The sequence below is a fragment of the Oncorhynchus keta genome, chromosome 22, assembly GCF_023373465.1.
Source record: "Oncorhynchus keta strain PuntledgeMale-10-30-2019 chromosome 22, Oket_V2, whole genome shotgun sequence".
NCBI lineage: Eukaryota > Metazoa > Chordata > Actinopteri > Salmoniformes > Salmonidae > Oncorhynchus > Oncorhynchus keta.
In genome coordinates this window covers 4,185,364-4,257,452 of record NC_068442.1, presented here as the reverse complement: position 1 = coordinate 4,257,452, position 72,089 = coordinate 4,185,364, and the positions used below count along the sequence as shown (strand labels likewise).

Sequence of the window (72,089 nt, the reverse complement as noted above, 5' to 3'; positions counted from 1 at the left end):
AACAAATATTGAGTAGGCTACATAGATTTAATGACTAGAAGCTCAAAAGACAAAAACGCAGTATTTTTGCTATCGTAAATGTTAACAACACCTCCATCTTTGCGGGATGCGTGGGGGATATGGTCACTAGTGTAACCTGGAGGAGGGGTCTCATTTAACACAGTAAATTCATCAGGCTTAAGCCATGTTTCAGTCAGGCCAATCACATCAAGATTATGATCAGTGATTAGTTCATTGACTATAACTGTCTGGAAGTGAGGGATCAACCATTAAGTAGCCCTATTTTGAGATGTGGGATATCACAATCTCTTTCAATAATGACAGGAATGGAGGATGTCTTTATTCCAGTGAGATTGCTAAGGTGAACACTGCCATGTTTAGTTTTGCCTAACTTAGATCGAGGCACAGACACAGACTCAATAAAAAAATATATTTAAGTAGGCAAGTCAGTTAATAACAAATGTGTATTTACAATGACAGCCTAAGAGCAGTGGGTTAACTGCCTTGTTCAGGGGCAGAATGACAGATATTTACCTTGTCAGCATGGGGTCTTGATCCACCAACCTTTCGGTTCCTGGCCAAACACTCTAAACACTTGGCTATTTGTCACTCACTATCAATGGGGATAGCTGAGCTGACTACACTGACTGTGCTAGTGGCAGACTCCACTAAGCTGGAAGGCTGCCTCCAGCTAGGATGGAGTCCGTCACTCCTCAGCAGTCCAGGCTTGGTCCTGTTTGTGGGTGAGTCCCAGAAAGAGGGCCAATTATCTACAAATTCTATCTTTTGGGAGGGGCAGAAAACAGTTTTAAACCAGTGATTGAGTTGTGAGACTCTGCTGTAGAGCTCATCACTCCCCCTAACTGGGAGGGGGCCAGAGACAATTTCTCGTTGCCGACATATCTTTCTAGCTGATTTACACGCTGAAGCTATGTTGCGCTTGCTGACCTCTGACTGTTTCATCTTAAAATCGTTTGTTACGATCGCTTAAGTTAAATGGAAGGACCAAGGCGCAGCATGATTTGAGTTCCACATCTTTTATTCACCTTGAAACTTACACAAAAAACAATGAACATACACGACCGTGAACTACGTGGTGCAACAGGCACAAACACAAAACAATATCCCACAAAGCAGGTGGGAACAGGGACACCTTAAGTATGATCCCCAATTAGAGACAACGGACATCAGCTGCCTTTATTTGGGAACCATACTAAGAGCACCAACATAGAAATGAAAAGATTAGAACACCCCCCTAGTCACGCCCTGACCTACAACACCAAAGGTGCCGACGCCCTGACCTACAACAGAGCGGGACTGGACACCGTGCTTGGACTGGGCATCGGCGCAGAGGAAGGTTCCTGCCCTGGAGCGGGACTGAAGACTGTGCCTGAACTGGGCATCAGCGCAGGTTTCACCGGACTGATGACACGCCACTGGAGGCCTAGTGTGTGGAGCTGGCACAGGTTTCACTGGACTGATTACACACACTTCAGGGCGAGTGCGGGGAGCCGGCACAGGACGTACCGGGCTGGGGAGGCGCTCTGGGGGCCTGGTGCGTGGAGCCGGCAGAGGTGGCACTGGACTGTTGACACGCACTTCAGGGCGAGTGTGGGGAGCCGGCACAGGATCTACCGGGCTGAGAACGCGCACTGGAGGCCTGGTGCGTGGAGCCGGCACATATGGCACTGGACTGGTGACACGCTCTTCAGCACGCCTGCGCTGTAGCATACTCCTCGCTACCACCTCTCTCCTGTGTCTTTCATTGAATTCCTCCACCGACTACCACACAGGCTCTGGCACTCCCCGCTGCTCAGCCGACCACTCCTTGTGCCTCCCCCCACAACAAAAAAACATATTGGGGTTTCTGTGGCTGTGGCTGTGGCCCTCGGTGTCGTTGCTGTCCTTCCTGAGTCCTCTGCAACATCCGCCAAGGAAGGGTCTCGCATCCACTCATGAGCTCTTCCCATGTCCAACTCACTTGACCCTCCACAGCACGCTGCTTGGCCCTTGTGTGGTGGGATATTCTGTCACGATCGTTAAAATGGAAGGACAAAGGCGCAGCATGATTTGAGTTCCACATCTTTTATTCACCGTGAAACTTACACAAAAAACAATAAACATACACGACCGTGAACTACGTGGTGCAACATTCACAAACACAAAACAATATCCCACAAAGCAGGTGGGATTTAAGTATGATCCCCATCATTGATCCCTATCATTGGTGCCGACGTGGATAACAATATCCCTATACACTCAACACTCACCAGTTTCAGCCTTAGCCAGCACCTTTTTCAGATTAGCCTTAATGTCGGTAGCCCTGTCCCCTGGTAAACAGCGTATGATAGCTGGATGATTTGTTGTAAGTCTAATACCAGGGGTAATGGAGTAGCCAATGACTATGGTTTTCAATTTATCAGAGCTAATGGTGGGAGGCTTCGGCATCTCAGATCCCGTAAAGGGAGGAGGAGAGTCCAGAGAAGGCTTGGCCTCTGACTCTGACCCGTTGCTTAATGGGGAGAACCGGTTGAAAGTTTCTGTTTGCTGAATGAGCAAAACTGGTTGAGCATTCCTACAGCCTTTCCTTCCAGAAGCCATGAGAAAATTGTCTGGCTGCGGGGACTGTGCGAGGGGATTTATACTAACACTTCTCATCACCCCGAGAATACCATCCCCACATTGAAGCATGGTGGTGGCAGCATCATGCTGTGGGATGTTTTTCATCGGCAGGGACTGGGAAACTGGTCAGAATTGAAAGAATGATGGATACAGGTAAATTGTTGAGGGAAACCTGTTTCAGTCTTCCAGAGATTTGAGACTGGGACAGAGGTTCACCTTCCAGCAGGACAATTACCCTAAGCATACTGCAAAATAAATACTTGATTGGTTTAAGGGGAAACATTTAAATGGTTTGGAATGGCCTAGTCAAAGCTCAGACCTCAATCCAATTGAGAATCTGTGGTATGACTTAAAGATTGCTGTACACCAGCGGAACCCATCCAACATAAAGGAGCTGGAGCACTTTTACCTTGAAGAATGGCCAAACATCCCAGTGGCTAGATGTGCCAAGCTTATAGAGACATACCCCAAGAGACTTGCAGCTGTAATTGCTGCATAAGGTGGTTCCACAAAGTATTGACTTTGGGGTGGTGGGAGTGAATAGTTTTATTTGTCTTATTTGTTGTTTGTTTCACAATAAAAAATATTTAGCATCTTCAAAGTGGTAGGCATGTTGTGTAAATTAAACGATACCCCCCCCCCCCCAAAAAAAAATTGAATTCCAGGCTGTAAGGCAACAACATAGGAAAAATGCCTAGGGGGTGAATACTTTCGCAAGCCACTGTATGAGGTTATTGCATAGGAAGGCTCAGTGGTGATATTTCAGCTCATTTAGGCCTACTGCATTTCTACACCATTTAAAAACTAAAGTTTTATTTGGAGAATAGCAAGAACAAGCCACATTTACTCTAGACATTATCACCTTGGCTGTTGAAGTATAAATAATTTCAAATTGTTATATTAGAATATTTTTGGGGTACTTTTACACCTTTTTTGTGATATCCAATTGGTAGTTCTTGTCCCATCACTGCATCTCCCCTACAGACCCGGGAGAGGTGAAGGAGGAGAGCCATGCGTCTGAAACACGACCCTGCTAAGTCGCACTGCTTCTTGACTGGGAGTGCAGATGCTGTTGTCTTGGACTCGCCAAGCACTGAAAGACCTGCAAAGGAGATATTTCAAAGGTATGTAGCCTTTCATTCTCTGTTCGCCGCAAATAACATGGTTGGCTGTAAAATGACACACTGCTCGCTTAACCCGGACACCGTCCAGCTGGCGACAAAGGTCAGCTTGTAGGTACCCGGCCCGCTACAAGGAGCCGCTAGGACAAGGAGATCCCGGTTGGCCAAAACCTCTCCAATTGTGCACCACCTCATGGGTCTCCCGGTCACAGCCAGCTGTGACGCATCACAAGTCATCAACTGGCAGCTTCATTAAATAGTACCCGCAAAACACCAGTCTCAACATCAACAGTGAAGAGGCAACTCTGGGATGCTGGCCTTCCAGGCAGAGTTCCTCTTACCAGCGTCTGTGTTCTTTTGCCCATCTTAATCTTTTCTTTTTATTGGCCAGTCATTTTTCTTTGAAACTCTGCCTAGAAGGCCAGCATCTTCACTGTTGATGTTGAGTTTGTTTCTTTCTATTCTGGTTAGAGCCAGTTTGCGCTGTTCTGTGAAGGGAGTAGTAAACAGCGTTATACAAGATCTCCATTTTCTTGGCAATATCTCGCATTGAAAAGCTTTCATTTCTCAGAACAAGAATAGACGGACGAGTTCCAGAAGAAAAGTCTTTGTTTCTGTCCATTTCGAGCCTGTAATCGAACCCACAAATGCTGATGCTCCAGATACTCAACTAGCCTAAAGAAGGCCAGTTTTATTGCTTCTTTAATCAGGACACAGTTTTCAACTGTGCTAACATAATTTCAGAAGGGTTTTCTAATGATCAATTAGCCTTTTAAAATTATAAACTGGGATTAGCTAACACAACGCGCCATTGGAACACAGGAGTGATGGTTGCTGATAATGGTCTTTTGTGTGCCTATGTAGATATTCAATTAAAATCAGCCGTATCCAGCTACAATAGTCATTTACATCATAAAAAAATGTCAACACTGTATTTCTGATCAATTTGATGTTATTTTAATGGACAAAAACTTTGCTTTTCTTTTTTTTTCAAAGAAAATTTCCAAGTGACCCCAAACTTTTGAACGGTAGTTAGTGTATATATACACTGCTCAAAAAAATAAAGGGAACACTTATAAAACACAATGTAACTCCAAGTCAATCACACTTCTGTGAAATCAAACTGTCCACTTAGGAAGCAACACTGATTGACAATAAATTTTACATGCTGTTGTGCAAATGGAATAGACAACAGGTGGAAATTATAGGCAATTACAAGACACCTCCAATAAAGGAGGGGTTCTGCAGGTGGTGACCACAGACCACTTCTCAGTTCCTATGCTTCCTGGCTGATGTTTTGGTCACTTTTGAATGCTGGCGGTGCTTTCACTCTAGTGGTAGCATGAGACGGAGTCTACAACCCACACAAGTGGCTCAGGTAGTGCAGCTCATCCAGGATGGAACATCAATGCAAGCTGTGGCAAGAAGGTTTTCTGTGTCTGTCAGCGTAGTGTCCAGAGCATGGAGGCGCTACCAGGAGACAAGCCAGTACATCAGGAGATGTGGAGGAGGCCGTAGGAGGGCAACAACCCAGCAGCAGGACCGCTACCTCCGCTTTTGTGCAAGGAGGAGCAGGAGGAGCACTGCCAGAGCCCTGCAAAATGACCTCCAGCAGGCCACAAATGTGCATGTGTCTGCTCAAACTGTCAGAAACAGACTCCATGAGGGTGGTATGAGGGCCCGACGTCCACAGGTGGGGGTTGTGCTTACAGCCCAACACCGTGCAGGACGTTTGGCATTTGCCAGAGAACACCAAGATTGGCAAATTTGCCACTGGCGCCCTGTGCTCTTCACAGATGAAAGCAGGTTCACACTGAGCACATGAGACAGACGTGACAGAGTCTGGAGACGCCGTGGAGAACGTTCTGCTGCCTGCAACATCCTCCAGCATGACCGGTTTGGTGGTGGGTCAGTCATGGTGTGGGGTGGCATTTCTTTGGGGGGCCGCACAGCCCTCCATGTGCTCGCCAGAGGGAGCCTGACTACGATTAGGTACCGAGATGAGATCCTCAGACCCCTTGTGAGACTATATGCTGGTGCGGTTGGCCCTGGGTTCCTCCTAATGTAAGAAAATGCTAGACCTCATGTGGCTGGAGTGTGTCAGCAGTTCCTGCAAGGGGAAGGCATTGGTGCTATGGACTGGCCTGCCCAGTCTGGGACATCTGGGACATCACCATCCACCAAAGCCACGTTGCACCACCGACTGTCCAGGAGTTGGCGGATGCTTTAGTCCAGGTCTGGGAGGAGATCCCTCAGGAGACCATCCGCCACCTCATCAAGAGCATGCCCAGGCATTATAGGGAGGTCATACAGGCACGTGGAGGCCACACACACTACTGAGCCTCATTTTGACTTGTTTTAAGGACATTACATCAACGTTGGATCAGCCTGTAGTGTTGTTTTCCACCTTAATTTTGAGTGTGACTCCAAATCCAGACCTCCATGGGTTGATACATTTGATTTCCATACTTTTTGTGTGATTTTGTTGTCAGCACATTCAACTATGTAAAGAAAAAAGTATTAAATAAGAATATTTTATTCATTCAGATCTAGGATGTGTTATTTTAGTGTTCCCTTTATTTTTTTGAGCAGTGTATATTTTTTTGAACAAAAATCGGACAATTTGATTGATTATACAAAAAAATTTCAATATTTTTTGTTATTTAATGTTTTTGCGTATTGCCTTAAAATTTTGCCTGGGGTACGCTCTGCAAATGTAGGCATGTTTATATAATTTTGCGCTCACATCTTATGTTCACATCAATTGAACTGTACAAAGCTAGCTAGCTAGCAAAAAGAACCTGAGTGACAAATGGACTCCATTGCACCTCCAACAATTTTCCAAGTCGACTGACAGAATTGATACTTGCTCTATCACTGATGGGAGTGCGGATGCTGTTGCCATGGACTCGCCAAGCACTGAAAGACCTGCACAGGAGATATTTCAAAGGTTTGTAGCCTTTCATTCATAACATGGTTTGCTGTAAAATGACCCTCCCCCCAGCCCCCCTTTTGCTCTCAAAACAGCCTCAATCTGTCATGGCGTGGACTCTACAAGTTTTTAAAAGCGTTCCACTGGGATGCTGGCTCATATTGACTTCAATGCTTCCCACAGCTGGGTCAAGTTTGCTGGATGTCCTTTGGGTGGTGGAACATTCTTGATACTTAAAATATATATATATATTTAACACTTTTTTTACCAGGTAAGTTGACTGAGAACACATTCTCAATTACAGCATCAACCTGGGGAATAGTTACAGGGGAGATGATTGAGCCAGTTGGAAGCTGGGGATGATCAGGTGGCCATGATGGTATGAAGGCCAGATTGGGAATTTAGCAAGGACACCGGCCTTAACACCCCATACAATAAGTCAAGACAACCATTCCATCTGAAAGAGGACACCCTACACAGGGAAATGTACCCTATCACTGCCCTAGTTGCCTCCTATTGGTCCTCTAACACCTCTTCCAGCATCATCTTGTCTCCCATCAAGGGGTCAACCAGGACCAACTCTGCTTAGCTTCAGAGGCAAGCCAGTAGTGGAGGGTGGTTTGCTGCTGAGTGTGAAAACCCCAGCAGAGTTGCAGTTCTTGACAAAAAAACGGCACACCTAGCTCCTAATACCATAACCCGTACTACCATACCCCATTAAAAGGCTCTTACATTTTCTATCTTGCCCATGCACCCTCTAAATGGCACACTTACACAATCCATCTCTCAATTGTCTCAAGGCTTAAAAATCCTCCTTTAACCTGTATCCTCCCCTTCATCTACACTGATTCTAGTGTATTTAACAATTGACATCAATAAGGGATCATAGCTTTCACCTAGATTCACCTGGTCAGTCTATGTCATGGAAATGTTGTGTATACTTAGTGTATATCAATCTGTCTAACAATGAATATCAATGTCCTGTGTATTTGCATGTCATTGTGGACGCTACATCAGTCAACATGTCTGAGCTGAGCATTGTGTAATTTTGTCAGATGATATTAAATATGCAAACATTAAAGGTTTGTGTATCTTGGCTACAATGGTATTTTCATTTGATAAAAAAATTTGGTAAAAAGAAGAAGTCAATTTAGGTTATTAATAGCCTATTTCACTCTGGTTGTTGGCGCTACCTGTTGTATGGTGAACATGGGCTTCATCAAGCTTTATTTGTCAGTAAATCTGGCTTTGAGAATAGCCCGTGCTTACCCAGCCACCAACCTCACTTCAAGTCACTGGCGCAATGGCGCTGTCCCAATGAAAACGGTGCTGAAATGATAATGTAGTTGAGAACACACAGCAATTGCTTTGCATGGTATTATAGCGGTTGGATGACTTTGTGAGTTTCACGTAACCACGGCTCTATGAACTAAGCGGTGCATTCAGCTGACTAAATTATTTTTACACCATCGCAGCAGCGCAAACGATTCAGGGCTGACCACAAATCATTCGGGGCTAAAGCCCCAAAATCCCGATCCTGGTGAGGTCTTTGCCTGTGGGAAAGGATTAGGGTTTCAGCCTTTCTATTCCTCTATACAGAATTCTCCCTTCAAAAGCATTCCATGCATAACAAAACAGAATGTACTATGTCCCTCTCCTCTCTCGCTCCTTTCTCTCAATTCTCCCTCTCAGTCTCTTACCCCCCCCTTACATACACACACACGCATGCATACGCAACCTGATGTCTCTTCAACAGATTTCCCCCACTAGGTAGGAATCAAAGTGATTAGGACCTGGATAGCAGCTTCATATCCAAGCAGATGTATTTACTTTACTTTGGTTCACAAAGACCAGAAAAGTATTTACTTATGTTGAGGCAAAACCAACAATATTGCCTCCATATGGAACACTCTAACATACCAGGAAGAGAAAAGAGGCAGTAGTCTTTAGGGTTATTAATTTTTTTATTGTGCTGCAGCAAAAACACATGATTGATAACATCATGTCTCTGGTCGTTTCGAGCTGATGACATGAGGTACATTTTTTATTTATCAAAACGGTGTTAAATCGCTATCAGAAAACAACCTATGGCTTAATAGGTAAACATGCCATTTACAAAAATCTGTTTTCAATTTGTACAAAAGCTTTATAAATATATATATATATATATATAAGGGCCATCAACGGCCTAATGGGGGATAGTCTCTTTTAATGAAACAGCTTAAAAAGGAGTTATAAAGGTGTTTTAAACTAGTTATAACAACTTTCTAACATCAGGTTGGTTGTTATGTCACCAGGTTCAATCAATGCTTTCTACTAGCTCCCTGAAGGACCCATTTGGATAATAGTATTCAAATTTTCAAAATGGACAAATGAAAAAAAAAGATACAGTCAGAATTAAAGTAAAACTCAAGACGAAATAATCCAATATTTTTGTCTGTAGCATGAGGTATAGTGAAGGAAACAGGAGCTCTATTTTTTTTACGTTTTCTTTTTTTCTTTTTTGGAATAGAGCAGAAATCATAAAACATAGTAAGAAATATCTGATCACATACCAATACACTACAAATGACAATGTCAATAATATCATCATTTTCTATGAGAAATTCTATTACATGGCAGTATATTGACATTTAACTAATACAAATATCCACAAAATAGCAGCAAACACTTTGAGAAAAAAAAAAAAGGATTGTTTTTTCTTTTCATTTTCATTTCATTTAAAGTCATGCAACTTTGCTGGGAATATTCCTCCATAGCAGCTTGTTGTTAGGAGTGTTAACTTTTTTTCTTCTGTCACTGTACAATCAAACCGTTTGCCCACATACCTTATGCCACCCATCACTCCCCTCACAACCCCAATAGCAACTTCAATTATTTCGTCCAGCTTCAACAATACGCAAAATACATCTTTGAATATGTGCAAAATGATTTCAAAGCCTTTTCAATTTTCATTTGATGACAAGGGAAGATTTGAGACATTCCTCTTTCGAATTCTAGTTTTTCCTTAATAACATTCAGTACACTAAGCCAATGCAATGATTTCAAAGCAATACTTTGAGTGTACTTTTACTTCAAAGTAGGGCCAAAATGGGGCCAAAATGTTGTGTTTTGATTGGATGAAATTACACATATTTGTAAAAAAAAATGTATTTGCAACTCTGAATTGAATGTTTTGAAATATTTACATATATGAAATAGCTTCTGTCATCATGATCCACACTGGCCTTGAAAAGAGAATACTCTGCAATAAATAGTTCTTAGTGTAACTACAAATTACAAGCCTCAGATGCAATTCAAGCTGTTAGAAAAAGTCTGTTATCAACTGTCATGAGGAGAATAGGTAGATAGGTGCCTTCTTGCGTGGATGGGACCACAATGTTTCACTGTCTTTACTACTAAGATGTCGGAAAGATGGGGTCCAGGTATTTTAGCTAGACAAATAGATTAGATTTGCCCAAAACATTCTAATATGTCCTGCCATTCCCACATAACACCATGTTTAGAAACACTCTTCATCCCAGAAGCTGACGTTGTTCCCAAACCATTCCATTATGTTACGTCATGTCCCACATGGTTTTTCTCAAAATAGGCAGTAAGGAGTTATTGACCCAAAGTGCTTTTTTTTGATGGAATGGTTTTTAGATAGTAAGAGAGAGAGAATTACAATTCGATAAAGACTGTGGACTACGTTAGCTTACATAGAGAGAACATACAGGACAGCTAGCTAATTATTCTGTCGCAGAATGCAATGTTGCAAGCATTCAGTATAATGTGATCTAGACGTCCGGCAGATATTTTGAAGTAGCTGTACTTCACTGGTTAGCTTGCTGTCTCCCGGAAAGCAGTGTGTTAGCAGTTAGGACAGAGGCCTAGGTAATCCACAGACCTCTGATGACAATTGAATAAAAGGCTCTATTCAATGAGTATCGCTGAAGCGTTACAGATTGCGCGATCGAAGATGTAAAGGTCATTTCCGATTAAGCCGACATACGCAGAGTTTACAGTTAATGCAGTCGCGGGAACATTGCCTTTCAATTTCAATCCTGTCGTAACACTGAACTTCCGCGATATGGATTGAATAGAGAGGCCTTAAGTACGCTAAACAAATTAACATTGTACGGTTACATTCTCCATTAAAAAAAAGAAGAGGAGATTAGAAGACTGATTTTCAAAACAATATCTCAAAGTTGGTTAAATGTTGAGGCAAGCATGGCCACACCAAACTAACCAGGGACAACAAAAACGCCCCTCCATTAGAAATTAGGTTTACCATACCATAAAACGCCTATGTCATCAAACAACTCAGGACTAGCTTTTTTTACGTGAGAAATTGCAGGTGTATCATGCTCAATCTGTCCAAACAACAACAAAAATACCTAGTTCATTATTCTCTAGTTGTCTATTCTGTTGTACATACAGCACTACATTTCTTTTTTTTCTTATTCAAGTTTGTTTCGTCTAAAATACATAATGGGAACCATGCCCAATTGATGCTGCCTCAAACCAGTGAGGGGACAGAGAGCAAGTGTACGCATGAAGCCCGGGCTGATCCCTTACAACACCTGTTAGGAGCCAGACAGGATGTTCAGGCCAGACCCTATGCTACGAGCACAGGTGTGCGAGTAGGTGAGAGCGCAGTCAGTGGGAGCGGTGCTGCTGAGACAGTGTCAATCAGCGCGTTCTCTTCTATCCACGAAGCCCTATCCTCCATCCATGGCTTCTGCTTAGTGAGCACCAGAAAAGGCTGTCCAACTCAGATGTTCACATCTCTAACGTCCGTTGGCGTGCACGACAGGTCGACCTCCTCATCCATGCTCTTGGTGTCAATGGAAACAGTGTGTTGTTGTGCCTGACGGAGACTGGTCTCCAATAAGGACTCGATCTGTTCTTGACATGCCCGTAGACAATCCTGCAGAGGGGGGGAGGCATTGTTAGAGATGACATAAGGACTTGTGTTGGTTCGTCTCTCAGCAACAAGCGCCACTTACAGTCATGGACATTTGTCTAACAGGTGGCTTTTTTGCCTGCCTTCTAAAATAAATCTTCAAACAATCGGAACAATCTGAAAACATATGCAGTATTAGAATGGTATGACCATGGTACCAATGGTATACTGTGTAGGCTTTAAGGAGTGGTGACAACACACAGAGCCAAAGAGGCAGAGTTGCACTCTAGTGGGAAGGGCTGTGACTGTGTGAGGATTAGGAGGAAGAGAATACATCCAGAAAGACTGGAAACCCAATCTGCTAGCACCAATTCCTGGACACAAAACAATAGGAGCAAAAGCAATTCATTGGGCGAAGGATAAGAGGGGCAGACCCTCAGTCAGGTGGTGGAAGGAGAGCCCCAGGGACCTCATTCTATTGATTACGGTTCTTATTACCTGGATCAAAGAGACCTGTAGAAACTAGAGACAGACCAGTGGGTGAGGAAGGTTTCAGAAGTTATTCTATTACTATACAACACTTAGATATTACCCTTTGATTAAAATAATAACAATACACTGAACAAAAATATAAAGGCAAGATGTAAAGTGTTGGTCCCATCTTTCTTGAGCTGAAATCAAAGACCCCTGAAATGTTCCCGTACACACAAAAAGCTTATTTCTCTCAAATGTTGTGCACAAATTTGTTTACGTCCCTGTTAGTGAGTATTTTTCCTTTGCCAAGAAAATCCATCCACCTGATAGGTGTGGCATATCAAGAAGCTGATTAAACAGCATGATCATTACACAGGTGCACCTTGTGCTGGGGACAATAATAGGTCACTCTAAACTGTGAAACTTGGTCACAAAACACAATGCCACAGATGTCTAAAGTTTTGAGGGAGTGTGCAATTGGCATGCTGACTGCAGGAATGTCCACCAGAGCTGTTGCCAGAGAATTGAATGTTAATTTTTCTACCATAAGCCACCTCCAATGTTGTTTTAGAGAATTTGGCAGTACGTCCACTCGGCCTCACAACCGCAGACCATGTGTATGGTGTTGTGTGGGTGAGCGGCTTACTGATGTCAACGTTGTGAACAAAGTGCCCCATGGTGGTGGGTGGGGTTATGATATGGGCAGCCATGAGCTATGGACAATGAACACAATTGCATTTTCTCGATGGCAATTTGAATGCACAGAAGTACTTTGACAAGATCCTGAGGCCCATTTTGTTAAGGTATCTGTAACTAACAGATGCATATCTGTATTCCCAGTAATGTGAAATCCATAGATTAGGGCCAAATGAATTTATTTAAATTGACTGATTTCCTCATTTGATCTGTAACTCAGTAAAACCTTTGAAATTGCTGCATGTTGCATTTATATTTTAGTTCAGTATAATAATACTAGTTTGTGACATTCCTTTGAAATAATGACAGATTACAGTGCCTTGCAAAATAATTAATCCCCCTTTGCTATGAAGCCCCTAAATAAGATCTGGTGCAACCAATTACCTTCAGAAGTCACATTATTAGTTATATTGCACACAGGTGGACTTTATTTAAGTGTCACTTGATCTGTCACATGATCTCAGTATATATACACCTATTCTGAAAGGTCCGAGAGTCTGCAACAACACTAAGCAACGGGTACCACCAAGAAAGCAGCACCATGAATGAGCTCTCCAAACAGGTCAGGGAAAGAATTGTGGAGAAGTACAGATCAGGGTAGGGTTATTAAAAATATCAGAAACTTTGAACATCCCATGGAGCACCATTAAATCCATTATTAGTAAATGTAAAGAATATGGCACCACAACAAACCTGCCAAGAGAGGGCCGCCCACCAAAACTCACAGACCGAGCAAGGAGGGCATTAATCAGAGGCAACAAAGAGACCAAAGATAACCTTGAATGAGCTACAAGCGCCACAGCAGAGATTGGAGTATCTGTCTATAGGACCACTTTAAGCCATACACTCCACAGAGCTGGGCTTTACGGGAAGAGTGGCCAGAAAAAAAGCCATTGCTGAAAGAAAAAAATAAGCAAACGCGTTTGGTGTTCGCCAAAAGGCATGTGGGAGACTCCCAAAACATATGGAAGAAGGTTCACTGGTTAGATGAGACTAAAATTGAGCTTTTTGTCCATCAAGGAAAACGCTATGTCTGGCGCAAACCCAACACCTCTCATCACCCCGAGAACACCATCCCCATGGTGGGGAACACGGTGGTGGCAGCATCATGCTGTGGGGGTGTTTTTCATTGTCAGGGACAGGGAAACTGGTCAGAATGATGGATGGCACTAAATACAGCGAAATTCTTGAGGTAAACCTGTTTCAGTCTTCCAGAGATTTGAGACTGGGACGGAGGTTCATCTTCCAGCAGGACAATGACCCTAAGCATACCACTAAAGCAAGACTTAAGTGGTTTAAGGGGAAACATTTAAATGGTTTGGAATGGCCTAGTTAAAGCTCAGACCTCAATCCAATTGAGAATCTGTGGTATGACTTAAAGATTGCTGTACACCAGCGGAACCCATCCAACATAAAGGAGCTGGAGCAGTTTTGCCTTGAAGAATGGCTAAACGTCCCAGTGGCTAGATGTGCCAAGCTTATAGAGACATACCCCAAGAGACTTGCAGCTGTAATTGCTGCAAAAGGTGGCTCCACAAAGTATTGACTTTAGGGGGGTGAATAGTTATGCACGCTCAAGTGTTCCGTTTTTTTGTCTTATTTGTTGTTTGTTTCACAATAAAAAATATTTTGCATCTTCAAAGTGGTAGGCATGTTGTGTAAATCAAATGACACAATTCTATGTTGTAAGGCAACAAAATAGGAAAAATGCCAAGGGGTGTGAATACTTTCGCAAGCCACTGTATGTACTCAAATATGACATTAGGACTGAGTTGTGTCCTGTGTTTGCGATGCAAATATACACAACTGACTTTGTAGTTGCAAGGAAAGTGCATTTATTCATGGTGCCTCTTTCTTTTTTCTTCCCCCTTTCCTTTTGGACTCCACAAGAGCCTGGCCTCCTGCATCAATGACAAAGGGGACAACGAGCGAGAACTTTTGCACGTTGTCGTCGACTGCACTGGAGTAAGGGACTGTTCGCTCGCCTCTCATTTCCTGACCTCATTCAGAGACAGGGTTTATGGCCTGGCTACCTGCTGCTCTACATCCCCTGTCTCTCAGATCTCTCTCTCTCTCTCTTTCCTCTAGTGCTGACTGATTAGTACTTTTTGAGGTCGGTTCGGGTTTGTTTTGATTATATATATATATTTTTTTAAATGACTCCGGTTTCGCTTATTTATGTTTTTTAAACATTAAATGCAACATTGAGTTGAATGCTGTAACATCACAGAATATTTTTTTTATAAAAAAATCCCATGATGGTAGTGATTGCTCATTACATCACTTATTAACCATCATTTATTCACATTACTTTAACTAAATATTTCAGTTGTTGTGTATATTACACTTGTTTTATTTGATGACTTTACTACTTCATTCCAAGTCATCATCTCATCTCTTATAGAGCTACTGCCCCATGCTGTCTAACAAAATCACTATAATAGTCCCTTCTTCAAAGTAAATAAGGCACACTTTTATGACTGCTGAATACTATCTAACAATCACTGAGATCATGTACTTTCAGGTAGAGATACCATGCGAAGTAACTGCTCTCTATCCTTCTCCATAACGCATTCTTCGGTCTCTTTTACACATAGCAGGTATAGCAGACATGAGTCAGTCATGGTCACATGATGAGGTAACCCTGCCTACGAACTTCAAAACCAGTGTCTGCCCTCGGCCCAAGAGGGAATATCCTCTTGCTCTAATGGTCTAAGATGTTGGGTTGCTCCCGTGGGAGACCCGGGCAACTGATACTTTGGGTTAATGCTCAGGACTACTCCTCTCTTGTTCTACTGTCACCCCCTCTCCCCCACGAGTTACCACACAGTGGAAGCAATCCGATCAATAAAAGGAAATATGTGGAAGATAAAAGACGGCCATTCATTCCATTGCAAAGCGAGGCAGAATGGTTGCACTTTTACTATATTAGGCTCTCTTGTCACATTTCTAAGCTACATGTTCACTTTCAACATTTTCGCATGAGACTTGGTTGTCCTTGCATACCGGGTCACTTCTGATGACTTGAGACAGGAAGTCAGTGAGTTGCTGGGATGACAGTGCATCGTCCATGCTCTTCAGATTCAGCCCCTGGACAGCAGCCGCCACACTGCCCGCTGCGATCATTGACGGAGGGTTGGCAATGAATTTGACATCTGGTGGAGAGAAAAGAGAGAGAGAGAGAGAGAGAGAGAGAGAGAGAGCGAGAGAGAGAGAGAGAGGGAGCGGGTCAGAGGCAACAGGTCAAATTCCCGAAGCAAGGCATTTGATCCGCAAATAATTCACATAACAACCTTGCTAATGGGGCAGCTCACTGGCTGCAGAGCGGCAGCTCAGGCCATTGGCTTGGCACGGGTGCGACAACAAAAGAGAGATGACACCCTGGCAGTGAGGGGCGAGGCGGAGGTGAGGGGGAGGGAGAGAGGGTTGAGAGGAAGGAGGTGGGACGAGGGGGACGGGGAAGCGTAATGTGGCACAACCAGATAATGGCTAGGCAGAGAGGAGAGAGACACTGTGCATCCAACAGAATCAGAACAGAGCCACCATGCTGACATGTGGCAATGTGCCCTGACTGCAACTGAGGAGCTATGCTGTAGGTCCCAGTCACACTGCCCCCTCCCCCATTACACTCCTATAGCCGTCCCCCCCTCCTACTCTCTCTAGCCTTGTCTCTGTAGCCTCAAATTTGCATACATACAACACACTGCTAAGAGGAAGGAGGAGCAGATACAACAAATGACATAATCAAATAAGAGGTAAGACATATTGCTGGAATCTGATGTTGGTGATAAATGATCTATTCAGCCCAGGAACTGCTTGACAATCACACAGAGAGAAAGAGACAAGCTCATGAAATGCAGATGTATTCTCCCCAGACCCTCTTCTCCCCCTCCACCTCAAACCCCCTTTCCCCTTCTCGACAGCCTCAGTATGCAATAAATCACTCTTCAACTCGCTTGGCTTGGACCCCTCTCTGGAAAGATCATGTCTCACTTCCTCTTTTCAAGTGCTTAGAGAGACAATAAATCTACTCCAGGCAGGGGCGCTCACACACGCACCACATGTGCGCACAACGTGCACAACGTGCACAACGTGCACACACACACACACACACACACACACACACACACACACACACACACACACACACACACACACACACACACACACACACACACAGAGGGGCTCCTCAGATGATGCACATTGTGTGAAACAACAGGTCTTAATCACCAGGCTCAGACCATTAATTTTACCATATTAATTAGGGGGCCTCTCAGTCTAGGAGAAGAGCCCCCTTTACACCCCACCCCCCAGCCCAATGGGTGTGGGGCTGGGGCATCATTGTGAGTGAGCTCCCATTGCAAGAGCCTGCACCACAGAGAGCTTAGAGAGGAGGGTTAAGGAAGAGCGCTGCGAGATTAATTGAACTCGCATAAAGGCAAGCCAGAGAGCCATTATCCAGGCCCATATCCCCACTAGATCTGCCCAATCCTAGCCTCCCTATAAAAGAGAAAGGAAATAAATGCTTGCAACCCTCAAGATGAATGCAAGGAATGCCAGCCAGCAGCTGCTCTTAAGGACAAATATCAGGCAAGAGACTCCACAGTCTCTGAAGAAAAGGAAGATATAAAAAGGGGATACATTTCTTCTATTGCCGGCAAGATGAAGGAAGTCAATTAATGTCACAGAGGTGCATCAAAGAATATTGAAACACACCCCTGATACCAACAATGTCGCAGCAGGTCCGAACTCGTGAAGTGCCTTCCTTTACGCAACGCAAATAGCACATACAGGATCTTCACCATGCTTTCACACACTCCCCCTGTCATTCCCTCCCTCCCTTATTCTGTTTGTCTAGATTCTTTCACACAATTGGAGTAAACTGTTGTCAGTGATCCTTTGCGGAAAAGTGTTTCTTATTGCGTCACTCTTAATTCCCTTCCCTTCCACTACCAAAAGAGGACCTTTTTTAAAAAATAAAAAAAAATCTCCATGCCACCATGGGTGCACAACAGAACAGGGCAGGGCCTAGGCCAATAGGCCCATTCAATCTATTACATTAAGCGCTAACTTCAAACAGCGCGTTGAGTTAAGTCCTCCCCCTGACCTACCACAAGGCAGAGGGGCTTACTCTAACACAAATCAAATGCTGTTGAGGGAAAGCAATGCAGGTTGGAAACCTATAGAGCAGGACTTCTCTTCAATATAACCTGAAGTAAAACCGCCTGCTGTTGGGGTCCAGGCCTTCTATTGTGCAGGCTTATGCTAGAGCTTAGTCCAAAGGGTCGACATTGGACAGGGTAACAGCAGCGACGTGGAAGTACATTGCTGCAGTAAAGACAGCTTCGCGGGGCCTGCTCTTGAACGAACGCAACGTTTCTGGAATGTGTCCAGCGTCTGCTGTATTTACCAGAACCGTCTTACGCCAAACCAAACCGCTTCCCTTCACCAAAACGCCAAGTCACGTGGTTCGAATCAAGTTCAGCAAAAGATAACGGCACAATTGTTACACGAGAATGGGAGTTGTCATGCCATTGACTGACATCAACTCACCCCCCCGTCTTCACAGTAGTAATCCACATCAGTACATGTAAAACCCACTGGGACATGTAGGATTACAACCTCCTCCTAAATTAACAGCACTAAACAGCAGAGCAGTCAGCAGTGTAACAACAGGCAGGTGGTGGTGGGAGTCCAATGCATACCTGTAGCACAGAGAGCCACAAAGGTCTGGGCATGCTTGCACAGGATTTGCTTGGTGTCCTGATGGATGGGTAGCTTGGAGAGGAAGTGGTCTATGAAATCGTGCGGAGTAACTGAGGCTAGATCCCATTTCAGCTTGTTCAATACCAGTAGTTCCATTTGCTGTAGAGGAGATAGGAAGAGAGAGAGAGAGAATATATGTAGTAGGACACCTGCAAGGGTTCAAGAAACCAACACACCACTAGAGGGAGGACATGCTCCACACAGGCCTATGCTCTGCCATGGTGCCAGTGCCATGACAATGACAATCATTGATGATACGGGAAGTAGGTTTAAGAAATTTTTTGTTACAGAATTTCAGTTATTTTCTCGTTTAAAATGATGTATCTCCCAAAGTTAACTTTGGCTAAACTGAAAAGAATCCACTTGTAATAAATTATAGTCATAGTTCAAATATGTCAAAAACACCATACTACATTTTTACAATACCTCCTAAACATAATCTACATGTGTTGGTTATAGCTAATGAGAACATGATGCGGAAGTCAAATTACCAGCAACTCGCCCGTCCGGATGGAATTGTCTGTGTATATGCACAACTTCACAGCTGTTAGAGGAATGGTCTCCTTCATTTTAGACGCCAGAAACATGCATGTAGCGCCCAATAACTGTAGTCGAGTCTTCTTTGTGGGTTCAACAGACAAATATCTGTCTAAAAAATTCATAGCTAGGGGAAAAACCTCCTCTTCGCATTTCTGTTCCTCACAGACCTGGAATCAAAAGCAAAACGAGTTAGGCTAAGGTTTAACACATCCAGTCTAAGGTTGATCTCTCTGCAAGGCAAGCGCATGGCTTGCAGAGCCATATTGTCGTTCGCCATATTTTCAAAAAATATTTTTAAATATTTCTAAATTGTTTTAGAATGTAACATGGGCGTGTAAACGTTATTATGCTTTTGTTTTATCGGACAGAAGTGTCATATTCCGAATATCTAAAATAATAATGTTCAAAATGAACTATATTTGTAAGCCACTAGAAATTGGACAAGCAGCATGCGCACACATCTCATAACAGCATGCAACTTTAAAAATAATAATTTGAAATATAATCTTCCACATCACGAAAACATTTTTACCCGGTTAATGTTAATCAATGTGCCGTCGTACATAATATGTCACCTTTATTACAGTCTCTCGAAAGGGATCGAAGCTATGAACCAATTTTTTAGAGGCGACCCTTTCAAACTCCCAAATCGACGTGTTCAGTTGCTTCAACTCTTAAGAACAATTATGTAGGCTACGTTTGCTTTATCAAGTGGCAACTTAACAATAGAAACAACGTTTCAGATGCATCCGATGTCGGTGACGATATGGAAAACAGCTGTGACATGGTTATTACACGTTTTAAACCACAAAGTAGTACTATAAACCACAAGCAAACAAAGAGGGCGAATACTGGCACTAAGTGACGGCATACAGTACGTGTACATTGACATTAATTAAGAAGATAATAATACTAAGGTGTAACATTTTGTTCACTTGAATATAATCCAAGGGGAACGTTTGGCGTCATTTGCAGCATGCGTCGGGTAAAAATAAGGCTCAATGAGTCACACAGACAACCTCTAATTAAGTCCAAAGTTTAAGCTATCGCTGGGTGAATAATGTAATAAACACATGACATGAACAACACAGGACAAGCAATCGTTATAGTTGCATGGTAGTCATGTATTTTGCCAATATTCCAAAGGGCATAGGCCAGTGAATTGATTCAGATAATTGAATGATATGGATCTGTTATAAACGGTTTCTTGCACAAACCTCCAGCATCCACGTAGCAACAATTCTCCTCATGCAGGGTACAATCTCTTTCTGTACACATTTGAAGTAGTTCGTTGCGGGGAGATAATTGTCTTCCGCTTTTAGCATGGTCTGCAGAACTCTGTCGTTGAGCAGGTTCGAGTCTTGGTAAGCTCTCCGGATGGTCTCCACTTCACAGCACAGCAACAGGTGTTCCATTCCGGCAGTCGCTCGAGCAATGAGAGAGACTGAAAGAGAGTCTGAACTATTGCTTCCCCCAAAAAGGTTCCGTGGACGTTGCTTTGCCTCTGTCTGCTGCGACTGCTGTGTCGAAGCTCTCAGGAGGCCAACAAACTTTGATCAGCTTCCCTCAATAAACTCCCCTCCCCTCCGCGCACTGGGGAAATGACGTGCCTGTTGTTATGTAGGTTGGTTATGGAGCAGATCAAAGGCGAGAGAGAGAGAGAGAGAGAGAGAGAGAGAGAGAGAGAGAGAGAGAGAGAGAGAGGGAGAGAGAGAGAGAGGCCCAAAAAGAGAGGTCCGCCTCAAAGAAGGGGGCACGTTTTAGAACGCTATTCCACATACGTTTATAGTCCCTTCCCATCGCCGCCAGCGTATGGCCTATTGGAAGTGGGAGGTCTCAGGTCCATTTCTGGAGGCAGAAGACTAGGCGAGGGTATGATTGTAGCTACTGCGAGGTACCAGTGGGGGAAGCAGAGATGCTCGGTGGCTGGATTGGAGAGCTCATGTAACCTTTATTTTTCGTGTGGCCTCTTTTAATTATTTTATTTTTTTACCCCTGCACAACAAGTACGTTGCCTAATATTAACTAGGCCTACAAGTACAAGCATAGTAGTGCCCCCCCCCACACACACACACATCCAAAAAATAAGAAGTAGAGGAAGGAGGAACATAGGCTAATAATAACGTTATTAGTTGTACAATTGGGTTATTCTATTTTTATTTGTTATGTGCGTGTATTGTTTTGTATCGTCAGGTATTACTGAACAGTTGGGAGCACCCACGATAACATCAGCTAAATATGTGTATGCGACCAATTCCGTTTGTTTTGAGTAGGATAATGAGGACGATGTTGAATATGATGATGATTATTATTGTTCTATCTCTGCACACGTGTTCATTGTCATGATAGAAAATATTTGTTTTCATTTGTGAATCTGAATCTGAAAAAAAAGAAGACATTTAACAAATATTATTTGGTATATATAAGCCAGCTGTAAAACTCCAATGAAATTAAAAGCACCAACATAATATCTTGTAACTAGACTATTTGGCGAAACGGCAATAATCAGGACTAGACAAACTATTAAACTAAATGAAAACCATAGTCAATGAAAACACATCTCCTTCACATAGAGTTGATCAGGCTGTTAATTGTGGCCTGTGGAATGTTATCCCACTCCTCTTCAATGGCTACGCGAAGTTGTTGGATAGTGGCGGGAACTGAAACATGCTGCCGTACATGTTGATGGGGCCGGATGAATGGCACGACAATGGGCCTCAGGATCTCGTCACGGTAGCTCGATGCATTCAAATTGCCTTTGATAAAATGCAATCCGTAGCTTATGCCCACCGCCACAATGGGGCACTCGGTTCACAACGCCGACGTCAGCCCACACCAATGCCATACACGCTGTCTACCATCTGCCCGGGTACAGTTTAAACCGGGATTCATCCATGAAGTGCACACCTCTCCAGCGTGCACGTGGCGATCGAAGGTGAGCTTTTGCTCACTGAAGTCGGTTAAGATGAGTCAGGTCAAGATCCTGGCGAGGACAACAAGCAATGCAGATGAGCTTCCATGAGATGGTTTCTGACCGTTTGTGCAGAGATTACTTGGTTGTGCAAACCCCAAGTTTCATCAGCTGACCAACTGGCTGGTCTCAGACTATCCCAACTGTGAAGAAAATGGATGTGGAGGTCCTGGGCTGGCGTGGTTACACATGGTCTGCGGTTGTGAGGCCGGTTGGAAGTACTGTCAAATTCTCTAAAACGATGTTGGAAGTGGCTTATGGTAGAGAAAATCATCTGGCAACATTCAATTCTCTGGCAACAGTTCTGGTGGACATTTCTGCAGTCAGCATGCCAATTGCACGTTCCCTCAAAACATGACACATATGTGGCATTGTGTTGTGTGACAAAACTGAACATTTTAGAGTGGCCTTTTATTGCCTCCAACATAAGGTGCACCTGTGTAATGGTAATGCTGTTATTCAGCTTCTTGATATGCCACACCTGTCAGGTGGATGGATTATTTTGACAAAGGAGAAATGCTCACTAACAGGGATGTCACTCATTTTGTCCACAACATTTGAGAGAAATACGCTTTCTGTGCGAATGGAAAATCTCTGGGATCTTTTATTTCAGCTCATGAAACATGGGACCAGTGTTGTGTTTATAGAGGCTGAATGGGCAAAACAAAAGATGTAAGTGTCTTTGAACGGGGTTTGGTAGTGAGTGCCAGGCACACCGGTTTGAGTGTGTGAAGAACTGCAATGCTGCTGTTGTTTTTTTCACGCACAACCATTTCCCGTGTGTATCAAGAATGGATCCAACACCCAAAGGACATCCAGCCAACTTGACACATCTGTGGGAAGCACTGGAGTTAATATGGGCCAGCATCCCTGTGGAACATTTTTGGGACCTTGTAGAGTCCATTCCCAGATGAATTGAGGCTGTTTTGAAGGAAAAAGGAGGTGCAAATCAATATTAGGAAGGTGTTCCTAATGTTTTGTGCACTCAGTGTACGTTCAGAAAGGCAAAATATTCACTGTTTTAACCCATTTTAACACAGTTACAGCCGTCAGCGTTTTTCAGTGACAATACTTTTTGCGGCGTCCATTGCACACAGGTGTTCGGAGAGGCAGATAGCTAATTAGCACAGGGGTGGCAGGTAGCCTAGTGGTTGGACTGTTGGGCCAGTAACCAAAAGGTTGCTCGATCGAATCCCCGAGCTGACATGGTACAAATCTGTCGTTCTGCTCCTGAACAAGGCAGTAAACCCACTGATCCCCTGAAGGCTGCCATTATAAATAAGAATTTGTTCTTAACTGAATTGCCTTGTTTAATAACAAAATAATAATTGTTCACTCTGTCTTCGGTCTGTTCTGCGTAAACAAGCGTTGTGACATGGAAATATGCCTGTGTGGCAACCCTAACCCTATAAAGGTGTGTCGTAATTTAACCTTTAGTTTTTTTGAAAATTATTTCTTGCTGACATGAAACATGATACGTTTCCAAAACCGCAAGCGATGCGTGTTCATGTTTAGAGCAAGCTTTGGCGCTTTTAACTAAACTCCCCCATTTCAGAAGTCAATTGGCCCTAAAGCAGTTAGCGTCTATGAATGGGGATAGGTTAGGCTACACAGAGTGATTCTTCCTGTTGGAATGTTCAGGGGGAATAGACCAAATGGGGGTAAGACAGTACAATTGAGAGACTACTGTGTACTTCTCTTATTTCACCGTGACTTCCTGGTCTATTGCCACATATGAGCAGCAGAGGAGGTGTGGGTCTCTGTGACAAAGCTGGCCCTGTGTAGGACAGCTTGACTTCAGTTCCAGGAGAGCAGAGTGGGTGAGGTGGAGGTGGCAGGGTAAGGGCGGTTTAGTTTCCCCCACGTTCCTGCTGCATCCCAGTCAGTGGATGGCTTGTTAGAGGCCAGAGACCATTGACGACTACATGGTGTGTGGAAGGAGGACCCGTGGAGAAAGAGAACATTCAGGATGCACAATCAACAATGTGTAATTCTGTGATCTATGGTCTTTATTCTGCCACTGCCCTGGCGTCTTCCTCCGCACTCTCTGTGCCATACACATGTAGGTGTGCTTGAGGAATAGCTACTCATTAGCTGCCAGCGGGGCTGGCTGTTTTTAGTCGCCATGGAGAACAAAATAAACTCCAATGGAATGTGAAATTATCGTCATTGCCAGTGTTGATGTGAAACAGCATCAGAACAACTTCTTTATCAAAGACTTTGGGCTAAATCTTTAGCCATACCTCAGATCACCATGTGAATATAAATGACAGTTCCTTGAAGGAGTCGGAACCTTTGACAACCCCATAAATCACAGAATGGAAGAATGGAAAGTCAATTACATAGGGAGTGGTAAGAGTACCATGTAAGGGCAATACGAGATTAATGTCCACTACTCTCAGTCTTCTGACCACGACACTGTGACCCCATTAGCTGTGAATCAACTCTACTTGAAGTGATTCCAAACCCAAAGAATCTCGAACTCATAGGAGGGAGTTTGAATTCCTCTCATTACCTGTGTCAAAGGTTCCAAGTGAAGTAAGCATTTAAAGAGAAAAGGAGTGACATTGGCCCGTGAAAGCAACAACGGCAGTTATATTTTGATGCCCAGATATCTTTGTGCAGTATGGCCTGGATCATCTTGGTTCGGGTTAGGGTTATTTTGGTCCTGTCCTAAGCGTGCTCTTGGTTTACTGGACCCATATAGGTCTTGATCTGTATCTTTGTCTTAGCAATCTTCGTCTTAGCAATCTTTGTCTTAGCACTCTTTTTCTTCATTTTATCAGTGTTTACCATGTTATTCATTAGTTGTTATGTTTCTGTTAATAATATCATTATTCAAATGGGTAAGAAGTCACTAGCAATAATGATTAGCAGTCATTAGCAATAGTTAGGACAAGAGCCTCTGTCAATGCTTACAAGGAGGGACTATCGTCACACTTTCCCCAGTGCAGTGTTGCTTGTTGAAATTAACTTTGTTTTTGTATTCAAGCTTAATGACTTGATTATGTAGTGAGGTTATGCCGTGGCCTGTGGGTGAGAGGTTTAGTATACACCTTCATTCCTGCTGTAAGTTTCAACTGACCTCTAGGGCTACGTTCTCTCTCCCGTCTCTCTGTACATGCGTCCCAAATGCACCCTTTTCCTTTTATAGTGCACTATTTTGACAAGGGGCAGAGGTGGAAAAAGTACTAAATTGTCATACTTGAGTAAAAGTAAAGATACCTTAATAGAAAATGACTCAAGTAAAAGTGAAAGTCACCCAGTAAAATACTACTTCTGTTAAAGTCTACAAGTATTTGGTTTTAAATAAGCTGAAGTATCAAAAGTAAAATGGAATTGCTCAAATATAAAAGTATAAAGCATTTCAAATTCATTATTTTAAGCAAAACAGATAGAAATACAAAGGGAGGGTATATTACTGTAATCGTCAGAAGTTTGCCAGTAAACTACCAGAATGGTGGTAGCTTTGGGTGGGCATTTTACAAGATGACATGTGGTGGCCTTTTGGGATTCTTGAGATTATCACAGTTATCTGTAATTATCTCTGGCACTCTGTGAGGCCTTATAACAAGTAAAATATATAAAATGATCAAATATTACCAAAAATATGATTAAAATCACACAATTATCTTTTTTTCCCTTTTATTTACGCATAGCTAGGGGCACAATAAAACAAAACATCATTTACAAATTAAGCATTGGTGTAATGTGAGTCCACCAGATCAGAGGCAGTAGGGATGACCAGGGATGTTCTTTTGATAAGTGTGTGATTTGGACATTTTTTCTTTCATAATGTAACAAGTACTTTTGGGTGTCAGGGAAAATGTATGGAGTAAAAAGTACATTATTTTCATTAGGAACATAAGTGAAGTAAAAGTGAAAGCTGGCAAAAATATAAATAGTAAAATAAAGTACAGATACCAAAAAAACTACTTAAGTAGTAATGTATTTTTTTAAATGAATTTTTACTTAAATACTTCACACCGCTAACCAGGAGCCCATTGGGCTTTTGTCAAAAGTAGCGCGCTATATAGGGAATAGGGTGCCATTTTGGATACATCTATGTGATTCATTCCCAAGCTGTGCCTTTTTGAAGACCCTGTGCTGGAAATGTTTAATGTTTGTGCCTTTCTAAGAACTAATTTCTATTTTCTATTCATGTGCTTTTCTAATAACCGTTTTCTGTGTTCATGCAAGTGATGCAAGTGATTGACTGAGACTGAACGAATCCTCACTATCAGTAGCTGCAATTTGGCAGTACGCCCAGACTTGTTTTCAGAACGAATGATATCTCAGTTTCAAGGTCTCAGTTTCGAGAGAAGAAGGCTCGTGAGGTCTGTCACACGTTATGAACCAGTATTGGTCGGTCACATGAATGAAACAAAACGGTAATGATGAATTAATTATGCTAAATCATGCAAATATAACGTGTCTTGTGTATAGCTGTATATAAGACAACTGCCGGGACTGCCCCAGCAGAGCTCCTGATTGGCATGTGTACTATGGTGCATAGAGTTGGTTGGAACCTCTCCAGTGTGGTGATAATAAAGGATGATTCATTTAAGATTGACTTTGAGTGTCCCTGGTGGTCATTTCCACAACATGGTGGTGAATTTCCATGACACATCTCTCCTTTCTCCCTGACCAGTGTTTTATGCAGTGGATACATTCAGATACATTCAGTGCCAGGCAGAAGAAATTGCCCTTTCAGAAAGTTCTGGCATTTCCATCTTTCTGTGAAGATAAAGATGAAGTGAGCCGACCTGAAAGCTTGAGTTTTGTGGCAAAGTCTGTTATCCTGTGAGGGAGGAGGGCTTGTGTGTCTTTATCCCTCACTCACTGGATCCCTAATCTCAAACCCAGAAGCAAATCTTGCGTGCTTGCTGGGCAGCTACTCGATTTTAACATTAACGTTGGCAACCTGGTATGACTGGATCCCTAATGTGTTTAATCTTGTCAATCAAAATGAATATAATACATTTATAATGCATGTGTGATTGTGCATGCATTGCTGAATCACAGAGATTTAGAATTTTCAGCAAATTGAGATATGAGCAAATAAATATTCCCCAATCATTACTAATGGAAAAAACACTATTTTGTGCTCTTGAAGAAAACCTACTCAGCCAAGTCAAGGCTGTTTCCCGCTCAAATAAAATGTTTTCATACACATTCCTTGTCTCCACAAATTTCCCGAAGAAAGTAATGGCGCCGGGGGGGATAGATGCTGTTTTACAGGCTCCTCATCAACTGTGCTATTTTGGTTGTTTTTTCGCATTGTTTGTAACTCATTATGTACATAATGTTGCTGCTACTGTCTCTTAAGACCGAAAATAGTTTCTGGACATCAGAACAACGATTACTCTCCTCGAACTGGATGAAGATTTTTCTTTAATAAGTCCGACGTGAAGGATATAATGCTTTGTCGAGACGAGGCCCAAATCCCCGTCATCAGCGTGGAGAAAATATGGAGAAAATGGGGGAGAAGGCTGGGGTGACTTGTAAGAATTTGTCGACGGGCAGGTAAACCACCACTACCCTCTGTATTTTTGCTTATGCTACGCTACAGGACTGTTTTGCTAGCACAAACTGGAATATGTTCAGGGATTCATCCAATGGCATTGAGGAATATTACACCTCAGTCACCGGCTTCATTAATAAGTGCATCAACGACATCATCCCCACAGTGACTGTACGTACATTTCCCAACCAGAAGCCATGTATTACAGGCAACATCTGCACTGAGCTAAAGGCTGGCGCTGCTGTTTTCAAGGAGCGTGACTCTAATATGGACACTTATAAGAAATCCCGCTATACCCTCATACGAACCATCAAACATGCAGAGCGTCAATACAGAACCAAGAATGAATCCTACTACATCGGTTCTGGCACTCACCAGATGTGACAGGGCTTGAAAAGTATTTCAGACTATAAAGGGAAACCCATCCGCGAGCTGCACCAGACAAGCGAAAGGTCTTTTATGCTCGCTTTGAGGCAAGAAACACTGAAGCATGCATGAGAGCACTAGCTGTTTCGGACTACTGTGTGCTCACACTCTCCATAGCCAATGTGAGCAAGACCTTTAAACAGGTCAACATTCACAAAGCTGCGGGGCCAGGACATGTACTCAAAGCATGTGCGGACCAACTGGAAAGTGTCTTCACTGACATTTCCAACCTCCCCCTGTTTGAGTCTATAATACCTACAGTACATGTTTCAAACAGACCACCATAGTGCCTGTGCCCAAGAAAGTGAAGGTAACCTGTCTAAATGATTACTGTCCCATAGCTCTCACGTATGTAGCCATGAAGTGCTTTGAAAGTTTGGTCATGGCTCACATCAACACCATCATGCCAGAAACACTAGACCCACTCCTAATCGCATAACGCCTCAACAGATCCACATATGACACAATATCAGTTGCACTCCACATTGCCCTTTCCCACATGGTCAAAGGGAGTGCCTATGTGAGAATGTATGTATGACTATAGCTCAGCGTTCAACACCATAGTGCCCACAAAGCTCATCACTAAGCTAAGGACCCTGGAACTAAACACCTCCCTCTGCAACTGGATCCTGGACTTCCTGATGGGCCGCCCCCCAGTTGGTAAGGGTAGGCAACAACACATCTGCCACGCTGATCCTCAACACTGAGGCCCCTCACGTGGGTGCGTGCTTAGTCCCCTCCTGTACTCCCTTTTCACCCATGACTGTGTGGCTAGGACCAAAAGGCTCCTTAATAGTTTCTACCCCCAAGCCATGAGACTGCTGAACAACTAATCAAATGGCCACCCGGACGATTTACATTGCCCCCTCCCACCCCCCTTGGTTTACACTGCATCCACTCGCTGTTTATTATCTATGCGTAGTTACTTTACAAGTGACCTCGACTAACCTGTACCCCGCACATTAACTTGGTATGTTATTGTTTGTCGAAATGCTTGATGTACGTTTCTTGCTACTTTTTGATTGATTCAAAAAAATATTTACTTTAGTTTATTGAGTAAATATCTTATTAACTCTAATTCTTGAACTGCATTGTTGGTTAAGGGCTTGTAAGTAAGCATTTCACGGAATTCGGCGCATGTGGCAAATAACATTTTATTTCATTTGATTTGATTCGAAGTCCCGTGTGATTTCAGAGGAATTACCATCTGACAGTCAAGCACCTAATAACCCAAACACTGCCTGCAGCAAAACCCCATTGAGGAAAGTCACCATTGAAAAAGCCAGGCAGCACACCTCCACTGGGATTCCTCCCCTGAAGCACATCAGTGAGAAAAACAAGTCCTTTCAAGCAGGGGAGCCTAGATCATGAGCTGTTTACACAGGGTAATCCCTGACCGGGGGACGGATGTGCTGCAGTCAAATCTGGGTTCAAGTAGTGTTTGAAATCATTTCAGATACTTTAACTGGTCTTGATTGAGCTTGCCTGTTGAACCAGAAGTGGTCAAAAAGGTGCAAATCTGGCACCTGGCACCATCTAGCATTCCAGGAAGGCTTAATGCAAACACTCAAAGTATTTGAAATATTTCTAATCGTTTTCGAACCCAGGGCTGACTGCAGTAGTGCTTCAGGACCTCTTACTGAGGGGGTAGAGGGGCAGCAGGGGGAGTATAGGGGGACCAGGGGCAGGGTAGGGGGGAAGGGGGCAGGGGTGGGGGTGGTGGTGGTGACTTGTAGGATCATTCACGCCGATCCTCAGGTTTTGTGAGATGCACCAGTGACAGACACATATGGTGTCAGCATGCGTCAGTCCGGCTGGTGCTTTGCCGACCTCAGCTAGCCGAACCAAACAAATATGCTCGCATAGGCCCTTAAAAAATCTTCACTTGAAAAATGAGAAAAAAGTGGCAATAGCACTGTTTGTCCATTTTTAGACACGGTAGCCAGTATTTCCTCAAAATAGTCCGAATTAATATGAGATAACAAGAAATCTGTCATTAATTTAGACGATTTAGTTGCTCAATTTGACATCTTAACTAAATGTTTTGTGCAGTATTTTTCACTGAAAACATTTGCATGAAAATGAGTCGTCTCTCATTGAATGACAACGAAGAATTCCCTACAGTTAACCAATCACTGACGAAGGGGCGTAGACTTCACCTCTGATACTTCAGCTTGCTTCCATAAAAAAATGTGTGTTTCCCCCCAAAAAACATGACCAAAGTCCAAAACAAACAAAAACGTCACAAAATGTCATCATAATATACCCACAAACTCTACCGAACTGTTTCGGCTCGGAAGCATGTGGACACCTTTAGTTGCCAGTTTAGTTGCCCGTTTAACTCCGCCCTCTGGGCATGCCATCATCTCTCCAACTAAATGTAAACCATGGTTATGATTAGTACATCCTACTCAATTTAGACAGGATTACGATATCACTTTTATGATATTTTATTAAACCAGACTCATAAAACAGTGGGTGTGAAGTACCTGGATGAGAAAAGGAGCTCTGAGAAAAAAGAAAGGACGTTTTGGGATCTTTTGTGAAGAAGGTGCCAGAGCCGGAGCTTATAGGGAACGAGAGAAGTGCGCATTTTTGTGGATCTAGTCTTGCCATTATTGATTGGCAGGATTCAGTGTAGTTGTACATGAAGAAAATGCATTGCAAGTACTGTATGAGCACACATTCATTGCGAAAAAAGTACAATATTTTTCTCAACAGGTTTTGCTGCCTGCAGTGCTCTGTGCTATTGGGTGGATCGCTGTTTGAGTGAGTAGTCTACATTGAGTACTTGACTGCTGGTGCTAATGATGGTAGATGTCTTCTCAATGACATCAGGATATCTCAAATTCAATTCTGCATATGTTACTGCATCATCACATGATGGGTATACAAAAGTCATGTGACTCGAGTTTTAAGGAAAGTTACTTACTTTAATTTACCCACAGCAGTGTGAGAGCAGAGCATCACAACAAAAGAGTAATTCAGAGAACTAGGGGAAGCATGCAGACTTATCGTTTTCTTTAAAGTCTCTGACTAACCCAGGGATATCTGATACAACACATTCCTGCTGCATCCCAGTCAGTGGCTTGTCAGAGACCATTGAAGACTACATGGTGTGTGGAAGGAAGACTCGTGGAGAAAGAGAACATTCACGATGCACAACCAACTATGTGTAATTATGTGATCTATGATCTTTGTTCATTATTAGACCTAGACAACTCAGTGAATCTTTTGAAACAGGACTTGGGCGTAGTTGGCGTAATTTGTATCATTCTGCCATATAAACGAAATGTCACAGACTACGAATGGCTCAAATCTGTAACAGCGTAACAATGATTTGTAACACTTATTTTTGAAGAGTACCAATGTCGGACTTCATAGCACATTAATAAGCTGTACTTAACAAATCCATAAGCAGAACATAACCTTCAATGAATGCTGTTGTATTAGTCTGCTAATGAGGTAGAATTTCCTCAAATCCACCTATTCTGTCCATCCAAGGGAACGCTGCTCTTTCTGACTGCCAGCCTATCAGCTGCTTTGATGTCCTACGGAATACAATTCAAATCAAATCCAATTGTATTTGTCACATTTGCCAAATACAACAGGACCGTGAAATGAGTACTTACAAGCCCTTAACCCACAATGCAGTTCAAGTTGAGCTAAATAAACAAAATATTTTTTTTTAATAAAATTTGCTTCATTTTCTTCTTCTTCCCTAACCTCTCCCTGCAGAAAAAAAGGAGGAGAAGAAAGAGGAGAAAGAGGTTTCCCACTGAAAGAAACCCTTTCTCTACCCAGGGTGTCTCCACAATGGCCCACAATGAAAAGATGGATATAGCAATTGTCCTGTTTAGTGATCCGCAAAAGGGAGAGGAGGGGGGTCCTCTGTGTGGCAAAGGCCTGCACCGGACCCGACCTGACACAGAGGTGGCAAGACAATGAGAGGCCAAGGGTGCTAAAGAGAGGAAAATCTGGAGACAATAGGGGCCTCCGCCAGAGCAGCGCTGTGGCCACGCCAGCCACCGAGCAGCAACATTAAGTACTTTAGACACCAGAAGGCCAAGTGGAGCGTAAGGAACACAACGTTTCCTCCACCGAGAAGCGGAGAGAACAGAAGCAACCAGTGTGGGCTACCGTGTGGCCTCGATCGTTTTGGGTTTGGAAATATACTTAGGGACTGGACTCCACAGGTCTGCTCAGTGACAGTTGAGTTAGACACTATCCACTCGGATGTAAAATGACGAGGATTTGACTTGACTAGAAAAGGAGGGTTGGCGTTTAAACGTGGTAATGAATAGGGTCTGTGTTCTCCTAGCCTGATCGGTCAGCAGCTAGGGTCATTCCTCTTCTCCATTCCTCTCCTCCATTAAGGCCCTGCCACTGTTCTCTCAGTTCTCTCTCTCTCTCTCCCCTCTCTGCAATGTTGTTTTATGTTGTCAGCCAAGAAAAGGAGCAGATGGGAAATGAGTCAATTAGAATAGAATTATGCCGTCATCAACCTTCTTTTCTAGGCACGTAAGGATACCCCGCAACAAAATAGGGCCACAACAGATCTAACAGTCTAAACAGGAGGTCCTGTTCAGAATGACTAATCAAAATATTGTTTTGTTTTTGAATGACTGACTGACTGGCACTTCATGCCTCATTGAACTGACTGCACCGAAGCTGTGTGTCTGATTTCTTTTTTCTTATCTGAAGAGGCAGAGAGCCAAAGGAGATATGAGAAAAAAAATGTATGTCGCTTATCACAGCACTTGGAATGCAAGTTAAATAGAATGTTTCATTATGGTGACCAAAATTAACGTAGTTAACTAAATGATTCTGATCCCAGAGCAGCCGATAAGAGTGTTTGTTTGCCAACAAACGCATATTCAGACTATTCATGCGAATCAGAGTGTTTGAATCATGGTTCAATCTGACCTTACTGCTGACTTACACTCGTCCACACTGATTCATTTCCAACCACAATTACGTCGACAAAAGCCTCCACACACATAAATGTTTCCCTTTTAGCTTATTTCTACACGGTTACATTTTCCAACTAAATTAGGACATTATAACCTTGCAAAAGCACTCTGTTACTCCATATATTTATTTGTAGTCAAGATTCAGTCATGAGTCATGCTTGCTAAAGTGCTTGATACACAGAACTTTATGACTCATGAATACGCATGTTCTGACCAAATGATCCGCGATGCAAATATGTCTTTTGAGAAATGATATACTTTACAATATAATTTACTTGACATTCATAATGTTTTAGATTTCTTGGTCACAAAATGACCTAGGGGATTTAAGGGCCTCCAATTCTATCTAGATATTATATATCTACAACATCGTCCATGTTTTGACGTCAAACCTTTTGGTGGAAAATAAATCATTCTGGACTTTCTCTGCCCAATCACTTTGAACTCATTGTAATGTGGTTTGAAGAAGGCCTGTTCATATTTCAACAAAGGGTCCCAGTCCTCTATAGCCCTGTGCAGGCGTTATCTATATTCATAAAGATCTGATCACAGAGAGACTTAGGCCTACTACCCCACCCATTGCTTTGGAAATAAGTTGTCTAAAGTTTATATGTGGCATCGAGTGACAAGACATTTACACCATCTACCAGTGTAAAAACTATTCAGTAACAATTAGCAGCAGAAAAAAAGATGACATGTATTTTTGAGGATGCGTCTCAACTCTGATGAGGTTATGCGAAGTCAAAAGAAACACAACACCCATTACTGATAAACGAATAGTGCATTTCCACTGGTGATTTACCCCAGTGTTTTACCAAAAAGCCTCAGACCTTTGTATTTCCACATCCACGGCCTGACTCCTGGGAATCACTGGGCCATGGCCTCAATGGACCATCACTGACATGCAGACCCATATGCAAGGCTCTGGGGCTATTCGGGTGGCATTTTAATAACAATGGCTAACTGTGAACATGGGTTTACTCCTACGATTGGTTAGCACCTTCTCAAAGCACAGCTGTTTTGATTATGCAGAGGATGTCGATTCTGCTCTTCAAAAGCCCTGTCAGTCCTAGCTATGGAAACACAATTTCCCTAGTAAGACATCAGGGTGTATATACTAGTGTAACACTGGTCTTACAGTTAAAAAGAAAATTAATTTACCCAAAGTGGTGCATTCTGGCCCCCCCCCGCCCTCCCAGCCCTGACCCCGTAGTCATATAATAGTGTTACCTAACATATTCTAGCTACATGTTATTAATCCTCTGGGAGTTTTCTCCTCACACATGCCATCATGTGCTGGACAGGACCAAATGGCAGGAGGAGAGGAAAACCGAACAGACGTCTCTCTCTCTCGTTCTATCTCTCCCAGGCGGACGACAGGCGGGTGAACCAAACACTGACCTCTTGTCTATATTTACTTTCTGACATCCATTAATTTAGGATCTGTGACTGCTCTCCACTGATGTTAGGGGCCAAAGATCCTGAGAACAGAGGGTGTCCATGAAATCACCTGGGATCTCCCAAGTAGCACAGCCTCCAATCAGTCATTATGAGTCAAAATAACAGCCTGGATCCCCTTACAATGCCTTCATCCCAAATGCCACTGTATCCCCTACATAGTGCACTAACCCATAGGGTTGTGGTTAAAAGTAGTGCTTTACATAGGGAATAGGCTGACATTTGGAAGGAACACCTTGTTTTATGGGACATCGGTCCAACCCCTCCCCAGGTGATATTTACAGCTCTGTTCAGGCTGCTCCATAATTTTACACACAGCAGCTAAAGTCATCATGGATGTGAGGTGGTCCACTTTGAATGGGGGTCAGGGATGAATTATGACATTATTAGCAGGCCCCTGCAGAGGAATGTAGATGGACACAGTTGGTCATTGATTGCAATTTATTTTATTATTATTATCTTTAAAGAAAAAACATGTTTACAGCAACACATGGTGGCTAGACCAGACACAATAATGGGGTGAAGGTGTTACATTAACATTACACAAGTCCTCAAGTGGTCTCATACTAGCATATGCAAGATGCCTATTCAATAAAAACACGAACAGTTAGGTCGTTTTGCAGAACGCCAACTCCATCATCAAGTATGCTGATGACGCCACAATTGTAGGCCTGGTAACCAACAGCAATGAGTCAGCCTATCGGCAAGAGCTAAATGAACTGGAATTGTGGTGCCAGGACTAGGGCTGTTGCCGTGACCATGTTAGCGCCACACCGGCGGGTCATGAAGGCGGTCAAATTCCACATGACCATTTAGTCACGGTAATTATGGTTCTCCAAGCTCTGATGCTGCTGACGGTCATAAGTAGCCTACCAAACCTGCTAACTGCCTGGTACTCAACACTCTATTGTCCCTCTAATCACTCTGACATCAATGAGAGCCCATGAGCTCATGTTGCGCAACATTTCTATAGGCTATGCAATTGCGTGAGAAAATAGAGTTATGACTTCTATTAAAAAGAGGAGGATCCCATCAGCTTTCTATAGGCTAGGCCTACTATGTTTATTTCTCAACTTTCCTATTATAAGCTAAATGTCCTGATCTGTCGCGTCAGCCTAATTGCGTCAAAACGTTGCTTTTTTTATTCTGGTGGTTGTATTATTTTGGGATCTATCACATCCCACAACAGTCCCAGACTATGTTTGGAATATTTATTTTGTACTATGGGGGATTACAGATTGACATAGGCTAGTGCCTCTGCTGTTCGTCAGGCCTATTCATCTTGTTGGCTGACAAAAAGTTATTGGATAAGGACGCGCGCAGTTGCATTTCCGATGTGTCTGTCCTCAGTTGTAGCCTGCAAGAAAGACCCGATCAAGTGATGGAGAGCCATGTGAGTGAGAGGTGCTTCAAGGCACGCAGCACTTAGAGAGATGGGAATTATACATATTATATTTAGCCCAAGGGCACAACGGCCTCTGGTCGCAAATGCATGGATTTTTTAGGATGTATTAGGCCATACAAAGGGGATCCAGCTGGGAAATTCAAGGAATTATCAAGTGCTTGTCAAATTGTGAATGAGAGACTGATGAAGTGTGTACAGCCTGCACAGAAACAAAGCAGAGCTCATGCCATTCAAGCAACTTTTTAAAAAATCATCGAGTAGCATCATGCAGCCTTAAAAAGCCCAACGTTTGTAGAAAAACCAAAGTTACATTAATAACTCAAAATTAAGCATATAGGAGTACCTATTTATTTGTTAACCGCTCAACACCGAATAGCCGCATGTGCGCACTGCCTCAAATAATTTGGAGAAAATATCCTTTCTTTTTTATTCAGTTTTGTTCAATTGCATTCTTCATTCTATAATATAATATAAAATAATGTCACGGATTTCTAAGCAAATCTTGTCTGCTAAATGAACTAGTGTAGCCCACAGCCATATGGCATAGCCAGATCAGGAACTAAGATAAGGACAACTCAGACTATGCTATTCTGTTCTTCTGAAATATACTACATTTTCTTCCTATCATGTTTCTTTAGACCTGTCTAAAATAAATAATGGATTTATTGTGAAGGAGTAGGCTGTATTACATGGATTTATATTGTAGATGTTCCAAAGGTCTGCATCAGTGTCTTGTATGTGTGGAAGCCAGGAGATGCTAAATGTGTTCATGTTAATTAAGTGGCCAATTACCATGAGACTGGCAGTTATTTGACCGGCTGACAAAATTCTGTGACTGCCACAACCCTAGCCAGGACAACAATCTCTCCCTCAACATCAGCAAAACAAAGGAGTTGATTGTTGACTTTAGGAGGGAACAGGATGGAACATGCCCCGAACCACATCAACATGACTGCAGTAGAGAGAGCAGTCACACACACACACACACACACACACACACACACACACACACACACACACACACACACACACACACACACACACACACACACACACACACACACACACACACACACACACACACACACACACACACACACACACACACACATCACAACTGCTAAATACCGCACAATTTAAGCACGTGAACCCGATGAGCCGGCAGAGGCATGGGAGCCCGACGAGCCAGCTGAGGCGTAGGAGCCCGATGAGCCGACTGAGGCATGACATGGGAACCTGCCGACCCAACCGAGGCACGGAAACCTCTCGAGCCAGCTAAAGCGTGGAAGCCCGACAAGCCAGCTCAGGTACCCCCGGTTCAATCGGCGGCGGCACCCAGGCCCGACGTCACCACCAAAAACCAAAAACAAGAACTCGCTGATGCTTCAAATATTGGTGTCAGCATTCTGTGAGGACCGATGCTGGAGACGAGAAGCAGGTACAGAGAGTGAACATTTAATGGTAAACGGACACATAACACAAACAAGGATAGTGTCTGGACAGGGGACTGAAACGGGGAACACATCTGAGGAATAGACAGATATAGAGGGCGCAATCAACAACGTGAAGGAGTCCAGGTGAGTCCAATGAGCATAGATGCGCGTAATGATGGTGACAGGTGTGTGCAATGAGGGGAAGCGGGAGCAGTCGTGACAAATACATTTGGCAGGGGAAGTACAGCTCGGTCTCCACATCATTTTATGTGCAGCGTGCACATATGTGTCAAGTAATTATCTTCTTGTTGTTCTGTTATTTGGTTGGGTCTAATTGTGTTGTTGTCCTGGGACTTTGTGGGGTCTGTTTATGTTTGTGAACCGAGCCCCAGGACATTACTCGCCCTATCTGTGGTTTCGTTCAGAGCACACACTGGATGCTCTGGCCAATAAGTAGGATTGTTCCGAAAGCTCTGACCTCACAAATACAGTCAAGAACCCAAGCTAACTGGCTAACATTGGCTAGCTACTTACAGACACATAATGAGAGAACACCCCGTTTTGACCATTTTACTCGGCCTAGCAGAGCTGATTAGGCTTTTTTAGTATTATCCAGAGTGTTGGTGACTGTAACTGTGCTGCTGGCAACAATTGAAATACTCTTTGTTACTCTCTTTTTGTATTGTTTTAGTGATTCACCATAGTGAAAGCGTAGGCTCAGGTTTTCTGGGTCTCTATGATTTTGGTTGGAAAATCTTACCAGTATAGATCAATACATCAACACCACAGGCCTTTTGGGTTGTAAGAATTTGTCCTGTAGGTCATTTAATGTAATTGGAGAATCCAGTGGGTTCTGGTAGTCTTCAATAGTTCATTCTAAGATTTGTATTTGATCACATATATGTTTTTGCTGTTTGTTCTTTGATATAGGGCCAAAAAGGAGAAGTTTTAATGATCTCCATTTTGGATAGATAACTCTTCATGTTTTTTGTGTGTTTTCAGATTTTTTCCCAGAAGTGGTTTGAGTCTGTTGACCAACCATAGTGTATTTTTGTATTGTTTTAGTGATTTTTGGTTTTCTCAATTTCTTTCTCAGGTTTTTACATTCTTCATCAAAAAATTTTTCATTGTTGTTCATTTTCTTAGGTTTCTGCTTGAAATGTTTAGATTTGATGGGGAAGCTGAGGTCAAATATACTGTTTAGGTTTTCTACTGCCAAGTTTACACCTTCACTATTACAGTGAAATGTTTTGTCCAGGTAGTTGTCTAAGAGAGATTGAATTAGTTGTTGCCTAATAGTTTTTTGTAGGCTTCCACACTACTTTCCTTCCATATATTGGATATCTTAATATTATTGAGTTCATTTCGCTCAATGCCTCATGATTGAGTTCAAGTAGACTGTGATTTTGCTGTGATCTGATAGGGGTGTCAGCGGGCTGACTGTGAACTATTACAGTGAAATGTTTTGTCCAGGTAGTTGTCTCTTTCTAATAGTTTTTTTTAGGCTTCTCCTCTCTCATTTCTCTCTCATGATTGAGTTCTAGACTGTGATTTTCTCTCTCTCTCTCTCTCTCTCTCTCTCTCTCTCTCTCTCTCTCTCTCTCTCTCTCTCTCTCTCTCTCTCTCTCTCAATTCAATTCAATTCAATTCGCATTAATGGCATGATGTAACAATGTACATATGACCAAAGCTTATTTTGGATATTTACAATATAAAAAATATAAAAAAATTGAGAATCAAAATTGTCAACGGGACAACAGTAACAACAATAACCAAGGGTCAAATTAACCATACATTCAACAATAACAATAAGCATACAGTAGAGGACATGTGCAGGTTGATTGGTCTGTCAGACACTGTCCCTCAACTTATGGCAGTCAGCAATGTAGTGTGCTGCCAACCCACAGCTCTCTGCGTCCCCCCCAACAGGACGGGTAGCCTATCCTCATCAGAGAGGTCTTTGAAACCTTGAATAAGGGTTTCAAATTTGGGAAAATGACATTGTTTTTGATTTTTTACATTCTGTTTTTACATGCAGCTGCGTCTCAGGTTCTGCTGTTGTGCAGTGGTTGCATAGCCTTTCCTCTACAGGGAGACAGGTTTTTCTGTGTCTACCCTCCTCAATGGCAAGGCTGTCAAGGTTTTGATAAGTAACCATGGTCAAATTTAGTCACGGTGTACTGTCGATTTAGGGCCAGATAGCACTGCATTTTGCTTTGTGCTTGTGTTTCCCAATAAGCAATATAGTTTTGTTTTGACTGTGTTGTAATTTGGTTTATCCTGATTGATTGGATGTTCTGGTCCTGAGGTTTCCGTGTGTTAGTAGAACAAGTATGTGAACTCAGGACCAGCTGGATGAGGGGACTCTTTTCTTTGCTCAGCTCTTGCCATTGCAGGGCTTGGTAATGATATGAGAGGGGGTCACTGTATTTTAGATGTTTCCAAAACTTAATTGCTCTTTTTTGAGTTTTTATTATTAGTGGATATTGGCCTAATTCTGCCCTGCATGCATTGTTTGTAGTTTTCCTCTGGACATGTAGGAGAATCTTACAGCACTCTGCTGGCAGGGTTTCAATGGGGTGTTTGTCCCATTTGATGAAATCTTGTTTTGCAAGTGGACCCAACATCTCTCTCTCTCTCTCTCTCTCTCTCTCGCTCTCTCTCTCTCCCTCGTGTTGTGAAAACTGCCTGAAAAATATGGCTGTGAATCAGTACTTAGATACACACACCTAACCCCTTACACAATAGCCCCTCTTTTAGCATTACTCATACTTGGGGTGGACAGCATAAGCATTGATTTTGCCAAATGGATGTTTTATGGATGCAAGGTATTCCAAATAAACTAACTTAGCTTTCTTTATGAAAGGGATCCTTTTAACTTAATGGAAACGGTCATATTGTCTATTGACCACTTGACATTTTTTTTAAAGCAGGCATTCATTCAGTGACTATGATTGACTTGGGCTGCTTTTTTTCTCCATCTGTTTTCCTTTGACCCTCAAATATAATTTAAATTTAAAATAAAATAAAAATTGCTAGAAATTATATATGCTTTCCTGCAGTAGACATGTGTCCTAGACTGGTGGACTTTAGAGTGAGGATTGGAGAGTGATCCGGGCTTTGGGATCAGATGGATGGGATACCCCAGCCCCATTCACAAGGATACAGCCCTAAGTGATAGCTGAGACAGGGGGCCAGGGCCGGTAGTGTCTGGATGCCACACACAATGCTGCCTCTTTGGCCTTTCCCTGTCACAGAGGCACCAAGAAGGTTAGGGTGGGCTAGGGGGATGGGAGACAAGGCCCTCCTGCTTTTTAGGGTCAGGTTCTGTAGGCCTAGTATTCTGCTGAGGGGTAGGAGGACAGCATTGAAGGATACATTCATTTTAGACCTCACTATTCTATGGTTCCTTACCCTGACACTAGTATATGAGCCAGGGGAGACTTTGGATTTTCTTTAATGAATAAACAGCCACTACTTACTCAGTAACACTGAATGTCATTACATTTGTAATTAAGTCTCCCACCCCTTCTCTAGACTGGACCACTGTGGAACATAAGCCATTGTTACCTTCAGCCTGGCATCATGTCAAACAACCTGCCAAAGCTCAATTTGCAAATGTAAACAGTTCCACTCTTAGTTCCTCTCGACAATCATTAACTCACCCTAATTAGCATTTAAATGGAAAAACAACATCAGCAAACAACTGCATTGAAGTGCCTGTTGATTTATATTGTATTGATATCTGAATAATAATTGTGGACACTTTTATTAATACTACTGATAATGATACTTTCACAGTTTTTTGTGTGTTTTTTTTTATTTTAAATTTTACCCCCTTTTCTTCCCAATTTCGTAGTGTCCAATTGTTAGTAGTTACTATCTTGTCTCATCGCTACAACCCCCGTACGGGCCCGGGAGAGACGGAAGGTCGAAAGTAATGCGTCCTCCGAAACACAACACCCAACCAAGCCGCACTGCTTCTTAACACAGCGCGCCTCCAACCTAGAAGCCAGCCGCACCAACGTGTCGAAGGAAACACCGTGCACCTGGCTACCTTTGTTAGCATGCACTGTGCCCGGCCGGCCACAGGAGTTGCTGGTGCGCGATGAGACAAGGATATCACTACCGGGCAAACCCTCCCGAACCCAGACGATGCTAGGCCAATTGTGCGTCACCCCACGGACCTCCCGGTCGCGGCCGGCTGCGACAGAGCCTGGGCGCAAACCCAGAGTCTCTGGTGGCACAGCTAGCGCTGCGATGCAGTGCCCTAGACCACTGCGCCACCAGGAAGGCCCTAACAAAAAAAAACTAACAAACAGACAAAAAATATTAACCGGCAACCCAATCTTGAAATGAGGGTCTGTCGAAGTTCGAAAGTTTAGCATTTCATTTGAGTTCCACCAGATTTAGGTCTGGTGTCTGAGCTGTGTTACATGCCCAGTAGGGCCTGAAACAAATCATATTCTGCAGGAGTTCTCTTAGGGTTGTTATGGCCAAAGGCTGCAGAATACAGGACAAACAAGCAAGCCTTCCTAAAGAACATCATTCGAAAAGCTATACACAGGCTAAAATAAACGATGAAGCTGGCTCTTACAGTGCAGCTGTGTCATCTCTCTCCATAAGGCCACCACCCAAGGACATCTGCATACCATTTTCCTCATTAAGGTTTTGTTCCACAGTAATACAGTAATGCAGCCTGCCTCTGTAGGATCCTTGTTTTAGAGGGTTGTAATAGTTGTGAAATTGTGAATACAAATAACGTCTCCCAACATTACTTGGAGACAATAACACAAACATGATACAGCAGCTGCACAATAACACAGCATGGAACTATACATACTGGACAATAGGTTTGTAAAGTTTTCATGCAGCGCTCGTAGTCTTCATCGTCCATTTTCAATTTTCTATTTGACTGGTCACAACGGGAACACCTCTTTAGGACTACCACTGTAAGATACACCCTCCCATCTTCTCCGATCAGATTACAGCAGGCTCCTGAGGAAAGTAGGTTGCACAAACGCTAATACAGCCAATACTTCGTTAATCCCATTGGTTAGGCCTAATCCCTTGTCATTGATTTTTATTGTTTCTCTTTGACTTTCAGGGGAACAGGTGGATTTAGGGGGAGTCCCCCCTTTTCCCCCACGTGGGCCAGCCCCCTAACAATTTGAGTTCTAGCCGATGAGCTTCCGCCCCTCACCGTTTGAGTGACAGCTAGCAAGATGCACACACAGTAGAGCGAGGGAGCGAGCAATGACATGGTGCGAATATCTGCATATACAGCATGTGACATAGTAATTTTTGGGGACCACTTTGGCACATGAACGCTACTTTCAGAACTACTGGCTAAAAACGATACAGAGTACTGACGGATATCTTTAAACAAAAAGGTCAATCCAATAACCCTGTTGTCACCATTGGAGCAACATTAAAAGCAACATTAAACGGTGCAGTATCTGATCTATGTACTGTATGGAGTTTACTTAGAGTACAAAAAATTAAGGATACCTTCTTAATATTGAGTTGCACCCCTCCCTCGCCCCCCTGCTTTTGCCCTCAGAACAGCCTCAATTTGTTGGGGCAAGGTGTCGAACATATTCCACAGGGATCCTGGCCCATGTTGACTCCAATACTTCCTACAGTTGTGTCAAGTTAGCTGAATGTCCTTTGGGTGATGGACCATTCTTAATACACGCGGAAAACTGTTTAGCGTGAAAAACTCAGCACCGTTGCAGTTCTTGAAACCGGTGCACCTGGCACCTACTACCATACCCCGTTCAAAGGCATTTACATCTTTTGTCTTGCCCATTCACCCCCTGAATGGCACACATACACACTCCATGTCTCAATTGTCCCAAGGCTTAAAAATCATTCTTTAACCGGTATACTCCCCTTTATCTACACAGATTGATGTGGATTTAACAGCTGACATCAATAAGGGATCATAGCATTTTTTTTTACCTGATAACATCCCCAAAACATTATTTTAAATTAATTACAAATTAAATGTTCTCCAAACATGCACTAAAATGCTGTGCACAACATCTGTAACAACCACCACAGAACATTCCCCAAACGTTCTAATGTAAAAACAGTAACGTTTTCCCAGCAAACCAAAATGTGTTCTGTAAAAGTTCCCAGAACATTTATTAGGTTGCAACAAATGTTCTCATAACACCAAAACAGTCCAGTGCTTGTTTAAAACTGTTGCCTGATGTTGCATGAACCTTCCCAGAACACATTTTGTCTGTTCATTAAAAGGTTCCCATAATGCTTCATTAGGTTGTGGGAACAGTCTGGTGGGGAAATTGTGGGGACGTCACGAAATATATGTTCTCAAAACATAAAAACTGTCCAGCTGTGTGCAAGATTATACTATGTTTATTTTAGGGTGGAAAGAACATTTACCTGATGTTACAAGAACGTTCACATAACACATTGTCTATTCTTTAAAAGGTTCCCAGAATGTTTCATTATGTTGTAGGAACAGTCTGTTGGGAACATTGTGGGGACATCACAAAAGATATGCTCCCAAAACACAGAAACTGTCCAGTTGTGTGGGTGATTCTACAATATATCTTTTAGGGTGCAAAAAACATTCACCTGATGTTAAAAGAACGTTCCCAGAACACGTTTTTTTAATGTTCTTTAAAAGTTCATAGCACATTTCTTTAGGTTGTGGTAACAAGATACAGGTATATGTTCTCAAAACATAAAACACTCAGGTTGTGCTGATTATTACAATGTTTCTATTAGGTTGCAAAAATATTCACCTGATGTCGCAAGAACATTACCAAAACAAAGTTTTATGTTCTCAAACATTTCCTCAAACATTTCTTTAGAGATAGGTGCCCAAAACATGAAAACTGCCCAGTTGTGCAGACATTCAGATAATATTTGTATCAGGGTGCACAAACATTCCTTTGATGTTGCACGAATGTTGACAGAACAGACTTTCTGAGTTTTTTAAAAGGTTCCCAGAATGTGTATTAGGTTGTAGGAAGAGTGTAGGTGCATTACAATAGGTATGCTCAGATGTTTCATTTTGTATCTTTATTTAACTAGGCAAGTCAGTTAAGAAAAAAATCTTATTTTCAATGACGGCCTAGGAACAGCGGGTTAACTGCCTGTTCGAGGGCAGAACGACAGCTTTGTACCTTGTCAGGTCAGGGATTTGAACTTGCAACCTCCCGGTTACTAGTCCAACGCTCTAACCACTAGGCTACCCTGCCACCCCTGTGTGATGACATTACTACAATGATTAAGTTAGGTTGCATAGGATATTCCCTTAATGCTGTAAGAAAGTTGACAGAACACCTTTGAACACTTATTGACACAAAACATTTCAGCTTTTTGTTTTTATTTTACTTGTAAACAGTGGCAAAGAAATCTCAATTGAATCCATTTTCAATTCAGGCTGTAACACAACAAATGTGTGGAAAAAGTCAAGAGGTTTGAAAACTTTCTGAAGGCACTGTATTTGTTATGTATCACAGTTTTTCAGAATGATTATTGCATGCATTTTAATGTGTTTCGCTCTATATTGACAAGAAGATACAATTGTTTTATTATTTAGTTTTAAGTGTGTGAGCCAGTATTTAAAAAGCACGTGAATACACCAGAATAGAAGTTATTTGAAGGAAGCTCTATCCAACTAAAATCCCATTTCATAAGACTTTCATCACACGTAACGAAGACAGAAAATCATAAAATACACAGCATATGAAGAGGAGGGGAACATTTTAACCCTTGTGGGGTGTTCATGTTTTTGTTATTGACCCAATGTTCGCAGGTCTGATGGACCCACAACATTATTAGGTTTTTAAAACAATAGAGCCATAACAATTTACGTAATAATACTTAATAATTAATTAGATGTTGACTTACATCAATTACAAGCAATATAGACAGCAAACATGGTTAATATTTGCCATTTACCTCTGGCAACTCCGGGATGCGTGGCTTCTAGGCAAAATTGCAAAGAAAAAGCCATATCTCAGACTGGCTAATAAAAATTAAAGATTAACATGGGCAAAAGAAAACAGACACTGGACAGAGGAACTCTGCCTAGAAGCCAAGCATCCCGGAGTCGCCTCTTCACTGTTGACATTGAGACTGGTGTTTTGCTGGTACCATTAATGAAGCTGCCAGTTGAGGACTTGTGAGGAGTCTGTTTCTCAAACTAGACAATCTAATGTACCTGTCCTCTGGCTCAGTTGTGCAAGAGGACTCCTCTTTCTATTCTGGTTGGAGCCAGTTTGCGCTGTTTTGTGAATGGAGTAGTACACAGCGTTGTACGAGTTCTTAAGTTTCTTGAAAGTTTCTCGCATGGAATAGCCTTAATTTCTTAGAACAAGAATAGACGGATGAGTTTCAGAAGAAAGGTATTTGTTTCTGGCCATTTTGAGCATGTAATCGAATTCACAAATGCTGATGCTCCACATACTCAGCTCGTCTAAAGAAGTTTTATTGCTTCTTTAATCAGAACAACAGTTTTCAGCTTTGCTAACATACTTGCAAAAGGGTTTTCTAATGATCAATAAGCCTTTTAAAATGATAAACTTGGATTAGCAAACACAACGTACCATTGTAACACAGGAGTGATGGTTGCTGATAACGGGCCTCTGTACGCCTATGTAGATATTCCATTAAAACTCATCTGTTTCCAGCTACAATAGTCATTTACAACATAAACAATGTCTACACTTTATTTCTGATCAATGTTATGTTATTTGAACGGACAAAAAATAGCTTTTCTTTAAAAAACAAGGACATTTCTATGTGACCCCAAACATTTGAACGGTAGTGTATAGTTACAGCAGTAGGAGATTCAGACACACACGTGCAACAACATCACTCACACTTACTTCTGTTATTGGAGTTTCTGGTTCTGTAGGTCGGGCGGATGGGGCACCAGCATCCTCCTCCTGAATCCTCCTCACGATGGATGCAGAAGCTGGGGTCCTTGGGATATGTGGCCTCCTCTGGATTTGAGATCTTACCAATGCCTTGCCCAGTTCCTCAAGAAAAAGCTGTCTCCTCTGGAGCTTCCCTCTGTTCCAATCTGGGCTCAACACCATCCAAATGACAAATGCGTTGTACGCCGAGATGTCCAAGATGTTGAGGAATATCACAAGTGGCCTGTGTAGGGTTCTTCTTTTTCAGTTGTAGTCATTCACCAGCTTGTCTAAATTGTCCACCCCTCTTTTTGTGCCTTTGTAATCCATTATGATTCCTGGTTTTTGATGTTCCTGGCCACAGATTCTTCCATCCCTATGCAGCATACTCACAGGTTTGCAAAGGGTTGGAAACTTTCCGGTACACTTCCAGAAGTTTTCTGTAAATTTTCCATGGGATGATAAGCCCGGGAATTTTGGGAATGTCGCTTAAATTCATCAAAGAGGTTCGCTTATAACAGTGAACCTTTTTTGTGGGATACACATAAGGCAATCAGGCAGACTTGCGGCATGTTTTGGTTAACCTCTCTGGGATATGTGGGACGCTAGCATCCCACCTGGCCAAAAGCCAGTGAAAATGCAGAGCGCCAAATTCAAATAAATTACTATAATAATCGAACTTTCATGAAATCACGCATGTAAGATACCAAATTAAATCTACACTTGTTGTGAATCCAGCCAACATGTCAGATTTCAAAAAGGCTTTTCGGCGAAAGCAAACTATGCTATTATCTGAGGATAGCACCTCCATAAACAAAGAGAGAAAAGCACATTTCAACCATGCAGGCGCAACACAAAAAGTAGAAATAAAAATACAAATCATGCCTTACCTTTGACGAGCTTCTTTTGTCGGCACTCCAATATGTCCCATAAACATCACAAATGGTCCTTTTGTTCGATTCATTCCGTCAATGTATATCCAAACTGTCCATTTATTTGGCACGTTTGATCCAGAAAAACACCGGTTCCAACTTGCGCAACGTGACTACAAAATATCTCCAAAGTTACCTGTAAACTTTGCCAAAACATTTCAAACTACTTTTGTAATACAACTTTAGGTATTTTTTTACGTAAATAATCGATAAAATTGAAGACGGGATGATCTGTGTTCAATACAGGAGGAAAACAATCCGTAGTATGCTTTCTGGTCACGCGCTTCTATCTAAGAGTACACTTGAAGTGACCCTCGTTCTGAACAGTGCTACTTCTTCATTACACAAAGGAAAAACCTCAACCAATTTCTAAAGACTGGTGACATCCAGTGGAAGCGGTAGGAACTGCAAGAAGGTCCCTTAGAAATTCCCAATGAAAACCCATTGAAAGGAGAGTGACCTCAAAAATGGTTGGTCCTCAGGGTTTCGCCTGCTAAACAAGTTCTGTTATTCTCACATACATGATTCAAACAGTTTTGGAAACTTCAGAGTGTTTTCTACCTGGATCTATTAATTATAAGCATATCTTATCTTCTGGGGATGAGTAGCAGGCAGTTGAATTTGGGCATGCATTTCACTGGGCGTGAAAATACTGCCCCCCTGTCACCAAGAAGTTAAACTATCCCCAATTCAATGAAATTGCAACTCTCTGCATGCACACTGCATTCTTCCATCACATGTGCAGTGCACTCTTCCATCACATGTACAGCTGATTCTCAAGATCTTGCACACTAATTAGATGCTATTGAGCTCACACTACTACACTGTCTGACCCAAGGACTGCATGCTTTCTGGTACGTTTTTAGATTACAAAACTGGGTGGGGTGAATATATTTAATATGACATACATGATTTTTTGTTTACTAGTACATATAGCCTACAGCAAAGTGTGTTTAAATAATTTCTAACTTGTTATCAATTTCTGCTAGTTAGCGTTTGCTACATGTGGGTTTTAGCTTGCTTGTGTCTGCTAACTGAAGAGTGTTAATTCACCTGTTTCCATACATGTTTCATTTTAAAACATTTGTCTTACAAAGGAGTTGTTTACTCTAACTGCCTAACCATTTATCTGTGTATGGAATTGTATTGTTTTTTTTTACTCACCAGGCTGGGGAGACCTACTGGATGCCTGGTCCGTGGAGGAGGCACGGGATGAACCAGGCTGGGAAGACCTACTGGAGGCCTGGTCCTTGGAGGAGGCACAGGATGAACCAAGCTGTGGGGGAGCACTGAAGATCTGGTGCGTAGCCTTGGCACCACTCTTCCAGGCTGAATGCCCACTCTAGCCATTGCATAGATTGAGGGAGACAATGCCATTCTGTCTGATGTTCAGAATCTGCTTGCAAATGTAGGAGAAGAAATCTGTACTGTCCTGCCAACTTCACTGTGGCTCCAAGCAGAGGAAACTGCAGTTCTGAAATACATCAAAAAGCATGAAGTCTTCTGCCAGAAGCCCATACACGCCACAGCATACATGTTGGACCCCAAGTATTCTGTACTGGCAAGAGCATCCTGTCTGGTGTAGAGATCAAAAAGTCCATCTTCTTCCATCTCTCTCCAAAAACACACCTTCCCTCTAAATTAGTGCAGTCCAGAATGATTTTCTAGTTGAAATTTGAGATGAAAAGTTCAAAAGAAGACTTTATGTCCTGCACATGACTAACCGCCATCCACGCCGGCCCTGGTTGCATCCTTATCACATTGGCAGCCATGCGGGGTGGCTCATTCCTTGGACAAGAAGACCATCCAATTTCACAATTTTTTGACATCCATATTTCTCCTCCTGCAGGTTGCTGATGAGCTGGATGCTGACGGGATGGTACTGGGGCTGAAGACGGGATGTCCTCTTCTTCCAACTCACTGTCAGACTCTGAATTGACAGAGATTATCCTCATATTCATCTTCCAAAGTGGAAGACGCACATTCCACACTAGCTTCTCAGGCCCTCTGAGCAGAGATTCATTTTGCCGTACTGATTGATTGTGGTAAGGAGTCACACATGGAAAGCTATTTATTTCTTGTGTCCCTCCCCCAATTTGCACCTGACTGGGATAGAGTGTGGGAAAATTCAGATTTTCCTATTCAAAAAAGAATTAATTGTTAAATTTTTCTTTCAGTAAACACTGAAAATGGGTCCCACAGACCCGAACACCACACAGGAGTTAATAACTCACAAATTGTGTTCTGTGTCCTGATTGACCATATGAGACGAAAAAGAAAAACACAATAGCACAGCTATCCCCTGGTGGCACAGAGAGAATGATCTTGCTGAAGACTGCAGATCCGATCCAAAGCATGTTTCTTTTGCAATTTTTTTTGTTGTCCGATTTAGGCTCCGATATTATCGACTAAAAGATAGTCTTTGTTTCATCCAGATATATAAATGCAGTCAGAAATGCACAATTTAGACTAACTGTAAAACATGTAACAATGTTTATAAAGAGGATGAGTGAAGTGATGGTGAAGAACCCAGTTTCCAGTATTTCCCTGTGTTAGATACAGTGGGGCAAAAAAGTATTTAGTCAGCCACCAATTGTGTAAGTTCTCCCACTTAAAAAGATGAGAGAGGCCTGTAATTTTCATCATAGGTACACTTCAACTATGACAGACAAAATGAGTAAAAACAAAATCCAGAAATCACATTGTAGGATTTTTTATTAATTTATTTGCAAATTATGGTGGAAAATAAGTATTTGGTCACCTACAAACAAGCAAGTTACAGACCTGTAACTTCTTCTTTAAGAGGCTCCTTTGTCCCCCACTTGTTACCTGTATTAATGGCACCTGTTTGAACTTGTTATCAGTATAAAAGACACCTGTCCACAACCTCAAACAGTCACACTCCAAACACCACTATGGCCAAGACCAAAGAGCTGTCAAAGGACACCAGAAACAAAATTGTAGACCTGCGCCAGGCTGGGAAGACTGAATCTGCAATAGGTAAGCAGCTTGGTTTGAAGAAATCAACTGTGGGAGAAATTATTAGGAAATGGAAGACATACAAGACCACTGATAATCTCCCTCGATCTGGGGCTCCACACAAGATCTCACCCCGTGGGGTCAAAATGATCACAAGAACGGTGAGCAAAAATCCCAGAACCACACGGGGGGACCTAGTGAATGACCTGCAGAGAGCTGGGACCAAAGTAACAAAGCCTACCATCAGTAACACACTACGTCGCCAGGGACTCAAATCCTGCAGTGCCAGACGTGTCCCCCTGCTTAAGCCAGTACATGTCCAGGCCCGTCTGAAGTTTGCTAGAGAGCATTTGGATGATCCAGAAGAAGATTGGGAGAATGTCATGTGGTCAGATGAAACCAAAATATAACTTTTTGGTAAAAACTCAACTCGTCGTGTTTGGAGGACAAAGAATACTGAGTTGCATCCAAAGTACACCATACCTACTGTGAAGCATGGGGGTGGAAACATCATGCTTTGGGGCTGATCCGTGTAAAGGAAAGAATGAATGGGGCCATGTATCGTGAGATTTTGAGTGAAAACCTCCTTCCATCAGCAAGGGCATTGAAGATGAAACGTGGCTGGGTCTTTCAGCATGACAATGATCCCAAACACACCGCCCGGGCAATGAAGGAGTAGCTTCGTAAGAAGCATTTCAAGGTCCTGGAGTGGCCTAGCCAGTCTCCAGGTCTCAACCCCATAGAAAATCTTTGGAGGGAGTTGAAGGTCTGTGTTGCCCAGCAACAGCCCCAAAACATCACTGCTCTAGAGGAGATCTGCATGGGGGAATGAGCCAAAATACCAGCAACAGTGTGTGAGAACCTTGTGAAGACTTACAGAAAACATTTGACCACTGTCAATGCCAATAAAGGGTATATAACAAAGTATCTCCAGGTCCCCTCGGAGAGTTCATCAATGAGCTTGATGCCTTGATAAGCTCCTTTCCTGAGGACGGCTCACCTCTCACAGTTCTGGGCGACTTTAACCTCCCCACGTCTACCTTTGACTCATTCCTCTCTGCCTCCTTCTTTCCACTCCTCTCCTCTTTTGACCTCACCCTCTCACCTTCCCCCCCTACTCACAAGGCAGGCAATACGCTCGACCTCATCTTTACTAGATGCTGTTCTTCCACTAACCTCATTGCAACTCCCCTCCAAGTCTCCGACCACTACCTTGTATCCTTTTCCCTCTCGCTTTCATCCAACACTTCCCACACTGCCCCTACTCGGATGGTATCGCGCCGTCCCAACCTTCGCTCTCTCTCCCCCGCTACTCTCTCCTCTTCCATCCTATCATCTCTTCCCTCTGCTCAAACCTTCTCCAACCTATCTCCTGATTCTGCCTCCTCAACCCTCCTCTCCTCCCTTTCTGCATCCTTTGACTCTCTATGTCCCCTATCCTCCAGGCTGGCTCGGTCCTCCCCTCCCGCTCCGTGGCTCGACGACTCATTGCGAGCTCACAGAACAGGGCTCCGGGCAGCCGAGCGGAAATGGAGGAAAACTCGCCTCCCTGCGGACCTGGCATCCTTTCACTCCCTCCTCTCTACATTTTCCTCCTCTGTCTCTGCTGTTAAAGCCACTTTCTACCACTCTAAATTCCAAGCATCTGCCTCTAACCCTAGGAAGCTCTTTGCCACCTTCTCCTCCCTCCTGAATCCTCCTCCCCCCTCCATCTCTGCAGATGACTTCGTCAACCATTTTGAAAAGAAGGTCGACGACATCCGATCCTCGTTTGCTAAGTCAAACGACACCGCTGGTTCTGCTCACACTGCCCTACCCTGTGCTCTGACCTCTTTCTCCCTCTCTCTCCAGATGAAATCTCGCGTCTTGTGACGGCCGGCCGCCCAACAACCTGCCCGCTCGACCCTATCCCCTCCTCTCTTCTCCAGACCATTTCCGGAGACCTTCTCCCTTACCTCACCTCGCTCATCAACTCATCCCTGACCGCTGGCTACGTCCCTTCCGTCTTCAAGAGAGCGAGAGTTGCACCCCTTCTGAAAAAACCTACACTCGATCCCTCCGATCCCTCAACAACTACAGACCAGTATCCCTTCTTTCTTTTCTCTCCAAAACTCTTGAACGTGCCGTCCTTGGCCAGCTCTCCCGCTATCTCTCTCAGAATGACCTTCTTGATCCAAATCAGTCAGGTTTCAAGACTAGTCATTCAACTGAGACTGCTCTTCTCTGTATCACGGAGGCGCTCCGCACTGCTAAAGCTAACTCTCTCTCCTCTGCTCTCATCCTTCTAGACCTATCGGCTGCCTTCGATACTGTGAACCATCAGATCCTCCTCTCCACCCTCTCCGAGTTGGGCATCTCCGGCGCGGCCCACGCTTGGATTGCGTCCTACCTGACAGGTCGCTCCTACCAGGTGGCGTGGCGAGAATCTGTCTCCTCACTACGCGCTCTCACCACTGGTGTCCCCCAGGGCTCTGTTCTAGGCCCTCTCCTATTCTCGCTATACACCAAGTCACTTGGCTCTGTCATAACCTCACATGGTCTCTCCTATCATTGCTATGCAGACGACACACAATTAATCTTCTCCTTTCCCCTTCTGATGACCAGGTGGCGAATCGCATCTCTGCATGTCTGGCAGACATATCAGTGTGGATGACGGATCACCACCTCAAGCTGAACCTCGGCAAGACGGAGCTGCTCTTCCTCATAGGGGAAGGACTGCCCGTTCCATGATCTCGCCATCACGGTTGACAACTCCATTGTGTCCTCCTCCCAGAGCGCTAAGAACCTTGGCGTGATCCTGGACAACACCCTGTCGTTCTCAACTAACATCAAAGCGGTGGCCCGTTCCTGTAGGTTCATGCTCTACAACATCCGCAGAGTACGACCCTGCCTCACACAGGAAGCGGCGCAGGTCCTAATCCAGGCACTTGTCATCTCCCGTCTGGATTACTGCAACTCGCTGTTGGCTGGGCTCCCTGCCTGTGCCATTAAACCCCTACAACTCATCCAGAACGCCGCAGCCCGTCTGGTGTTCAACCTTCCCACCTTCCGGAGCTGTGAGGGGAACGGCACCTCAGTACCTCCAGGCTCTGATCAGGCCCTACACCCAAACAAGGGCACTGCGTTCATCCACCTCTGGCCTGCTCGCCTCCCTACCACTGAGGAAGTACAGTTCCCGCTCAGCCCAGTCAAAACTGTTCGCTGCTCTGGCTCCCCAATGGTGGAACAAACTCCCTCACGACGCCAGGACAGCGGAGTCAATCACCACCTTCCGGAGACACCTGAAACCCCACCTCTTTAAGGAATACCTAGGATAGGATAAAGTAATCCTTCTCACCCCCCTTAAAATATTTAGATGCACTATTGTAAAGTGGCTGTTCCACTGGATGTCATAAGGTGAATGCACCAATTTGTAAGTCGCTCTGGATAAGAGCGTCTGCTAAATGACTTAAATGTAAATGTAAATGTATTGAGATAAACTTTTGTTATTGACCAAATACTTATTTTCCACCATAATTTGCAAATAAAATCATTAAAAATCCTACAATGTGATTTTATGGATTTCTTTTCTCATTTTGTCTGTCATAGTTGAAGTGTACCTATGATGAAAATTACAGGCCTCTCATCTTTTTAAGTGGGAGAACATGCACAATTGGTGGCTGACTAAATACTTTTTTGCCCCACTGTATGTCTAAGAAGGCTAAAAAGGAAGCTTGGAAGTCTTTATTGACCATTCTGCCATGATTATATACTGAAAAAAAGAAGCTGTAAGAGAGCTTCCCTGGTGGCTCAGAGAATAAAAAACCTGGCTTGGGAATCAAACTTTCTGACCCCACATGTGCGGGTTGTCGACATATGAAGTGTAAAAAATATAGATGTGCTTTTATGATTAAATCCTGTTCAACTGCCCTGTAAATGGAATCATGTGGTGATTGGCAACATATGAAGCGTAAAAAATGTGGTTGCATCATTAAATGCTGTTCATATGAAATCAAAACACGATGTGGCTCGATATCACCTCCAATACAGTCCTCAAATGCAAATGGCCTTTCAATCTGGAGAGAAACATTAAGGGGATGTATTCCAACCTACTTCCTTATGCTTTAAGGAGCTACACATTTACATGCTGAGAATGTTGTTGTAAGGACCGACGTTGGAGTAGAGAAGCAGGTGCGGGGTGTCAAACCCCCTCTAGGGGAGCCACACGGCGTCCCACCTGGGTGAGCCTGACTGGCCCGGCCGAGGTACGGGAGCTGGACAAGCCGGCTGGGCGTAAAATCCCGACGATCCGGCTGAGGCCTGACGTGGGATGGGTGCCTTCCGAGCCAACCGGGGCAAGAAACCTCTAGTCAGCTAAGGCTTGACAGTCCGATGAGCTGGTGGCGGCCCCCCAGACCCGACGTCACCACCAACCAGAAAGCCAGCACTCCCCGATGCTTCGTTTGGTGGCTTCTGCATTCTGTAAGGACCGACACTGGAGTAGAGAAGCAGGTACGGGGAGTCAAACATTTAATCAAGGACAGACATGGAACAAGACAGGAACAGCGTCAGCACACGGGTAAACAAGAACATAAGACAATCAATGCTGAAGCGGGGAACAGAGTGGGGCAACAGACAGATATAGGGGAGGTAATTACAGAGGTGATTGAGTCCAGGTGAGTCCAATAATCGCTGATGCGTGTGACGGGGGAAGGCAAGTGTGAGTAATGACGGTGGCAGGAGTGCGTAATGCTGGGGAGCTGGGCACCCTCGAGCGCCAGAGGGGAAGGGAAGGGAGCAGGTGTGACAGTTGTGACAAAACTGAAATATACCATTTTCTAAATGTTTTATAAATGTTCTGAGGACCTCCAAGACAAGGTCAAATGTATATTTGTCTAGTTAAATAAAGGTAAAATAAAAAAATAAAAATATATGTAGATATATTGCTTGAACATCAATAGAATATTATGTTAAACCTAAAACAAATATGCTATGAACGTCATAAAACCGGACTTATTTTGAAATTGTGTTCTGTGCAACCTATGTGTTTATCCCAAAAGTATTCTTGCAACATCCCAGACAACTCCCATAACTGAATTAAATGTTCTGGGAACCTTTAAAGATCTTAGACCAGGTGTTCTGTCAACATTCTAACAACATGAAGGGAATGTCCTGTGAAACATTGCATGAAAGTGATCACAACTGAGCATATTTTTTTTGTCTTTTGTATTGTCCCCATACGGTTCCCAAAACCTAATAAAATGTCCTGGAGATCTTCAAATAACTCAGAAAGGCTGTTCTGTTAGTTAGCATTATCTGAATGTCAGTACAACTAGACAGAATTAGTGTTTTGGAAACATATCTCTTGTCATATCCCCACAATGTTCACACAAACCTAAATAAACATTCTGGGAACCTTTAAAGAATAGACAAAATGTGTTCTGGGAATGTTCTTGTAACATCAGGTGAATGTTTATTACACCCTAAAATAAACATTCTGGAATCATCTGCACGACTGGATAGTTTTTGTGTTTCTCACTGTTCCAATAACCTAATGAAACATTCTGGGAACCTGTAGAGAACAAACAAAATATGTTCTAGGAATGTTCTTGCAATATCAGGCAAATGTTTTTTCCCCAAACATTATATAAACATCATATAATCATCAGCACGACTGGACAGTTTTTGTGTTATGAGAACATTTGGCGTGACCCTAACAAATATTTTGGGAACTTTCACAGAACCAACTTTGGTTTGTTGGGACATAACTGCAATAGTCAAATGTCACTATATCCTAATGAGATTTTGGAACATTTGGGGTCTAGTCCTTAGGCTGTCAGTCAGCCAGTCAGGAGTAAAGAGTGAAAGCTTAGGTATCTTTCCTTACAAAGTGAGAAGTGAACAAGAAAGGACGGACAACAACAAAGGAGCCCTTTGGCATTTGTGGGGTGGCTGGAAAGCACATTACAATGTTACACTGTCCAAATGACGACTTCCTACGCCGACGCCGGGCTGATGGACGGGGAGTATGGAACACGGGATAGAAGGGCCCCATTCATATCCAAAAGCAAACAGAGGTCTGGAAAATAAATACAAAGAGTAAATACCCTCATTCTGACTGAGAAATTCTAGGCTCTGAACCCCTTCCCAGTCCCATGAAGTCACAGAGTCAGGGGAAATATACAGAGTTTCAACTTTAGCCTGGTTCTCTCTGATGACTTTAAGGACTCCATGAAAATGTTGGCTGCTACTCAACCATGTCTTAAAATGATTACAAATATACAATAGTTACAGACTGGATTTCTGTATTCTGGAAGAGGTCTGGACTATTTTGAAAGTCGGGATATTATCTCAGGGCTCCAAAGAGGGCTACATTTTACAGTAGCAGCTGAGAACCACTTTGAAAATGGATAGATTATAAAATATCCGCCATAATACTAGGCCTATTACTGTACTAGGTAACCTTGTACGGGTATGCTATGGTAACAAGCATTGGATTACATAATACTCCGAACCTACGGCCCTTATCCTAAATGTAATTAAACCTCCAAGACAAGCAATTCATCCTCAGATTAACGTTAGTAACAATATGCTTTACATTCTATATCAATTGAATCAAATCTGCAATAGGTTTTTTTTTTAAAACCCCTGATCGACGAACAGATGATGTGGAGGCCCCTGACCTAATTCTCAGAACAATAGACAAACAAGGGGCCATGGTCACAGCAGTGTGGGAAGAGTGGAGAGGGGCTGTAGACAGCTATAGGCGTGGAGGGTAATGTGTGTGCCTGTGCGTGTGCATGCGTGCGTATGTGTGCACGTTCATGCATGCATTCGTGCGTATGTGTATGTGTGCCTGGAGGGTCCCATGCACTTTCATCCCATCCCAGGCTGACCAAACAGATCAGGCCGCTGCCCAGTGAAACGCTCTGACAGGTGGATGCTTGGCCCAGCTATGGACGATCGGGTGGTAAATGAGGGTAATGAGCATGGGGTGAGTTAGGGGTGACGTCTCGGACGAAGAAGGGGGTGACTGTTTGTTCTGAGGAGTGAGGAGAGGGGCTGATGTGTGGTGGCGTTAGTTGTGGCGGAGCAGCCATAATGTGGGGTGTGAGGATGAAGAGGGTGTGGGGGGTTATTGAGATGGGAGTCCCCCTTATTCCCCACACACAGATTCTGTGGGATCTCGGATCTTTCATGAATAACTGTGTTTAGACAGAATAACTGTGTTTAGACAGGGCTGTCTCACATCATGTGAGACAGCCCCCATCGTTTATACTCCCTTATCAAAATAATTTGGGTCTTGAGACAATGCAAAGTAATTGTCGCTTTTTTGTCTTAACCCCATGAACGAGGTGAATAGTTAGTGAGAGCTCCAGACAAAGGAGAGAAGCGAGAGAAGCGCTCGTTATTGGTTGGTGTCCATACAGAGCAGCATTCTATACCCATGTATTTTTCTCTGTCTGACCTCCATTCTTTGCTCATTATTCCACATCATCATAACTGACCAACGAAATCAGCATTCCAATAGGATGATCAATACAGTTGTTCATCAGAAAAGAATAATAACCCGCTCGCCGGGAGGTCCTTTGGTTAGTCTGACCATGTGCAGTTATTTGGTGGTCCAAAGACACCCTTCTGCAGTCTTCTTGACTACATTAAAATGTTTGTAATGGTTTTTTTTTCTCTTCTTGTTCTTGGAAACATTTGATGAAGAGAACTCATGTTACTAAATATGACTTCCCCAGGGACGTATCAAAATAGCCTCTAATGGTTTTATATCTCTCTACCAATATTGCCCTGAACAGGCAGCCAAGCCAAGCAGGCTTTCCCCTAGCTACTAATATTTCTTATCGGCAGGAAACTGTCTCAGACGTCCTGTGTCTGTTTTGGCCTGAGGAGCACGGTCAGGAAACACTGACTCATCGTTGGGCCTCCACTATCTCTGACTGTGGTATATTTCTGACGAGGCTTTGACACAATCAGTTTGTGTTACCATATGGCTCAACTAAAAAATGGCCGCCGGCAGCCGCACAACGCCAGGATCTCCAGGGTGGAGCTCCATACGCCAAACTATCACGGAGGGAGGAAAAAAAAGAAGAAAGGAAGGGTCCAAAAGAAAGGAACAATTGAGCGAATGTCTAAAATGGCGGCAATTAAAAATAAATTGTGCAGACAGTGACACCAACACACGCACAGGATGATGATCCGGGTAGATGATCTCTTCCTGAAGCCTTCGTAACATTAACCCATGCATGGAGTCAGAACAATGTTTGCAAGCATCCCACCTAGCAGGAAATGTGTACCACAACTGGAGACCTCTAGTCATATAATATATACTGCATCTCAATTCAAATTGGTGTGGTCTGAAGGGCTTACGTACCTTCTAAGTGGTCCTTCTGTAGCTCAGTTGGTAGAGCATGGCGCTTGTAACGCCAGGGTAGTGGGTTCGATTCCCGGGACCACCCATACGTAGAATGTATGCACACATGACTGTAAGTCGCTTTGGATAAAAGCGTCAGCTAAATGGCATATATTAATAATTATATTTCTACGGTTCTAGTAAATTTGACAATATGTTTTTTTATGTTAACATTTCCAACAATGGAGAACATGGACTAGGCCTATCCTAATATGGAGCACTTATAAAAACATATGTTAAAATAGGAATGCTTTTAAAATCCTAAAACAACTCAAGCTTAGGAACTTCCTTCCCAGTCATAAACACAGTAGAACAGTAAACACACTTGGGCTTCAACATTTTCTGGGCCTGAACATTTTTGGGCCTCAACATTTTGGGTTCTCAACAGGTTTGGGTAGTCCAAACGTTCTCATTTCATTATGAGTACGGTCAATTGGTGATTGATGTGATATGTTGGCTTTACTAAATGCAGCACTTGCATTTGGATATGCAGTACCAGTCAAAAGGGTTTTTCTTTATTTTTACCATTTTCTACATTGTAGAATAAGAGTGAAGACATCAAAACTATAAATGAACCAATATATATTTTATATTTGAGAATCTTCATAATAGCCTTGATGACAGCTTTGCACACTCTTGGCATTCTCTCAACCAGCTTCGTGACGTAGTCAACTGGAATGCATTTCAATTAACAGGTGGGCCTTGTTAAAAGTGAATATGTGGAATTTCTTTCCTTCTTAATGTGTTTGAGGCAATCAGTTGTGTTTTTTTTTTTTTTTTTTTTTACCAAGGCAAGTCAGTTAAAGAACAAATTCTTATTTTCAATGACGGCCTAGGAACAGTGGGTTAACTGCCTGTTCAGGGGCAGAATGACAGATTTATACCTTGTCCAACGTTCTAACCATTATGCTACCCTGCCGCCCCGTGTTGTGACAAGGTAGGAGTGCTATACAGAAGATAGCCCTATTTGGTAAAATACCAAGTTCATATTATGGCAAGAACAGCTCAAATAAGCCATTAAATATGACAGACAGACAATTCATTTAAGACATCAATCAGTCAATCTGGAAAATTTCAAGAACTTTAAAAGTTTCTTAAAGTGTAGTCGCAGAAAAAACGGCAAGCACTATGACGAAACTGGCTCTTGTGAGGACCGCCGTGTCTTTGTGAGACACAGAGTAGGTGAATGGATGATCTCTGCATGTGTGGTTCCCACCGTGAAGCATGGAGGAGGATGTGTGATGGCGTGGGGGTGTTTTTCTGGTGACACTGTCTGTGATTTATTTAGAATTCAAGGCACACTTAACCAGCATGGCTACCAGAGTATTCTGCAGCGATATGCCATCCCATCTGGTTTGCACTTTGTGGGACTATCATTTGTTTTTCAACAGGACAATGACCCAACACACCTCCAGGCTGTGTAAGGGCTATTTGACCAAGAAGGAGAGTGATGGAGTGCTGCATCAGATGACCTGGCCTCCAAAATCACCCGACCTCAACCCAATTGAGATTGTATGGGATGTTGGACTGAGAAGTGAAGGAAAAGCAGCCAAAAGTGCTGAGCATATGTGGAAACTTCCTTCAAGACTGTTGTAAAATCATTCCAGGTGAAGCTGGTTGAGCGAATGCTAAGAGTGTGCAAAGCTGTCATCAAGGTGGCTGCTTTGAATAACCGAAATGATATTTTGATTTGTTTTTACACTTTTTTGGTTGCTACATGATTCCATATGTGTTATTTCATAGTTTTGATGTCGTCACTGTTGTTCTACAATTAGAAAACAGTCAAAAAACCCTTGAATTAGTAGGTGTGTCCAAACTTTTGACGGGTACCGTACATAGTAAGAGTGGGAACAATATTTACAACTAAAAGCCTTAGGTAAGTTTCCCTGAGTCTAGCCTATGTTTAGAGCTATGCAATTCCCCAACACCTTCCAGTTATCCAATGGTTTACTATCATCAATCCCATAGTTTTCCTCACATAGCCCTTCTCCACCTGTTTTCACTCTGCTCTTTGCCTTTTCACTATTGTTCCCCCTTTACTTCTCTTGATTCAATGAAAACTCAATGTAATCCTGGTAAAAGCCCCTGCCTTTTCTTTGCAGACCAGGCCATCCCATCTCCCTGCCCCCATGCTCTCACACACACACACACACACACAAACACACACACACACACACACACACACACACACACACACACACACACACACACACACACACACACACACACACACACACACACACACACACACACACACACACACACACACACACACACACACACACACACACACACACACACACACACACACACACACACACACACACACACACACACACACACACACACACACTCTACAAATGAAGCTGTTTGCATGATTTCAGCAGTTCATTAGCTCTGAATGGCTTCCTATATAGCCAGGGCAGCTAGGCAGCAGAGATGGGGCAGGAGATAAAGGAGAACTCAGCTCGGGAATGAGGAGAGAGGGGAGACTGCAGCGGCATTAATGAATGGAGAAGAAGACCAAGTGGGTGGCTTGTCAAATTCCAGGAATTCCTTGGGAAAGCCTGAGAGCATCTAAAGGGCAAATGAGTCTCTTTTTTAGCCATGCATGGATTTGTTTGTTTCAAAATGTCTGTTTAAATAAAGAGATGGAACTAGAGATGTTTTGTCTGTTGACCTGTCTTGTTTGTTGACATGATCGCATCGTAGACAGTGTTTGACTTGGACAGGAACTTGAGGTCCTGTACCTAAATATACTCAGCATCGCCACTCAAAATGAGTATTTCAGTCCAAGTCAAGCACTGATCATAGCACTGTGACTAAAATCAATATCAAGCAGATCATATACGTTTTGGTAATGGGCCACACGTCATCCTTTCTTTGAGGAAATCCCATCTGAAGCATAAATACAGCATTTAATATGTACGTTGGCATAACAGTTGCCGTGTGTGCGGTACGCTTACCACAACAACTTACCCGAGTGTGGATGGGTATGGGAGTGACCACCATTGTGTATTAATTGATTCAATTTGGATGCTCTTTGCATCACAAACCGGTAGGGCATACAACTTGATAAGCAGTCATGAGCCATGAATGATTGTTTTTAGTCTAAACAAACAATGAAATGGCCATTTATCCTTTATAGGCCATGTAGTTTTCCATAATAATTTGGATCGTTCATTCAAGTCGTTCAACGGGCGTTCAACTGTCTTAAGAAAACAGTCTGATTCCAGTCAGATGTTGAACCATTGAATTAGCCCTTGCGGATTCACATCTACATGCACTTCTTCACAGAAGGAGTGCTAATCTAGGATCAGTTTTGCCTTTTAGATCACAATGACTACAATTTTATGGACGGGGGGAAACCTGACGCTAGGTCAGAACAGCCGCACTACTCTGAGACGCTTTGTAAATATAGGCCCAGATCTTCAGTCGTACACGACGGATGGAGGGGGCCATGCAGGACTATATCTTTACAGTTCACACCTCAGCGACTGACTGATCTCCAACCCCCCTGCTGAGTAGCTTAACGGACCCCTTTAAGAGAAACAAATGTCTGGTCTTTGCATTCCAACAGTGACCTACTGATACACTACTGAGTTCATTGAGACTTCATCACAGTTGTGTGGGTGGAAGCGCCTTTTGACTGGGGGGGAAGAATCAACTCATTGGGATTTGAAGTGGTCGGGATGAAATTGTCCAGAGAGAATGTGTGTGTGTGTGTGTGTGTTTGCGTGCGTGTGTGTGCGTGCGTGCGTATTCCTGCCTACTGTTAGTTGAACAGGTTGCTTACGTTGGTGTTTGGAAGATAGGCATCGCTTGTATTGGCTCCAGTGATGCTTTCCCATTCGATATATACGTTTTTAGTATTGAGTCACTATAACTTACAACTGAACTATAAGACATAGTCAATGTATCCCAGGTGTGTGTGGTGACAATGGCTGTGCTCCGCAGTGGAGGTATGTACAGAGGCATACAGCTGGTTCTCTGGTCTCCTCTCCTCTGCAGCACTACCAGATTTAATATCAGAGAGGGTCAGGTTCTCATGGCCTGGTGGCCTGGGCAAAAGAGGCAGCATTCCTTCAATTCTTCTCTGCCTGGCAGCGAGCATCCCGCTCTCGAGCAGCAGCGACGAGGTCTGATGGGATTGGGCACAGGAGGTAGCTTGATTTTTGAAGGTGGTGGAGAAGACCCCCTTGTCGCCCCCAGCTCTAGTCCCCCTACCCCCCCCCCACACAGTTTTTCTGTCATTCATATCACAGGAGGGCCACAGGGCGATAGTAACACAGTGAAGCAGAAGCTCTGATATTATTTTGTACTTAGGAGATATGTAGTCATGGAAGATATGTAGCAACTGGAAGATTACCATTGCTGGTTAAGTTACATACCATGGCATACAAACACTTTCTAGAAAAGGACCTCGCTCTCATATGGGAAAGTAAAAAAAAGAAATGTGGCAACACTATCCCAAAAGAACAATAGAAATGTAAAAAAAAGTTCTGAGAAAACAAATTGCGCGTTTCCAGCTGTGACCATGTTTTATTACACTCCAGCGCAAGAGCGGTACCACACAAAAGCCCTCATGTCGCACGGTTTGTGAAATGAGCCCCTGGTCTTGTCATGGTCCACCATTGGTGCCTCAAACAATACCGGATTCTTCTCTCTGCAGAAAGTGATGCGACTCGCTCCTAATATATTTCAACATCAACAAAATAGAGCAAAAAAAATGAAGACCGCTTGTCAACCAAACCGTAAGAACGTCTGATGCATATAACTCTGGCACCCAGCCAAGCATTCTATAGCAGAAAGAATAGCCTTCGCACTGAAACCCCCCCCCCACTGTCATGTGTCCCAGTATTAAAGCTTTACAGGCCTCAGTGTTTCTCACTGTTCCCAAGCGGTGTGCAAAAAGCTTCCACTAAGGGGTCAATGACAGGCAGTGCTAGTCTGTATTGCCAAGCGCTATAATCACATTATACACTCCTCTATGGCTGAATTAGAGGGTGTCTCTGTTTTAGGGAGGTAGGTCAGGGGATTCTTCCTGGCACAAAACCATCCACGCAGTTACACGCTGACACATTCTTTAATGAACTTTGTAGTTCGGCATTTAAGAACAAGCAACATTTCAGGTCACAAGGGAACTTAGTAAGCGGTGCTTGAAATCCTGTTAGGCGGTGAATATGGACATCCTACAGGGAATTCAAGGTGAGGTAGCGAAAGGAGAGCTGTGAAAATATTGCAATTAGACGACACCGTCTATGGTGACCACGCAAATTATGTGGACGATTTCTCGTGAAATGTCTGTACATTTTCGAGATTATTCCATGCGTATTTTATATGGGTGTGTTGCGTAATATGATTATGTAACCGGATCATTTACTCAAGTGAGATCTTATCCATTTCAAACATTTTCTAGTAAATATAATACATTTGAGTCAATTTGAGTCATCGTTATCGCAGTGGGTTACCATGTGGAGTACCCGGCTGCTGGATCAATTGTTTGATTCCATATTGGAACATTAGAAGATATGAGACACTTCACTTGCATAACATTCCATAACACGAACCCTGACCCGAGAGCACGGCCAGTTGAGTATGGTTACATGGTACAATTGGCCGGTGGTCAGTATTCCTGTTGCAATCAGCATCAGTCATTATTCTGGTTTACAGAATCTACCCTCTCATGCATTTCAATTCTAGGACAACGTCAGCAACACACGCTGAAGATATTTTTCATCTGCAGTTGGCACTCCCATCTAGACTCCCCTTCTCCTTTCTTATAACAAGGGTGTATGCTGTGTCATGGGTGTATGCTGTGCCAATTTATTGGGGGGCCCATGTTGTCCAGGGTTAAGAACACCAACTGTAGATGAACAATGTGACACTGTATTATATTCCACACTACATTTACATTTACATTTAAGTCATTTAGCAGACGCTCTTATCCAGAGCGACTTACAAATTGGTGCATTCACCTTATGACATCCAGTGGAACAGCCACTTTACAATAGTGCATCTAAATCTTTTAAGGGGGGTGAGAAGGATTACTTTATCCTATCCTAGGTATTCCTTAAAGAGGTGGGGTTTCAGGTGTCTCTAAAGTTATTCCACGGATCCCTTGGACAAAATGTGTTGAATCTGTTATTAGTAATATTCATTCAAATATATATATTTTGAGATCTGGCCGTGGACCCCTTGCAGTACCACGTCCGTGGACCCCACTTTGAGAACCCCTGACATAGGGAATAGAGTGCCATCATTTGGAATGACAAGAAGCAATTTGAGTGCAAGTTTTCCAACGTTCCCCCACACTGTGAGACTGACATCTCTGTGGTAGCACTTTGTGAAGTTCGTTTCCCTTTCCCCCCTGAACGGCCCTTACCAATCCACAGCTGTAAAACTCTATAAATCACAGGGTAGCGAGCCACAAGAGGACGGAATTATGCTCACAGCATTTCTTTCCCTTCCTGGTCTGATGGTGACTTTAGCTTTTAGTAGTCGTTTCAACGCCACTGCTAAGTGTGTGTGTGTGTGTTTGTGTGTACACGTGTGTGTACATGTGTGCTTACGTGTGTACGTGTGTGCCCAGGCATCTAAAACTGTCATTATTGGCATCTATTACGCCAACTTACGATGCCGGTAGAAAGCATTGTAAAATGTATACTTCAAACAATTGAACGTAACCTTTCGAAAAACAGTCTTCGTTAGTATCTCCTGTTCTCTTACGCCAGGGCTTTCTGTGCTCGTAGTCAAAACTGCTGACAAACGTGAGCCTGAACCACAGTTGCTTGGTAGGTGATTTCACTGATATTTCTGCTCAGTTGAACGATGGTAGTTGGGACGCTATAGTCGCCTCGCTTCTTCTTTCGAAGCTGTATTGAACACAATGGCAGCTGCCACCACCCCTCTCCCCTCTGCACGGAGAAATCTTCCCACAGCTCGAACCCTCGTGTTCACACACAGTTTCCACATACATTTCAACCACAGACGTCACCATATCAAAAGTGCATCCATTCTAACCCTGATCCGTCTGAACACGACCCCGGCTTTCATGGCTGCTTCCACAGAGCCCTTTGCTACATGCCCTGGCCCAAGAGGCCTTTGTCTCACATGCTCCCGGTAATATATCTGCTGACAAGTAGAGCAGGGTCGAGCCTGGAGAAGGGTCTCCTGCAGGGCAGAAGGGAGAAGTTCTCTTGATATCATTTAGATCACGCGTTTCGTGTCTTCAATCAATGTGAAATGGTCAACGTTCAATCAGTGAGTTCTATGGCGATCAATACTGGTCTGGGGACCTCAAGACCCCTTTCTCTCCTATTCCTCTTTGTTCTGTAACCATACCAAATAATGGCATGATATAAGAACCTGTTTACTTTCCGCTGACCAAAAACCCCGTACACCACAATTGCAATCTAAGCGTAATCCTATTTTAACAATTTATTTATGAGTATAGGGCAATAACTTTTATTGTAAAGACAGAATAAAAACCCAGTGCGATGTATCTAGGCCCTTAACTCCTAGCGATAAGTCCCATTGTCCTGCTTCTCTTCACGGGGTCATGAGGAGGGGTGAGATTCTTTTGGCTGTCTGATCTATTGATAATTCCTGTCTCTGCTGTGGCCAGCTCTGACCTGCTCATCGGAATGAATGAGCTAGGCCAGGGCTTCTCTCCCACACAGCCCCAAACTGACCGATTCAGCAGTCGGCTTTTCAACGCTAGCCTGGCTGTCAGATTAATGTTGTTCTAGTGGAGACATTGTGATGCTAACTAGGCGAATCCCGTGGTTCTGTCTGCTTTACCTGGGGCCATCGGCAACCTTTAGTCACACACAGCATACTGCTTATTTCATGGGGAATGTGAAAGATCGAAAATATCAACGCCACTTTAGATGTTCTCCTCATCCCCAGAGGATTACTATATTAGCAGTCAGGGAGATAGAGGAGTGACAGGGGAAAAACGTGTACAAACTTGTACATGCCAAAAACACTCAAAGGTAAAAAGTTTCTAATCATAAAGCGATTTGCTATAACCCATATTTCAGAGTGGTGTGACAACTCTTGATGACAACGTTCATTCACTCAATCAATAATCTGGTTGGCTTTCCGCTGCTTTGTTAAATTAGATGGCTTACCGACTGCAATGGATGAATAAGTTCAAATATTGTGATTTATAGCACCCCCCAATTATCCCTGGCCAGAAACACGCCCGATGAGACTCCCTATTCCAATGACCTAAGCAATGAGAGTGATTGAGAAAGAAGAAAAGAGAAACCGAGAGAATGCTGGAGTGTGGGAGAGAGAGAGACAGAGAAACAGATGGGAGATAGATAGCGGGAGAGAGAGAGATGACAGACAGAGAGAGAGAGAGAGAGAGAGAGAGAGAGAGAGAGAGAGAGAGAGAGAGAGAGAGAGAGAGAGAGGGGTATAATTATCTATTTGGCAATGTAAACATATGTTTCCCATGCCAATAAAGCCCTTTGAATTGAATCGAGAAAGAGAAAGAGAAAGAGAGAGAGAGAGAGAGAGAGAGAGAGAGAGAGAGAGAGAGAGAGAGAGAGAGAGAGAGAGAGAGAGAGAGAGAGAGAGAGAGAGCATGAGCATGCTTTTATGTATGTGTTTTGTGTGACACAGAGAGTGCTGGTCAGTGGTCTTCAGTAGGGGTCAGTCTCTCCCTGAGAGCAGGGAGGAAAGTCAGACAGAACCATGCCATGATGCTTATGCCCAGGCCCCCTCCCCACCCATCACTTCTCGCAGACACCCTTGTGGCAGGACAGGAGGACAGGACAGGCGTTTGGCTTGGTGCCAACCAATATCTGTACCTCTATATGGATATTTTCAATGATGCAGAGATACTCTACATCTTCCGAATAGTGTCCAAGATGTCTAAAATGATTCACCACACCAATACAAAGAAAAGTTGTCTACTGCACAGGGGTTTGGGGACAGGCTCTTGAAAATAACTATATACACAGCTGGTATGAACTCTGTACCTGCTGTCCCACATTCATAGAAAAAAAGGTGATATCAATAACCAAAAAGTGTCTCTTTGGCTGTCCCGATAGGAGAACCCTTTGAAGAACCCCTTTTTCTTCCAGGTAGAACCTTTTGGATTCCATGTAGAACCCTTCTCACAGAGGGTTCTACATGGAATCCCCAAAGATTCTACCTGAAACCAAAAAGTTCTAACTGGAACCAAAAAAGGGTTCTTCCTGGAACCCCTTGTTTTCTACGAGTGTATATAAAGGAGAACAGTATAATGAGACGTAATGTATGCATGTAGTATTCAGCACATTAGCATGTGCCACCAATCTCCCATTGACACCAACGGGCAACTTCATTATTCTCCGACAATGATCAGAGCCCGATTAGAGCCGTCATCCGAAAGGCCTAAACTTGTGGGTCTACTCTGTGCTGTATATTAACGTCTACAAAGAAAAATCTCACAGTGGTGAACTGGACGGTGTACGTTTGAACTCTGCCAAGAAAGATGTCATTTGCTATAATGTAAAGTACAAAGTACAGTAGAAAGTAGAAAAAAAGTGACTTTGTATTAACTACACTATGTAACATTCCGCTAGAGAGATTCCCCATGTTCAATTAAGTTATTTCACAGATCTCCTCTCTGCGTACAGCTGTTCTTTAGTAAATCATGGACAACATCTACCCACCATCCAATACCCATCTCAGAGCAATCAAACGTGAAAGGGAGAGGGTTCAGTTGTAGCCACCTCAAGATAGTAGAAGAATGGCCACTTTTATGGGCAGAGGGGGGATGAAATCACTGGAACATTGGCATGACAGGTGTTGGGTTTCTCTCATCGTGGGACCTCTCCGAACAAAGCTATAGTGTCTTAAAGCTGCAATCTGGGATTCGAAAAACCAACCGAACGGCAGCCCTGCCACTTGTTTTGAAATATACAGTGCCTTCGGAAAGTATTCAGACCCCTTGATGTTATCCACATTTTGTTACGTTACAGCCTTAATCGAAAAAGGGATTCAATAACATCAAATCCTCAGCAATCTACACACAATACCCCACAATGACAAAGTGAAAACCGGTTTTTAGAACATATTGCAAATGTATTAAATATTTAGAAAATAAATACCTTATTTACATAAGTATTCAGACCCTTTGCTTTGAGACTCGAAATTGAGCTCAGGTGCATCCTGTATCCATTGATAATCCTTGAGATGTTAGTCCACCTGTTTTAAATTCAATTGGTTGGACATGATTTGGAAAGGCACACACCTGTCTATATAATGTCCCACAGTTGACAGTGCATGTCAGAGCAAAGACCAAGCCAGGAGGTCGAAGGAATTCTCCATAGAGCTCTGAGACAGCACTGTGTCAAGGCACAGATCTGGGGAATGGTACCATATCATTTCTGCGGCATTGAAGATCCCAAAGAACACAGTGGCCTCCATCATTCTTAAATGGAAGAAGTTTGGAACCACCAAGACTCTTCCTAGAGCTGCCCGCCTGACCAAACTGAGCAATCGGGGGAGAAGGACCTTGGGCTGGGAGGTGACCAAGAACCTCATCTGTGGAGATGGGAGAACCTTCCAGAAGGACAATCATCTCTGCAACACTCCACCAATCAGGCCTTTATGGTAGAGTGGCAAGACGGAAGCCACTCCTCAGTAAAAGGCACATGACAGCCCATTTGGAGTTTGCCAAAAGGCACCTAAAGAAACATGATTCTCTGGTCTGATGAAACCAAGATTGAACTCTTTGGCCTGAATGCCAAAGCGTCTCTTCTCGAGGAAACCTGGCACCATCCCTACGGTGAAGCGCCAGGGAATGGGAGACTAGTCAGGATCGAGGGAAAGATGAACCCCATTGAACCCCATTGAAAAGCTGTGGTTTGAATTGAAGGAAGATGAAGGATATCAAGGATCTGGACATATTCTGTATGGAAGGAATGGTCAAAGATCCCTCCCAATGTGTTCTCCAATCTCCTAAAATGTTAGATTGTAGGGTTCTGAAGTATTGAAAACAGAGGTGGCAATCATTTTGACCCCTATCATATTGAAAAAATAAATATGACTTGTTAAACAGAATATATTTCTCTGAGCAATTGTATTAGTAGAAAATAATATTGCATCCACTATAGCTCAGTATTTGTAATATTTATTTTATCCAGTCTTTTTTAAATCGTTAACCCTGTTACTTTATTTGTCACATAATAGACACTTACTATGGATTTTTTTATTTGATTTAACCTCTTGAGAAAACATGTTTTTATTAAGTTGAACATATGTTCAATACAGAATGTTAAAATGAGGTGAATAATAACATTTTCAAAATGCAGAAGTTGAAAGATAACTTGGTTATCATGCAGATGTAGGATCTTAATTTGACCACCCTGTTGCAGGATAACTGTCCTTTCATACAGGAAATGTACAACTTGTAGTTTATTTGAGGTTTTAAAAAGGCTTCTGAAGTTTGTCCTTTTCAATTTGAGACTTCTTGTTGCTGCAGGATTATTTTCCTGCTCTAGCAAGCTGGTTCAAATTAAGATCCCATATTTGTACCTCTATATGGATATTTCTATTGATCCAGAGATACTCTACATCTTCCGAATAGTGTCCAAGATGTCTGAAATGAATCACCACATCAATACAAAGAAAAGTTGTCTACTGCACAGTGGTTTGGTCGAATGCAACAGGGGATGGCGACAGGCTCCTGAAAAGAACTCTCACTATACACAGTTGACATGAAGCTGTGGGCCAGGCGGGGGCTGGGGACCGACAGACAGCGCAGCCTTCTTTAGGACTGTCACCTCTCTGTGATGATCCCCACCCCCCTCCCCTCCATGGCCCGCTCCAGCTCCTCAAAAGGAGGACTGTCTCCTCAGTCTGTCTCTGGCTCCACTCCCCGGGCCTGTGGTCCGCCGACCAGCAGGGCTCTGTGAATGAATATATATGCCCCCATCTTGTGGACTGCATGAGGCCTCAATTGGCTCTCATTGTGCCTCCTCTTCCAGGCTCACTCCACAGAGCAAGGCCTCATCTTCACAACAATGCTTTTTAAAAAGGCCCAGTGCCACTCCAAGGCCCTAGACATAGAAGGGGGGCCTTTGTTGTTTTAAAGGCGAGATGGGCAGGGGGAAACTAGTAGCTATTAAGGAGAGACAGAGAGACAGAGAGAGAGAGAGAGAGAGAGAGAGAGAGAGAGAGAGAGAGAGAGAGAGAGAGAGAGAGAGAGAGAGAGAGAGAGAGAGAAATGGGCCTGGAGTAAGTCACTTTCAGGCAGAGGTGGTAATGCCCCTGGAAGACAGGCCACGGCTGCATAGTACACTACTTCTGACCAGAGCCCTATGGTGAATAGAGTGCCATTTGGGACACAAACCACATAAATGGGATGGATGGCTGCTGCTAGGAGACCCAGTCAGAGGCATGTTGCTGGAAGCCTCCCAGCACCAACCGGAAACATCAATGGGCTCCTCCAATCCACGCTGGGACTCTGCGTTGATAGAGATATACATGAGAAAAAGCCTGAATCATAAAGGAAAGGCCACAATGCCAAATGGGATGGTATTTGTTGTTGGGACAAGAGACTGTAGAGAAAATGAATCCAAAATAATCAGATACACTATGAGCTGATGTGGTTTTGTCTTTGGGGCCTATATCGTTTCTAGTCCTCAAGGAGGCATTGCTTTGGACTGTGGAAGCTATGGGTGAGCTGCCTGCTACTCAACATGCATGTATAGGTAATCATCCGTTTTGTTATGCATTAAGCAGTCACACTTACTGTATCGTACGGTCATTTCAATTATATGGATATGCACTTCTGCTGAACATACCCAGCTCTGCGCCAGCCAAGCTAAAGCTAATCTAAGATATCCTCCCATGATGATGTATTGGTACTCCAGCTGTTCTGCTCTGTTCAGAGAGAGAGGCCCCACCCGACCCGAGAGACACAACCTCCCTGTCTACCAGAGACAGAGAGGTCCTTCCCCGTGGAAACCAGTAACACACAGTATGCGTCACAAGCTCCGTGTTGCTATGTTCATCAACTGAATTAATTTGTTTTGTTCTGTTTCTGTATGTCACATAACACTATATGAGTATTCCCCATCTGCTGAGTACTGTCAATGGAACATATCCTTGACTTAACTCAACAGTGTCTGATGCTGAGAACGCTAGCAGTCAGAAAATGTTTAAAAAACTAGATTGTTTTCACAAAGGGTCAACCGCCTTTTGTAACTATTTTAATCCTGAATAGCTCTTTACCAAAAGAGGACATTTCTAACATGTACAAAATGGAATACCAACATACCAGCATGACCACCACCAATCCCCGTCCTCATCTCTGTCTTTTTTCCCCCTCTCCCGTCCCTTTCTTTCCCCCCATCCAAGTCCCTCCTCAGGCCCTCCACCTCAGACCATTCTATAATTCCTTTCACACAATCACATCCCTTTTGGAGGGGGCCCTGCCTCTCTTCTCTGCTAGACTCTTCTCTTCTCAGGGCCCTGCCTCCCCTCTCTTCTCCTCTCTCTTCTCCATCTCTCTTCTCCTCTCCTCTCTTCTCTTTTGCAGGCAGAGCTGTGGTGGAGTTGCCGCAGTCTCCTCAATGAACAGTTAATCCCCTGACACTGGGAGCACATTGTGTCCCGCCGTCGCAGCCCGGGGACGAGAGGT

General features: G+C 43.3%; 1 protein-coding gene and 1 long non-coding RNA gene across 2 annotated transcripts; one reads left to right on the top strand and one right to left on the bottom strand.

Annotated features, from left to right (window-relative positions):
• Positions 1 to 9,714: 9,714 nt before the first annotated feature.
• On the bottom strand, positions 9,715 to 20,691 carry LOC118400945 (G1/S-specific cyclin-D1-like). The gene is made up of 5 exons (XM_035797985.2): positions 20,257 to 20,691; positions 18,991 to 19,206; positions 18,439 to 18,598; positions 15,740 to 15,888; positions 9,715 to 11,587 (listed from the first exon to the last, which is right to left on the bottom strand). The coding sequence occupies exons 1-5, from the start codon at positions 20,452 to 20,454 to the stop codon at positions 11,432 to 11,434; spliced, it is 879 nt and encodes a 292-aa protein (XP_035653878.1). The 5' UTR covers positions 20,455 to 20,691; the 3' UTR covers positions 9,715 to 11,431.
• Positions 20,692 to 36,975: 16,284 nt separating this feature from the next.
• On the top strand, positions 36,976 to 49,682 carry LOC127910577 (uncharacterized). Its single transcript, XR_008075291.1, has 3 exons — positions 36,976 to 37,373; positions 48,229 to 48,361; positions 48,911 to 49,682. It is a non-coding gene; the product is annotated as an uncharacterized LOC127910577 (long non-coding RNA).
• The last annotated feature ends 22,407 nt before the right edge of the window (positions 49,683 to 72,089 follow it).

Excerpts from the sequence above, each read along its gene's own strand:
- LOC118400945 (XM_035797985.2), bottom strand. The coding sequence starts at position 20,454 with ATGGAACACCTGTTGCTGTGCTGTGAAGTGGAGACCATCCGGAGAGCT. Across the intron at positions 18,599-18,990 it reads TCCGGACGGGCGAGTTGCTG|CAAATGGAACTACTGGTATT; the intron begins GTAATTTGACTT and ends TCTCCTCTACAG. Across the intron at positions 11,588-15,739 it reads AAGTCATCAGAAGTGACCCG|GATTGTCTACGGGCATGTCA; the intron begins GTATGCAAGGAC and ends CCCCCTCTGCAG.